General features: G+C 39.2%; 4 protein-coding genes across 9 annotated transcripts; 3 read left to right on the top strand and 1 right to left on the bottom strand.

Moving 5' to 3' along the window:
- The first annotated feature begins 2,059 nt into the window (after positions 1-2,059).
- Positions 2,060-3,978, top strand: gins1 (GINS complex subunit 1 (Psf1 homolog)). Its single transcript, XM_072676920.1, has 7 exons — positions 2,060-2,187; positions 2,558-2,622; positions 2,759-2,857; positions 3,123-3,213; positions 3,308-3,424; positions 3,658-3,732; positions 3,825-3,978. The coding sequence occupies exons 1-7, from the start codon at positions 2,113-2,115 to the stop codon at positions 3,891-3,893; spliced, it is 591 nt and encodes a 196-aa protein (XP_072533021.1). The 5' UTR covers positions 2,060-2,112; the 3' UTR covers positions 3,894-3,978.
- Positions 3,979-4,034: 56 nt separating this feature from the next.
- ninl (ninein-like) lies at positions 4,035-26,239 on the bottom strand. Of its 4 annotated transcripts, none has more exons than XM_072677950.1 (28): positions 26,052-26,239; positions 24,997-25,208; positions 24,782-24,878; positions 22,531-22,730; positions 18,258-18,324; positions 17,384-17,571; positions 16,681-16,836; positions 15,641-15,808; positions 14,899-15,035; positions 14,513-14,653; positions 14,249-14,423; positions 13,776-13,886; positions 13,599-13,688; positions 12,268-12,415; positions 12,073-12,132; positions 11,866-11,987; positions 11,073-11,431; positions 8,163-9,788; positions 7,560-7,664; positions 7,391-7,460; positions 7,009-7,293; positions 6,815-6,928; positions 6,589-6,735; positions 6,324-6,473; positions 6,026-6,151; positions 5,733-5,942; positions 5,116-5,229; positions 4,035-5,027 (listed from the first exon to the last, which is right to left on the bottom strand). In XM_072677950.1, exons 2-28 carry the CDS (start codon positions 25,177-25,179, stop codon positions 4,836-4,838), a joined length of 5,541 nt encoding a protein of 1,846 aa, XP_072534051.1. In that variant the 5' UTR covers positions 25,180-25,208; positions 26,052-26,239; the 3' UTR covers positions 4,035-4,835. The 4 variants fall into 4 exon arrangements, with proteins under 4 accessions (XP_072534051.1, XP_072534049.1, XP_072534050.1 ...); XM_072677948.1 differs by lacking the exon at positions 26,052-26,239 and adding an exon at positions 25,752-25,817; XM_072677949.1 differs by lacking the exon at positions 26,052-26,239 and adding an exon at positions 25,752-25,817 and having other exon boundaries at positions 22,531-22,727.
- A 4,088-nt stretch (positions 26,240-30,327) lies between these two features.
- On the top strand, positions 30,328-38,002 carry aifm2 (AIF family member 2). Its single transcript, XM_072677947.1, has 9 exons — positions 30,328-30,505; positions 30,869-31,052; positions 31,373-31,488; positions 31,587-31,706; positions 31,831-31,923; positions 32,486-32,594; positions 33,087-33,239; positions 33,978-34,178; positions 34,342-38,002. Exons 2-9 carry the CDS (start codon positions 30,878-30,880, stop codon positions 34,491-34,493), a joined length of 1,119 nt encoding a protein of 372 aa, XP_072534048.1. The 5' UTR covers positions 30,328-30,505; positions 30,869-30,877; the 3' UTR covers positions 34,494-38,002.
- A 7,597-nt stretch (positions 38,003-45,599) lies between these two features.
- On the top strand, positions 45,600-70,851 carry LOC140554684 (uncharacterized). Of its 3 annotated transcripts, XM_072677946.1 has the most exons (8): positions 45,600-47,050; positions 54,631-54,680; positions 54,878-54,964; positions 55,821-55,937; positions 56,371-56,524; positions 57,067-57,233; positions 57,331-69,780; positions 69,914-70,017. In XM_072677946.1, exons 1-8 carry the CDS (start codon positions 46,999-47,001, stop codon positions 69,926-69,928), a joined length of 13,092 nt encoding a protein of 4,363 aa, XP_072534047.1. In that variant the 5' UTR covers positions 45,600-46,998; the 3' UTR covers positions 69,929-70,017. The 3 variants fall into 3 exon arrangements, with proteins under 3 accessions (XP_072534047.1, XP_072534045.1, XP_072534046.1); XM_072677944.1 differs by having other exon boundaries at positions 57,331-70,851; XM_072677945.1 differs by lacking the exon at positions 55,821-55,937 and having other exon boundaries at positions 57,331-70,851.
- The last annotated feature ends 207 nt before the right edge of the window (positions 70,852-71,058 follow it).

Raw genomic sequence — 71,058 nt, 5'->3', positions numbered from 1 at the left:
GTCTCTGTTTGTTACTTACCTGTATATGGCTGCTTTTCTCTTTTCTTTTTGTATTTTCCTATTTTGCAGTAAAGGTTGGATCCCTGCGTGCCTGTCACTTCAACCAGCACATCCTAAAGCAGCCAGCACACCAACCGGCACATTTTGAATTAGCTGGCACACCAACCGGCCCATCCTAAAGCAGCCAGCACACCAACCGGCACATTTTGAATTAGCTGGCACACCAACCGGCCCATCCTAAAGCAGCCAGCACACCAACCGGCACATTTTGAATTAGCTGGCACACCAACCGGCCCATTCTAAAGCAGCCTGCACACCAAATCGCCACATCTTGAATCAGCTGGCACACCAACCGACACCTCCTAAAGCAGCCTGCACATGAAACAACACGTCTTTAAGCAGCGGATGGTGTGCTGGCTGCTTTAAGATGTACATGCTTTAAGAGAGATGCGATGGATAGTGTGGCAGTTATAACATACAGTACTTCTTGAAGCATATGGCACACCAACCGGCACATCCGTTCTTTATGCATTTCGTTTGTTCTTACACATCTGATGCATTTTTCATGCGTTTCATACGTTTCATACGTTTCGTACGTTTTTGTGTTTTTTTGCAAACAAGGAAAAACCTTAGTACACAGCGAAAAGCGTTCTTTACATCTCTTGTAGCTATGTGCTTTCAGTGGAAGTCAATGTAAAAACTATCATTTTGAAACTTTTCTGTTGGTCGGTTCATGAAATTATTAAAAATGAATAAAAAAGGACAACTGATTCACATTATATCAAAACGTGAAAAACGGAGATACAAGGAATTTAAGAAGGGATCTGAGCAGAATATAAACCAAAGTTCTTTTTAGTGCGCCTTGTGCGTTTTTTAAGCTTCCCCTGCGTTTTTACCCGTCTGGTAAGGATTTACGCATTCCGTGTGCACAGTGCCAGACAATGCCAAACAATGGAAAACTTAGAATGGAAAAAGTTAATTTTATATAAATTATATTTTCGCCTCTTTGTGCTTTAACCTGTTGATAGACGTATCCATAACTGTCACTTCTAATGTGGAGAATTCTACACTGACTAAGCTTCTCAAAACATCTTCAAATCTGTACAGAACAATAAAAATCCTTCACTTTCAATTGAACCAATTTTTGTTTGTTTGTTTATATCCATCACAAAATTGAAAAGCTGCCAGATTTACTTTATGTCAAAAGTGCCGGCTGCTTTAAGGTGTGCCGGTTGGTTTGCCCGCTGTTGTTAGATGTGCTGATTGGTGTGCCGGCAGCTGAAGGATGTGCCTGGTGGTGTGCCGGCTGCTTTAAGGTGTGCCGGTTGGTGTGCCCGCTGTTGTTAGATGTGCTGATTGGTGTGCCGGCAGCTGAAGGATGTGCCTGGTGGTGTGCCGGCTGCTTTAAGATGTGCCTGATAGTGTGCCCGCTGTTGTTAGATGTGCTGATTGGTGTGCCGGCTGCTGAAGGATGTGCCTGGTGGTGTGCCGGCTGCTTTAAGATGTGCCTGATAGTGTGCCCGCTGTTGTTAAATGTGCTGATTGGTGTGCCGGCTGCTGAAGGATGTGCCTGGTGGTGTGCCGGCTGCTTTAAGATGTGCCTGGTAGTGTGCCCGCTGTTGTTAGATGTGCTGATTGGTGTGCCGGCAGCTGAAGGATGTGCCTGTTGGTCACCTTCTCCAGACTGAACATGTGCATTAACAAGAAGATTCATCAAGTCTGCAAAAGAAGGGTCATGCAGATTTCCACGTGAACTTCTAGAGAGTCAGCCTGAGATACTTGTGGCGCTGTAAACTATTTTTAAAATAATTATTTTCGAACGGTTCTTAAACTGTTATAAATGTCATTACATTTGTAGCTATTGTGATTTAGTTCTGATGCGGAACCAATCGGTCTTTATAACTTAAGCACGCTTTTACTGTCACTGGAAGTCCGGGCTGTGGGATGTCCCACTTGACGTTCCGTAGTTTTTGAAAGGCTCACGTGATCAAAACACCGCATTCTGCCGCGAAAATCGTGTGTGAGGGGAAGAGCAGGAGAACACAGGCGGATAAAACAGCAACAGACCCTCCGCTTCTGGGATATAGTTCGTTGGTTCATAGCTGGATAATAATGTTCTGCGAGAAGGCAGTCGAGCTTATCCGAGAGCTTCAGCGGATGTCTGATGGCCAGTTGCCTGCTTTTAACGTGTGTATCTTTATCGCTAACTTAGCCACTTTTAGCAGCGTCTGTAGCTGTAGTGATTATCTGAAGGGGCGAGACAGGCTACACAGACACTACTAAAGATTCAGTTAAGCATAAATATAAAATACTCATGTTAAAAGTGATAGCTACATGTGGCCGCGGGTTCTTGTAAGCCACTAAATCTGGTCTTATGAGCTCTTTATGAACGTTAACTTTAGGTTGGTGCAGTGCCTGTGATTCTGGGTCGCTTCCTGGAGGGTTTCCAGTAGGAGAACTGGGCCTTTTCATGCTTCGTCAGAGATTAAGGGCACAGAGGTCACATATGATCACATCTTACACGCCCACATATGATAAACAGCTTTTCTCTCAACAGGAGGACAACATTCGGCAAGTGCTTGAAGAAATGAAAGCTTTATATGAGCAGAACCAAACTGATGTGTAAGATATCAGCTTTATTTCTTCCTTTGCCAGCTGTGATCATCTCCAAGCCGGTCACATTTTCATGTTGTCTTATCTGACCAGATAAACCCAATCTCGACCACTGACTACATATCTCTCTTAACCTTTTTAAAAGTAATGAGGCTAAGACTGAGGGCAAGAGTGAGCTCATACCAACCATCAAGTTTCGTCACTGCTGCTTGCTGAGGAACCAGCGCTGCATTACAGCCTACCTGTGAGTAGACCTGTTCTAACCCTGAATCCCCTCTGTTGACCTACTCCCACAGAGGACCTGCAGCTACCTCCTGTACATACACTGCTCACAGGACACTTCAGTAGACGTTTAACTCTTAGAAATATGTATATGTTTGGCATTTAGCATTGCTTGCCTGTACCTTGCGTGCCATCTGATCACCTTTTTTATAATTTATACATTCTTTCCTGTGACCAGATATTTATCAAAGCATTTCACTTCTATTTGTACACTCCTACTTCCACAGTTACGATCGGCTCCTTCGAATCCGTGCTCTCAGGTGGGAGTATGGAAGTGTGTTGCCCACAACAATTCGTTTCCACATGTGTGCTGAAGAGGTATGACTTTGTTGTAATATATTGTATAAATGTTATTGTGCTTTTCCTGACTTGGAACTTATATGGTTATATGTCTTATTATTTTCAACTGCAGTTGGAGTGGTTCAATCAGTACAAGAAGTCCTTGGCCACCTATATGAGGTCACTTGGTGGAGACGAAGGGCTGGATATAACGCAAGACATGAAACCCCCCAAGAGTCTATATATTGAGGTGAGATTCATTACAGCCATTGAAGATGAGCCAGTTGGTGTGGTCCATTAGAAAATAAAGTGCAAAATGTCTAAATGAACATACAAGGTTTGTGTGCAAGCAAAAGTTGTTTTGGTTAAGAGCGTCAGTCGAATGCTATAAATGTCAGTGAGCCATGGTTGAAGTAAATATAATAGAAGAAACATATTTGTGATGCTAAGTGTGGTTCCTCTCTCCTGCATGTTTTTCTTCAGGTACGCTGTTTGAAAGATCACGGGGAGTTTGAAATAGATGATGGAACAGTTATACTCTTGAAGAAAAATAGCCAGGTATAAGGACTAACACTAAACATGTCGTCTTTCACATGCTTCTTCTGCACTGTTGGATACTGCTTTTACACCCAGCTCTTGTCTTCACACAGCATTTTCTACCCCGATGGAAGTGTGAGCAGCTGATTCGGCAGGGAGTCCTGGAACATGTCATGTCTTGACGCAGATGTGCAGGTGTTCTGTGAAGCTGCTTTTGGAGGCAGTTTTCTTGATGTATTTGTACAAATCTAAAGCATTTAATCTTTGATCCAAGAAAATTAAACACAAAGACCTTTTTCTTACCATGTGAAACTTTACTGTCAAACTGCACAGTGATAAGAACATAATCTACATCTCACTGCTGACATCTTTCCATGAGGTGTTCTCATTTTGTTGATAAAAATCGTGAAAAGCACACAGATTTACATTAAGACTGGTAATGCTTAATAACTTAAACATCAAAGTAGACTGTACACTAGTGCATCACAAAAGAAAATGTGCAAATTTAAGGATAGCGTGTATCAAAACTGTACATTTGCTGAATACTGTGCTTTTTGGTTGATACTTCTAAAAACAACCAGACAAGTATTGCAATTCTTTTCTTGATTTGTCATGAATATTTACCACCTTCATTTGATAACATTTATCACAAGTTAATAAAAGAACAACAGTAGAGTTAATGTACTAGCTTACATATACAGTATACAATACAGTTGCCTCTAACAATTTAAATGCGTGCCCAAACACTATTACTCACTTCACAAATTCCATCCACTTTTCTCTATAGACACAAAACTGCTATGGCCTTTAACCAGCTGTCACATTGTTCTGTACATTGTTGAAAATAGTGAGCTAGCAAAGTTGTAATGTGAGGGTAATACTTTAAATAATGGGTGCTCTTAGGTTTCACAATAAAAGCAAGTTAAGGCCTAGACCTGGACTACACAGCATTCTGTGTGGCGATTCTCCATTGAAATGGAGATTTAGTCCAGGATTGGATTTCATTTCTGAGTTTGATCAGTCTTATTGTGGACATGCTTTTTCTTCTGCTTAGACTAATCAATCTTTCAACAAAACATACTATACCCTGGGCATTTCACAGTTCATTACTGTAAAGGGGAATTCTAAGCAGAAAGAGATGCTGGGGCAATTTTGCGCAGGAGTTTGTTGAGAGCAGCCACCTTCTCTTCCAGGAGGAAAGACTTCTTCTCTGCACTTTTCTGTCTCTGCTCTGTTACCTGCAGAGCCTTCATGAGCTGAGAGTTCTCAACATAGAGGTCCTTCAGCAGCAGGTCTGACTTGGCGTTCTTAGCCAGCTAAAAGTAAAGAAACAAATAGATTTAGGTAATGTAGCTCCCTTAACTTCCTTAGTCATATAAATCTGGTGTTATTAATGTAGACTACCTGTTCTTTCAACTGATTGACTTTCTCCTGTAGCATCAGACGCACACTCTTTAGCTTGGCTTCCACCTCCTCCATGCGCTCCTGCATGTTCTCCATCACCTTCTCATATTGGTCCTGTTGGTAAACAAGATATGACATTTTGTACTCTGAAAGCAATCTTAAGTCAATATATAGTTCTTTAAGACACATTGATGCAGACTATAGGTTACTCCTGCTAAAACAGACATTAAAATATACCTTTTTGCAAAGCCTGTAAGAACATACCACACATTTAGCAATAATGTTACATATGTGTATATAAAATACATTGCACAGAAACAATAACAGTAAATCTGGACACTGCGTGGTGCAAGAAACAGTCTAGAATATCTAAATGCCTGCCATATTTAACATAACTAACAACATCTAGAATATATGTAGAGAGTGGTCAGGTTTATGATTAACACAAGCAATTTAGTTTGGTTACATGTGTTTATGTTGAATTTACTGTAGTTAACAATATTCACACAATACTTCTGTTTTAGTTGTACAAACACTTTAAAATGAGTGGAAACTAAATGTGACTTAATTCTGAAGACCCCTTCTAAAAAAAGAGGGACTGACCACAGTGACTTTACCTGCTGGAGGTTTAGCTGAGTGCTGGCCTGCTGGGCCTGAGACCGAAGCTGCTCTACCAGCTGCTGTGTTCTGCTCTGCTGCTCAGCCAGCTGAGCCTGCAGGTGGGCCAGTTGCTCTCGGGTACCAGTGCCTACCTGCTCCCGAAGCTGCTGCACCTCACGCACATGCTGGGCCTGGCTCAGTGACAGATCAGTGTTTGCCCTTAAGGCCTGCATGATGAATAATAAATAGGATTATTGTGAAAATGCTTGAACCATTAAGAAAACCTGAGTACATCAGAAATTTTCCATACTTGCTCTTCAGCCCTGTGCTTGGCAGTCTCCAGCTCTGTGTTTTTATTCTTTAAAGTGAGGCATTCATGTTTCACTCTTTGAATATCCAACTCCTGCATCTGCAGCTTTGACTCAGAGGCTGCCACCTGAAAATAAAAGTAAACACCACAAATGTCTATTATACAAAATCCACCATCACAACCCTTGTCAAATCTCTTGCATCACAAAAACTATCAAACTGTTGGAGACGGTCAGCCTTTAAAAAAAAAAAAAAAAAACAGAAACTCACAAACAGCATCAACAGCAGCAATGACTAACCTTGTCCAAGAGCTCCTGGTTGTGCATGCTCACAGCCCTCATCTCTTCCTGCTGAGCACTGACTGCTGCCTGCTCTTGTCTCCTGAGATTCTCCTGCAGTTGCTCCTTCTCTTTACAAAGCTCACGCATCCTAGCTTCAAGCTCCACGACCTATAAAAACAGCAGTAGTGGAGTTTGAGAAATGATAATTGTTTTGATTCCCATTACAATCAATCAGATGTTAGTAACTTCTATCCCCACTTTCACTTTCAAGTTATATGCCCACCTTTTCCTGAGACTCATTCAGCAGCATGCGGTGTGAAGACATCTCCTGGATGTGAGCATCTTTTTCCTTGCTCATTGAATAAAGTTGTGAGTGAAGCTGTGCTGTCTGGGTATCAAGAGTGGTGATACGCTCCTGAAGTGTCTCCAGCTGCAATATAGATTCTTGGATCAGAAAAAAAACATGACCCGAAGCTTTGGGAAATTCCAAAAAGTGGCAACATCCTCACCTTCTTGTTTCTGTCCTCTGCTTCCTTCAACAAGCGGTCCTTGTCCTGCTGCAGCGACTGGTTTTTCAGAGTAAAGCTGGTCAGTGCAGACTCCATGTCAGTCAGTTGGTGGAGCTGTCAGGGCAAAAATACTAAATGTCCATATACATGTTGAAGATGGTTACAACAACAAATTGAGAGAACATGTACCATACCTTCTCCTTTACTGCTTTTAGCTCCCTTTCCAGATGCTGCTTTTCCTCTTGCTTGCTGACCTGCAGGCGAAGCTTCTCTCTCTCCAGCAGGTTAGAGGTCTCCTGCAGCTGTTTGACAGCCAGAGCTGCCTCTTCCTGCTCCTGAGAGACCTGTGCAAGCTTTTCGGTCAGCGTCCGAACCGCTCCTTGATCAGAATGGAGGCGAGAATTTAACTCTGCGTTCTCATTGCTCAGCTGCAGGTTTCGAGCACTCAGGTCCAGCACTTCCTCTCGACACTTAGAGTTCTGCTTTATTGAGAGAGAACACAGTTGTATGCTTACAGGTAATTACATGGAAAACATTTGATCACACAGTTAAATGTAAATGGGGAAATGTTCTTGCCTCTTTGTTTAACCTTTCCACTTCTTCCCGGATTGTTGTATAGTCTTTCTCCATCTCCTCAAGCTTCTTTCTGAAAGGATTAATAACAAGCCATTTATTCAAATGAAATGGGAATTAATTACTTACAGAATAATTCTGCAGAATTCATCTGATATGCTTCTCTCCTTACCTCTTTTTGCTGACTTCCTCCTCAAGCCTCATCACATCCTGGTGCAAAACTGCCAGTCTTTCTTTCAGTGCACTGTTTTCAGAACTAACCTCATCAAGTTGAGCTCTATAGTTGGGGGAAGAAAGGAAGAGGATATCTAATATTAAATTCGTACTCAACCATTAAATAGTTTTCAGGGTAATATTACATGAATGCACAAATTATTTAAAATAAATAAATAAATAAAAATAAAAGAACAGAACTGTCCGCAAAACAAAATTAGTTGTGAGAGGATGCAACACCACACGTAGTGTCAATAGGAAGTGTATTAAATATTAATTGCTAAAAATCATGCACAATAAATCAAGGAAGCTTCAGTTAGTAGGATGCAAGTGAAAATTCAGGTCTTGCTACAGAGGTCAGAAAGATCAAAATGCAAGTAGGAAGGGTTAAATGCAATTTCATTCCATGACACAATCCGGTATAGACAACAGAATGGTGAGTGCTCTTGCAACTAGGTCATTCAACTCTTTTCATCCATGTCGGAGAAGCAAAACAGTGATCAAGGCGGCGAGGATTAATCTGTTCTCTTATTTTTCATCTACCACGCCGAGTGCCACAAACCTGTGTGGACTAGCTGGGTCCATCACGGTTTCCAGAGCCACGACCAGCTTTTCCATCTCCAGCAATTGCTCCTTCATTCGGCTCTTCTCTTGCTCAAATGCCTCCTTCACCCGCCGAGCATCTACCTGCGAGTCCATCAGTGACTGCTGTAGCTGATTGGCGCTGTTGTCTGCCTCTTCTCTTATAGAGCACAGCTCCTTTTCCTTGTTCTCCAAAAGGCTAGTCAGAAGTTCCACCTCACTAGAGAGATGGCTGACATTTTGAAATAAGTCCATCTTCTGACGTACCTCGCTCCAGAGCACGTCCATCTCTTTGGCTTTGGCTTCTAGCTGATTCTGAAGTTCTAGCACATGGCTGTCCCTGTGCTGTACCTCTACTCTAAGCTCCTCAAGGTCCTCTTTGAGCTTGTTTGCCTCAGCTTCCATTTCCACAATCTGGGACGAAAGCTGGTCTGAAAGTCGACAGTAACTGGCTCTCTCCTGTAAAAGTTGGCTTTTCTCCTCCTGTTCCAAGTTCAAGCAAGTCTGGAGCTGGGTAACCTTGCCCTGCTCCTGGCTAAGGGCATTATGCAAGTTTTGGGCCATCTCATTCAACTGGTTCCAGTCCTCAGAAAGCCTTTGAACTTCTTTCTGAAGGTCCTTTAAAACAATGTCCTGAGCTCTTAGTTCCTCTACAAGCCTTTCTCTTTGCATCACCACAGAATCCAGCTCACAAGCCTGTCTAGATAGGTCTTCATCTCTATTTTTCAGTGCCTTGTGTGTATCCTCTAGGTTTTCTCTAAGATGTTCTAGTTCTCTTTTTTGTTCCTCAAGCTGGCTTTGCTGCTGGACAAATGCAGAGGACAGACTATTGTAGTTTCCCTGCATTCTTTCCTTTTCCTTTTGTATCATCTCAAATTCTGTTCTCATGCTCTCCATCTCCTGTCCAAGCTGACTCAGTTTATCTAGAAGCTCTTGTTCTCGCTCTTCATCTTTTGCATGCCTCTCGTCAAGCTGTGACAACTTGCTGAGAAGTTCTTGTTCTTTGGTACTTTCTACCTTTTGTCGGGAAATCTGGTCAACAAGTCCTCTCTTCCTTTCTCGTTCTGAATTAAGCTTATGCTCGAGTTGAGTTACTTTATTGAGAAGTTTTTGCTCAGCTTCCTTCTTAATGTCCATCTCCCTCTCTTTGGCATGCAATTCTGAGGTCAAATTCTGAATAAGTGCATCCTGCGATTTCATTGAGATGGTGTTGTCCTCCAGCTGGATGCACATCTCCTCCAGCTTTTCCTCTAGTTGCCTCTGGAGACTGAGCAACTCTTTCTCAGCTCTACATTCTAGCTCTGCTTCAGTCTGCATCCTGCAGATGCACTCTTTTAGCTCCCTGACCTCCTCCTGGTGCTGCTCTTCCAGTCTCTTCCTCTCCCGAGCAGCGCTGCTGCAGATCCGAGCCTGCTCTTCTCCCAAACGTTCTGTGCTGAGGAGACGCTCCCTGCGCACCTCCTGCTCCAGCTCCTGCACTCTAGCCTCCCATGTCCCCATCTCCCTGCAGTGCTGCTCAGTCTGCTCCTGCAGTTGTAGCTGCAGTCTGCACTGAGCCTCGCTGTACTCAGCCTTGATGTGCAATATCTGATGCTCCATTTCCTCCCTGGTACACAGCAACATGCTACAGCTTTATAAAGGAATATCTACATCCAGTGTTTAGCTGTCCTGGATACCAAGATACCAGACATGTTGAGGAAATAAATATTATCAAATGAAATGTAAATAAAATTGTTTGGGGTAGGAGCCATGCACAATGTGGAGTTTCATACAAAGGGGTGGGATCATCTGTTCTAGAAAAGTGAAGTCAAAGTAAAGTACAAATAAATGTAATTAAATTTAAAGGCTGCTTAATGAGATCACTGATGGTAATGGTCAATTGTAAATCGTTACCCAGCACAGTAACCATGCACCTACAGCATTCATGGCAATCATGGCAATAGATATTACCTATTATTATTATTATTATATATTACCTTATTGCCTAGCTAAAGACATCAGAAAATGCATTGTTTTGCATTCAAAGCATTTTAAGTTAAAGGTCTAAATATCAGGTATATAACTTTGGATGACATTTTCCATCCAAACCAGTCATTTTAAAGCTATTTTTTTGCTAAATTCTCTAAAAGTTATGGATATGGACAGAATAGAGCAGTACCAGCAGACATCGTGGTGGCAGTGTAGCCCAAAGTTATAGCAACACACAACCTCTGCCATATGAAAGAAAATCTGACAGAAAGGAAGCCTGCAGTGGAACCTTTACGACACCTATGCCTCCTTTGTCTTTTTGTAGTGAGTACATTATCACCACCTTCTTTACCATCGCAGTGTTTGTTGTTTCAGAAGCCTTTGACTACAAAGCCCTCAAGTGGATGTATTGCTCAACATCCATGCCAATGAAAGGGACACATGAGAGTATGTGGGTAAGAATGGTTGGAAGTTATAACATTTGAAATGTTTCGTACGTGAAGGAAGCATAAATGAGCCTTCATGGTGGACTCATGAAAAAGCTATGCTTTTAGTGGTTGGTTTAGCCTGGCACGAATATTCACTAATGCACGAATGCTCGCTATGTGAGTAACCCACAAAAAGCCATGGTCCCAAGGCCTGGTTTGCATAGCAACCTGTAGTCAAGAGTCTGGTGGTGATGTGCATGCTTGTCTCAGAAACCCTCTTCTCCCGAGGTAGTCATTACTTTAGCTTCAGCTTTAAGGCTTTCACTAGTGGACTGGATGTTTGTAAATCTTGGGGAAATAAATATAATGAGTTAAGACTGTTACCGTTTTTGAACTGGTCTGATCAAACTGTTTAGAGTTCACATTTTCTTCCATTTCACTTCTACTTTGATTTTAATTCAGCTGTCGATTAAGAGATCACAGGACACACCCACCTAACACACAGCACTTCCTGATCCATCATCAGCTTAAGCTCAGCCTCCAGTTGGTCCTTCTCTGAGGTGAGCCGATGGACGATGTTGCTGATCTCACGGGCGTAGTTCTGCTCCAGTTCTGCCTGTTCCCGCTGAGCCCGTCGCTCCTGCTCAGGCCCCCAGGCCACGCAGTCACCTTTAACCCTTAATTCCCCCTCTAGCCTCTCCACAGTCTGACGTAGCTGCTCCAGTCGTCCCTCTGCCAGGGCCTTCTGCTCCTCCAGCTCGCTGATTTCCATCTTGTAGCCCTGTGCAATCTCTTTCCGCTCAACCTCCATATTCTGTTTCATCAGCTCTATGGTCCGCTCATAGAAATTTACCTATTAAGAAAATTTCAGTAAAATTCAGGCCTTATTTCAGTGAAATGTAACAGCTGATGCTTGATGTTTGTAGTCTGAAATGTACTTGGTTAATTTTGTACTGAAGGTGTGAGGGCACTAACTGTGTGTCACACCTTGCAGCCTGGATATTGTCTTTCAATGTTGCCCATTCTTATAGGTCTCACCCACTGTCCACAAAAAAAACTAAACTTTTAAGGTTACTTAATAACTTTCGAGGCAAATGGCAAAACTGCGTGACTAATTCACAAAATTTAGTCACGCAGTTTGCACAGACTTAATTGGCACTTTAGACTTTAGAGATATTTTGACAATGATTGCCTATATTTTGTATTTACTACCATTTTTCTTCTTTCTAAGGACACAACATTTTGGTTCATGTTGTAAAAGCTATATTTCTTTTTTTGTCTGTGTACCTTGGTCTCCAGCTGGATCTTCAAATCCTGGACCTGTTGTTCATATCTCTCCTTTAGCTGCTCCATCACCAGCTCTGTCTCAATGCTCACTGTTGGAGCCAAACTTTCCAAGGAACCCAAGGCTGTCAACACATCAAAAATAGCATTGTTTAAGACATCTCTAGTCTTTGTTAGATACGACTAATCTGATGCCTTAGCATAGCTTACCGTTCTTGTCAGAGCTTTTCTTGACTGGAGGAGATGTGACTCTCTTCATTTCAGGGTCATCTATAAGGTAAACAGACAGAAAGAACAGTTTGGTCCCAGCTGGCAAACACGCAATAAGTGCCATTTAATCATAACATCTGATTACCAAAAACTCAATTTCCTAATGCTAGAAATGCTATTTACTCTAAAATGTACCTGAATCAGATTCAGTGGTCAGTGCTCTGCGGCTGGACCAGGTGAGAGTGGAGAAGCTGTCCCTAGATCGTCTGCTTCTCCTTCCTGAGCTTTGACACTTCAGTACTTCTAGTTCGGACCTCAACTCGTCATTCCTGTCCTGCAACTCCTGTTGCACAATACACTTCCAGTCATACATTGGTATGATAACACCAGCCTGCTAGTGAAACTATCTACAACTAGAATCACAATGATTTTTGGAATCGTTATCAGCAAAAAGCTAAAAAACAGAAAACAAACAAACATGCATGCTATGCAGATCTATTTGCACAGTAGCATCATGCCACCTAAACACTCTGTCAGAGCACACAAAATGTGAAATATTAGTCAAATCTAACCTTCTAGATCAGCATCCTGATAGATTATTAGATTTGGCTGATATTGCAAAACAATATTTGAAGACATTTATTGTGCTCCAGAATCTGCAGTTTATTCATTTAACCATTTTCCAGTTACCTGCTGATAATATTTGAAACCATCTACAACATGTTATATTTCTTCATAATGCTTCTACAGGTGATACGTTTCATTAAATGTTTATGTACTGTGTGTATTATGTATTGTACCTACATAAAAATTATGTTATATAAATAGGACAACATTGGCAGCCCAGAATTCCCACAACGGTGCATCCCAACAAAATTACAATTAATGAATCCTTGAAGAAACCTAAAAGTGATGACTCCACACAGCATTTTAAGGTAAATAAAATATAAATGCATTGGCCCTGTCATCAAGAAAGTGAGTTCAGCTGGCCAATAATGTTACATTAGTGGCAGTTTAAATACATGCAGTAATTGGCTTCATGTGAGGAGCAGGTCAAGGTTACCTTGCTAGTCTTTGTACCACATGTTAGCCTTATGCCTAAGACTAAAATTATAAAAGTTTTAAATAAAATTAGAGAGAAAAAAGTAAAAAGCAGGAATGCACTAAATATGGAAACTGTGGGCTGATTCCAATACACAACATTTTAACAAATACAGTAAAATGAATTCTATTTTAGCACAGTAATGCAGTGTAATCTAAACAGTCTTGCTCTCTGGGAGTTAACACATCAAATATGAGTTTAAAATATCGGTCAGATCTGAACACTTGTACTTTGTTTAAGCAAATATCTGCTGATGCCGATATGATTCTGAGATCATTGTGCAGCCCTGAAAATAAGTATTCAGAACCATTATTTACTGACTAGGACATGTTTTACTTTTCACTAAATGCCATTGTCTCCTCTTCCAATGTGACAACACTAAATAGAGGTAACTAAAACAATTAACACCCCAAGAGATGCTCACCCTGCACTGAAGTTCATACTCCTTAATGATTCCTGAAAGACGCTCCTCCTGGCTCAGCAGTCCTGCGTTGTTTGGATCTAAGCCACCGTACTGTCAATCATATCAAATACAGTTCAAACACATGCCATAATCCCCACTCCAAACATTTCAGAGGAACCATACACAAAACTTCCTGACCTTGTCTTGTAGCACATGGTCTAGATCCTGCTTTAATTTAGAGACGGTGCGTTCTGATTCAGAAAGCTTCCCCTTCAGAGCACACAGCTCCTCTTCCAAACGACTGTTCTCCTGTAACGACAGATCAGTGGTTACTTAACCTGACACCACACTGCTGACAGAAACATACACCACAGCTCTCCCTTCTGAGGAGTGTTCACAAGGGAACCAGAACATTATGCAGGGGTGTAAGACAATATTCACTGAAAATTTGTGGTTTATGGAGATTTGCCTGGTATAGCAACAGTTATCATGCATTTTCTGGTTGCAGAGTTGCAGTTCTCTCTGTCTCCCTCTAAAGAGTTTATAGGGTACAAGAAAATATGTTTTTTATAAGCGCATGGTCTAAGCGTTGCAGTATAAGCGTTGGAAACTGCTGCTTTGTAGAGGAAAACAGAAGGGATGTGGCTAAAGTTATAATGTGCTGTGGTCACCTTAATGGCAGTGGTGGCTTCTTCCTGCAAAGTGGCTTCTTGGGTCTTGAGTAGTTCTACTTCATCCCTCAGCTTGGCACTCTCCCTCTCCATCTGCTGGAGCAGCACCTCATTCTCCTGATCTGTCTCACTCCTCAGAGCAGTCAGCTTATCCCTGAAGTCTTGTTCCAAATCCCTGCACCAAGAAGAATGGGATATGTTTGTTCTTACTGTTATAAGCTGTTTAAAATGCAACTTCAATCTTAACTTGTATGAGAGGCTTACTTGATTTTAGACTCATTAAGTGACTCTATGGTGGCATGACGGTCATCAATCTCTCTGACCAGCTGTAGGTTGCGTCGGTCTGCCATGTCCAAGTCAGCCTTAGCTTTATCCCTCTCCTGACAGGCCTGGTTTGCCAACACCCTAAAATAGAGACAAATAAAAACCATGTCATTCCCAGATGTCTTGTCATTTTTACTCAAGCAGGAAACAGCAGCCATTACTGTTTATACCGTTACAGTGCAGATTTTTGTACTTGGCAAAGAAAAACACAAGCTGCACAACACCACTAGATGGAGACCAACACCTCATTTAAAATGAATGTTCATTGACACCACAAGCTGTTTTGCCGACCAAGATCATAAATCCTACTGATCTCAAAAACCTACTGTAGAAACTGGATTTCATCCTTGTAGGAGATGAGGGCAGCCTGGTGGATGCCATTGCCACTGACCAGCAGTTCATTGTCCAAAGCTAACGTGAGCTCAGCAAGGCTCAGCCGCTCTTCCAAGGAGAAGTCCAGAGTCTGCAGAGGAGTTTTAGAAAACAATGCATTAATGATACATGGCTAATAAGAACAATGATCATTTGTTTTAGGTTTTCATGCATTATAAGAACACTGAGAACACAGAGTATGAATAGCAATTGCCTGAAGACAGCATAGACCAAAAGATTAAGATCAAGAGAAAAATTTGCTAAATAAAATGACAACAACCAATATTATGGTTACCCACATGACCTCTAGAGCATCAGTCAAAAGATCCCCACAATAAATGAGAATACTTTGCATGGATCCTCATCCAAATCAAGAGATCTAGGTCCAAACAGACCTTACAACTAGAAAGGCTAGTTGTTATCTTTGACAAGATGAGGTAATGTTACCCAGGCTGTTGTTCCTGACTGCATGTGGAACAGTACTTGGCATCAACAAGCGTTTAAATTGTGATCCTACTTCATAAGTATGAAATGTCGGCTTGCATTCATAGAAGCCAATCCCCAGACAGGGTCAGGAGAAAGAGTTTTAAGACTAAAAACAGTACCTTCAGTTCCAGCAAATTCAGTTAAATTCTTTCTCATCTCTGCTGTACACACAGATTCTGCTCACTTTGCGAAAAATTATCCAGTGCTGACCTGTAGGATATCCCTGCTGTTGCGGATTCCTTCCTCGGTCCACAGAGCAACAACGCTCTCTGGGCTAGTGCAGCCCGAGCCGTCATCCAGCCGGGTCAGCAGCCTCTGGCCTACCGTAGCCGACAGCAGCGAGGGCGAGGTGGAGCGGCCCACTCGCTCCTCGAGAGCCTGAGAGAGCACAGGGAAGGACATGACAAACAGAAACTAAAGCAGCATGCTTTCACTGATCCAACCCAGTGAATAGAATCAGTGAAAAAAATATGCTCTGACTATTCACTCCCACACCACCATCTAACACTGGACAATGCGAGCCTGGATAAAGCCATGGAATCTCAATGGTAAATAAAATAATTTCACAGTCAGAGCACTAATAATCCAAAGCTCTCTGGTGTTGTAACCTTTAAGCTGGCTTAGCCTAATTTCAGCAGCAAAGCAATACATTCATATTACAACACTGAGAGTGCAGCCTGTACTTTTAACCTACTTTTATTCTGTCTGCTCAACTGACATATACACTAGTTCTAAATTCAGAACTAGTTTAGTTTTATTTAGAAGTAGACCAAGGCTGGAATGAAAAATAAAAATAAAACCTCCTCATGAAAGTGTATGATGATGTTAGAGAATCACCTCATGGGAGTCTAGAGTGTCATCTCCAAAAGACTCAATGTTGTCTTGAAATCCCCACGTTATTAAACTCAAGCCAGGTAAGAGCCCTGAAGCACAGTACATTTTGCCAATACTCTACATTACTTCAGTTGTAGAAGTCAATCCCTTGTTACTTTCAGAGGGCTGGAAAACAGAGGAAGCCCCACCTCCCAGTTAGCTTAATTACTTCCAGCGTCTGCTGACCTCAGTTATTTGGCCTGAAATTGGAGCTGTTTAAACAGTCCTTTTGGCAGACAGGTAAGTAGTTAGCTGCCTGTGTTTTCTGCCTGTCTGAAAATACAGACATGGCCCCTGAAATACATAGGGAAGGTTTCTTAGTTTCCTATTATTCCTATTTTAAAAAGAGTACAAACATTGGCACTGGGTTTGCTCACCTGTGAAAAAGCTCTCTGAGTGGTAGGACGGACAGGGGTGGATGCAGCAGTGGGTGCAGGTAAGTCTCCATGTCTGAACAGACCTTTCTGGAACTCACTAAGGCTCACCTTCCCATCCTGGTCTTTGTCCAGTTTTTTGAAGAGAGCATCCAGCTCCTGTATACAGAGCCATTCCAATGGTTAAGAAAGACTTTCACATAAACAGCAAACAACAACAAGAAATCAACAATAAACTGATGGGGTCTATCTGCCTCATTTCTTTTGTTACTGCAGACAAAATTACATTTTGAACTTTTGAACAGCATATTTTAATAGAAGTCATGTGTAGAGCAATACAGTAGAAGAATGCAGGAATGCAGTGGCCTTGAAACATTTTGTATGTTTTGCGGGAGATGTTGGCTGGGGTCTATACCTCAACTAAGGCCCCTCAAAAGAGTAAAATCAACAGTTGAAGCACAGTAACACTTGGGTTCTCTTCCCACAAAAATGAACTGGAAGTCCCCTCTTACTTGGGATGTGGCTTTATGGGGAAATTCCCCCAAATTATAGTTTTGAGTAGAATGAGGAGCAAAGGAAACCCCTATGTTAATCCATTTATGAATGAGCCCCAAGAAGAACAAGATGAACACCCCCCCCCTCTCTTGTGTCATCGAAGTGAGTGCCAACCACCATACTGGAAATGGCTTGTTTTGTATGACTGTACCTCAGACTGTAGATCCTTGAGGCCGATGTGGTCACAGACCAGTGATAACTCCTGGCGGTTCAGTGAGCCACCAGAACCGACCCCCAGCTCCTCCCACACTGCCTTCACCTGCCCATCTGTCACTTCCTGGCATGGACCAGTGTACGTGGGATTTCCTAGACTGTCTGGCTTCCAGCGCTTTAACTGACCTGCAGCACACAAACATTGCATTTCAGAGTTCTCCCTAGTGTTTTCAGTGTTTCAGAGAAAAATGTCATTAAACATTAGACATACTGCAAGAACAGTCACTGCATGCACACACATCGTATCGTCGCAGTTCCATAAAATGGCAAAAAAAACTTAAATTACAATTAAACTTAGCATAACATTTTATACCATGTAATTTTGGAGCATTTCTATTGGTCCATTCATGGTGGAAACTTTTTTTATGCGATCTGCCAAAAAGTTAAATATCTCAAATATTGAGATATGGTTTTGTGTTTTTTGTGTGACAGTGACAATATACTATATAATAAACAATCAGTTTGTTACAAGTGCGAATGAGCTGCATATACATAATATATGATACATTTTAGTTCTTGCAGTATATTTTTTATAATTTAAGTTTAATCCAGAATTCCACACAAGCCTCTTAATTTGCTGCCTAATGCCTAATGCAGTGTATTGCAGTAGTTTTACAATAAGCCTTTTATACGTGGTGGAGGAGTTTATGAAAGATGTTCTTAAGTAAAATGACTCCAAAGGAAACCTTTTTAGTATCTCTACAGTACACATCAGACAACTCCGTTTACATCTCAGTGATTGTATTATGCCGATATTGTGCAAATTGGTGAAATTTCCCATTAATCAAGACAGCCCTGAAGTTAACAATTACCTTGTGCCTCAAAAGAGTGTTGAATGGACTCCTTGTTGCTTCCTGTGTCTTCATCAGACTTCAGACTCTGAAAGAGATACATCTGACAGTTGAGATTACACAGATTATGAAAGCCTTGCCTGCTATGTAAATAAGTTATGTTTTGGTGCCACAGCACAATGCTGAATTGTTGTGTGGGCTTTATGAGTTTGTCTATGGTCATAAGCAGAAAAGCGTGCAGTGACATGAAGTACTACAGCAGTAATGGCAGACTAAACAATGACCATAAGGAATTCCAAGCCGCCAACATTACTTGTGCTACAACGAGCAGGAACAACTGGCAGACTGTGGCTTCAAGCTTTAGAACGAGGTGGCACATCTCTTCAGCAAAAGGGCCCTGCAGCCTCACACTACGGGCTTATGGCCTCATTCCTGAGTGTGGCTTCAGCTCTAATGACGTATTATGGCTTACATAAGAAACCGTCCCGAGTGTTGGCCAAAAATTACTTAACAGCTCTCCTGACAAACTTGATTTTTAACGCTATGACGGCCATCACTGAGATCCTTTTTTCCAGTTCTGTTTGAATGACCTTACAAGGTTAAATAAAGCATGGACTTTGCTGTTGGTTTTCTGTTGTTGGTATAAACAACATAAATGTCATAAATTGACAAATGTCAATTGTCAATATTTAAGGTACAGTTTCTCAACGAAAAAAGGTGTACTTGGGTGCATTTCAGCTGCTCTTTTTAAGACTATTTACGGCAAACGCTCAAATTGACGATCCACATCAGGACACCTATATTAGTCAAAAAAGCCTTTCACACCAGCAACATGAGGCACCACAGAGGTAATGCGTGCGCCAAGCACCAAAATAATTTTTTGGGGGTCAATTCCAGCAGCTTCTAGGCAGAAACCGTACAAATGCAGTATTCTCGACAATTGTACAATTTAGGCCAATAAACATATCAACAAACCCCTATATTGGAAGCCACTGGAGCTGAAACTACAGCTTTAGTTATATTCCACAACAAAAAGTTACTTGCCACATGATTTTGTAAACAAAACAGCTAGCTAACAAAATCTAAACATGCAAATAAGAATGTGGTCTATAACAGCTAATAAAAAAAAAATCTAAGCTCAATTACAGAAAGCTTATTTAAGCAATACACAGACAATTAAGCCATGCGTAGCTTGTATTCCCCTGCAGGACAAATAGAAACAGCTTCCGCCTCTCGTATGTGTATCGCACTCTGTGAAATAAACATTATTCGTTATTCTTGGCGTGTACAAACGCAAACATTCAGGTGATGGAATTAAAGTTAAGATCTAAAACTCAATTTAACCCTGTTTTTTTTTTTTAGTTTGTTTATGTTCTACTAATGCAGACACACACTAAATGTAGCCATAGCCATTGCTATGTCTGTTGTAAACATGCCTATCCCAAGTGTTTAAAATGTGCCTGTACTCTTCTGGTGGTGCCACAATAGATTCCAGTCCAGTTTCACAGTAGGAAAATACTTTCTGTGGTGTTGATTCTGTATAGTATATGGTTAATGGTGAATCTTGAAGGTGGGGGAAACTCGTATATGCTTTGGGGTGGATTTCTGGGACATTCTAATGCAGAAACCAGCTATCATTACAAATATAAAACTAAATGTCACTTTTGTCTCTTATTGGCCTTTATTTTAGTGGATTTTTGAAAGGTTATGCAGTTAATATAATGCGTGCATGAAATCTTAGAAAAGGAAGATATTTTTTTGCAAATGACCACAAAATTGCATTCAAGCATGAAGGCCAAATAAGTAAAGGCCAAGTAAGCAACTGTATTATTCAATCGCTGTGTTAAAGAATCAGCTGAAGGAGATATTCTGAACAGAACACACTGATAAAATCAGTCTTGCTAAACATGGGTCACAGTTTGGCCACAAGCAACAAGTGATTAAACACAGGCTGCTGAATATGGAAGAAGCCACAATCAATTTTCATCAGCTTTAGGTATTGACCAACATTACATAACTGCCCACAAACAGCTTTTCAGCAGAAAAGACAGAGCGCTTTGTCTGTTTGTACACACTCTCTGGTTCTCACTCTTCTGTATCTCTCTGCCCCCAACCCACCCCCCCCCCCCCCCTCTTAATCACACTCTCTATTTCCCTCTGTGTTTCTAAGAAGAGATTATAGTCAGAAAGCTTGTCGTGCTCTAAATCCCCATAACTTCTACATAAAGAAGCATGTACACAGTGTGGGGTGACCTAATTTTCTGCCCTTTTGACCAAATGTAATTTGCTGAGTAAAAAAAAATAGTGAGATTGAAATAAACCAAAGATGTCTTGTTTGACACAAAAAAATATGAAATTCATCAGATATGTGCATTATACATATGTGGGGCAGTGGTACAGACATTCTGGTGGGCAGAACGTAACATGCTACGTCATACTTGGAACAACGCATGTTATGCAATGCAACATTAAATGCTGCAAAGGTCGATGTAAAAAATTCATCAGTGCCAGTTCAATTATTTACATAACAAGAGCTGCTGCTCTCATGAACATTCCAGGAGGATATGAAATCTGTGATCAGAGCTGCAGCAGGAATGACCCCCTTCCCCCACAGCAATTTAGTCTACTACTTTGGTCATTTTGCATGTTTCTCTGACCATTAAATAACACAGCCTAACCAATTTACACTCAATTCAAGCCCTCTGGGAATAAAACGAAGGAATCAGCAGGGGGCTTAAAGCTCTTTACATAATGGTTTAATTTCTGGACTGTTTAAAAAAAAGGTTTATGGCTTGAGTTGCTCTGATTTCTGTAGAGTAATATATAGATTGACAAGATTTGCCATGTCATACAGAGGAGAAAGTGGCTTAAAAACCATGTAATCTCTCCAGCTGTAGGAAAGCGCGTGCCTGCTGGGTTACATAAAAGCCCTAAATATTTCAAATGGATGAGCGAGTGAGGGAGAAAATCTGGTATGCAACTATGTGTTTCTAAAACGAGAGAAGAAGCAGTAGACGCAATTACAGCCAAACCCTGCTCTTGCTTGGCCTGTGCGCTGCCCAGAGTAATGCAGGCCACTTCTGCTCCGCTTAAGACTAACATGAGCTCTCGCCCTTGTCTCCACCCAAACCAACTAAAGAAGACCTGTAATCCCAGCTAAACGCATCCAGCCAAATCACTACAGCTGACACACAGCCATACAGGCACTAAAACGCACACTGGCTCAAATGAAGCCTGGCAAAGGCTATTATAAACACCAGGCAATGGTGTTGCCTGCCAACATAAACTCAGCATGGACTGTAATGTGACTGACTTCTCTCTGCCTAAAGTCATAGCGGGGGGTCTGATAAGAGATCCCTCTAGCCATGACCTTTTTTCCACGAGAGAAGAAGCCCAACAACCACCGTTGGTTTAGGAATGTCTCTTAACACCCAGAACAATGCATTTAGCAGTGGTGTGCTTCCCTTCCCCCTCATACATTGACATGGATGGTTTTGAAACAATGAGACTGATACAGTAAAAGATTAGCAGTGGCAACCGCAAACATGGCTCTTTTTCTTTAGTGTTAGGACAATATGATAGCTCATCTGAAAGTGGGGGAAAAACAAAAGCTACCAGGCCCAGAACAAAAGATATCAGGTCTAATTCATGGGCTCATCATAGGTTTCCACAAACAGGTGTTTCTCTGAATAGTGAAGGGTGGCCACATGAAAAACACAACTCAGGAGTAAGACACAGTTCCTCAGGGTGCAGGATGGGTTTTCACTAACTGCTTTTGTCTGCACAATCATGGGAAAACGAAATCATTCCAGAAATACAAACACAGGCCCTCAGGGTGCGCCAGAGGTTTCCACAAACAGCGTTTCTCTACACAACCGTGGGCCACAGTAAATTACTACCACTCAAAAACTATACAAGGGGAGTGAAAAAGTGAATCGAACCACCCTTTGATCACCAGCCAAAAGGAACACTGAGGCTGGTGGAGGTGGGGGTGCAGAAAAGGCAGCCACTTGCACATTCCGAGCTGCCGCACTTCCTGAGTGGAGAGCAGCTGGGCTTAAACTTTTAGAGCTGTAGTCAGTCAGTGGCTCAGGTACTCTGTGCACTAACCACACTATGCAAGTATAAACAGCACTAAAAGAAACACTGAGCAGTGGCCAACAAAGGCTCTGGCATTGAGCTGTTTTCAAAACCTGTCTGAATATGTTAAGAACGTGCAGAGCTGTGAGTGTGTGTGCAGTCTTGAGTGGGAATGACATGAAAAATCTCAAATGCCTTTTCATTTGGATATTACCTCTACGCTCTCCAGCGAGGTGGACCGCCTGAGCTTTGCCCTCCTCACACCTGTAGATGGAGCTTCATCCTGGTCCGCCCCGAATGGAGGCGAGTCCTCCGAGTCCGCTGTCAGAACTGAGCCTGTTTTGTCAGGCCGTGACCTGCGACCATACCGCTTGGTCCCCTTTACAAACTTTGGCTTCACCTCTTCTGGGACTGCTAAGGGCAAAAAAAAACAACAATGACAATTAAGATAAAGTGAAATGCAAGATAAACAGAAATACTTCTGTCAATAAATGCAGACTTAAAAAGGCTTATCACTGTCAAGCTCCTTTTCTGGAACCTGTTGCAGCTTATAGGATAGAAACTGCATCAAAAAGGAAATGAAACCCTGAGGGAAACATCCCAAAGCCCCTGATCACCGGTTCACCATCTGTGTTCCATTCCAGGACTAAAGTAATCAAAACTGAAGTACAGAAAATACAGCAGATATGATGTAGGTACATTTAATATTTACATTTACATTTATGGCATTTAGCAGACACTCTTATCCAGAGCGACTTAAAGTATTTTGCTGTTTACCAAAGAAAAACCTTATAATAGACTAATAGTTCAAAGATACCTTTAAGCTTAGACACTTCTAAACACAAGACAATAAGGTGACCATAGTACTCTATTCGTCCAAGTATTCTCTAAAGAGGTGGGTCTTCAGTCTGCGTTTGCTGCATCAGCTCATTTTCAAATGGCCATTCATTTCCACAGTCCATAGTAAATAGTCAATGAGGACAAATGAATTTAAATCTCAGCATCTACATTCCCCACCCAAATCAAAGCATACCTCAGAGCTCAGAGTAGTCATTACAGTCGCTTAGCGGATGCAAATAGACCCTCTGCCTGCTCCTTCCCAATAGAGCAATTACAGTAAATGATTCCATAAAATGCAGAAGCGACAGACCAGCAACTGTTAGTAAAAATGCAGGACTGAATTCCATACAAAGCTGAATTACTTCACATCACAGAATCAGCCTTTAAAATACCAGGATCTCCAAGTCATTTAACCAATAAACTAAATGGTTAATTGGGTGCTGTGGGCACCCTGACCAGTCACAGACATTTAATATGTCTGAATATGGATGAGTAAAGTTATTCACATGATCCAACAAATGCACGTTATTTAGTCAAAAATAATGCAAGCCTATCTGTATCCATGTCACATTAAATATTCACCAATGTGTTTTTAGTATTCTGCAAGTCATACCAAGATGACGCCTGGTATACTGTATTGAGTCTTACCACTGCCCTAACTATGGCAGACTAGGGGTTTAATTCCCCATGCAAACACACCATGCTATACAATCTCCATGGGCAAACACCCTGCTATAATAATTCTCTGGCAAGACTCCAAACACTACTTTCACTCACCTCTGTAACATGAATAAACTGCAAGTTGTGAAATGCTGTAAATGGCATATTGCAGCAGGCAGTAAAAAATGTCAGGAGTGGCCAATTAAGCAAAACTATTACACTGCATTGTAATTTTGCTATCAATACATACTAGTACTTTTTATTCATTTTATTTGCTTCACTACATCAAATTAAACTGTACAATGCACATTGTTTATCACAATGAATTGTGATGCCAGTGAAATACTGGCATATTGCCCACCTATACAATTTTGTATTTGGTCAGTGTCATGTAGACCTACGCACATACCAGCGTTGTACAAAATAAGTATGTTTTATGTGTTATAATATAAATATGTATAATATGAATTTTTTTGAGTAATGACTTAATGACTTCAATATATATACTAAATATACTGAGGGCATATTTAACCACCACTCTATTTGAGATAGATGAATTTAAAGGATGTAATAAAAGCAGCAGATATTCCACAGGTGTGAAGAAACTAATTCAACATATTCTGTCTTCCAAACTTCATGAATCATGGTAATAAATAAGAAGCAGCTATTTAGTTAGTCAAGCTATCGTAGCCCTTTTACGCATAGTGGCGAGATAGGTGACTTTGGCTTTGCTAAGGAGATATTTTGCACACATCATTTTGCATTAACAACAACAACTAACAACAACAACTAAGCACAACCATGAGACATTGGGAACATGTGGCAGTTGTACACCACAAACAATATATAAGCTAGGGTTTAAAGTAGGAAATCAAATTTATACGGGTGAATAAAGGACATGGGAGCTACACTGGCCTGCACACACACCAAGTGTGGAATTTGAATTAGACGGTGGGGTTGTGTACCTGGCTCCAGGTAGCTGCTCTCCTCTTCAGATGTAGAAAAGTCTAATGATCTTGACAACACGGCCACAAATCCCTCCTTGAACTCTTCAAAGTTCACCTGGAATCACAACAGAAGAGTATTAACATATTTATAAAGCACCATCCAGGTAATATTTTCCTTTTCATTTGGTCTATTAAGAGTAAGAGTACTCATGTACATAAGAATAGTATCTTACCCTTGCATAATGCTGTGGTCCAAGAAGCGTGTCCAGCAGTAATGAGAGATGGGCATCCAAACTCAGTTTATGGCACAGAGCGGTAAGCTCTTCTTTGTCCAGATAACCGGTGCCTGTGGTATCACAGCTATCAAACTCCTCTTTTAGCTGAGCCACATAGCGGTTCTGCTCTTCCTCATCCATCCCACCACATACTGCAGAACCAGCTGGATCTGTAGAGCAGGGCAGTATATTGTAGATAGGAATAAGTGTGTGTGTGTATATATATATATATATATATATATATATATATATATATATATATATATATATAATAACCATAAACAACAACACTGCATTGACGTGTATCTGTCTATTCAGCCAACAGCACTTTAGCTCTGCCATTATTCACACTGAAGGGTTGCTTTATCCCAGATTGAAGTGTGGTTTAGCCACTAATGGTTAAATAGTAATGTGGATTCATCATGGTTTTTATATGGTCGATATTAGTAAGAGAGAAAGAGAGAAAGCGAGGCTTAACTCGGCTCCCTGTCTGTCAGCTTCTTGTTCGACCTCTCCGTTCCACCTTAAACAGCGCAGCAGCCACATTCAGGAGCCCGGGCGCCAGACTGTAGCCGCTGCACCATTTAAGGTGGAAATGAAAATTCGATAAAGAAACCAACTTCAGCTTCATTAGAGAGAGAGAAACCCGAAACGAAACTCAAAGCGGGGTGTTTTTATAACACGTATGTCCTCTGAATGGCTGGAAATATTACTTTCAAAGTCGCTTTGTTGGTTAATCCAGGCTGTGTCCATTCACCACAGTGGACTGCGGCCGTTAGGTTAGTTAGCTAGCCATCTATCTTCCCTGTGGGCTAAACGCTTCACCATGGGAACGGAGAGACTACGGCGAAACAAAAGGCTCAACTGTACGAAGGAGAAACTTCGTCCTTTAAGCGCTGAGCGCAGTCGCTTTAACTCAAATTCTCAAACGAGCAGTGGACGAAAATATGTGGAAACCTGTGGAGAAAAGGATGCAAGCGTATCCACAGTGGTGAAATGTGAGTTCAGCTTACCGTTTTAACTGCTCGCCGCCGCCACTCCGGAGAAAAGTCCTCTCGGTAAGAGTCCTCTCTTATCCTAAGCTCGCATGACTCTCTGAAGACAGCAGTGCTAAGTGCAGTTTCCCCGAACCACCAAGACCCATTACATTTACTACCGCCTAACAGACAGCCACTAACGGGACGGACACTCGGTGGAGAAGTAGCTGGTACGGGGAGGTACTTTACCGCTCTTTCAGTGATGCCCTGTGTGACAACACGGGCAACAGGCTTGCTATTTTGCAGCCCCTGCTGGTCAGGCGGTTCATTTTTGGAGCGAATTGCCTCGGGAATAAAGGAGCTCATCACAAGCACAGCCTGCCTCAGCATGACCAGCCTGACCAAGCTAGTCAACCAATATGACCAAGCCTGTTGACCCGCTTAACCTGCTGGCTTATCAGCTTACCTACCACCAGCTTTTCTACCACTTTGACCATCTTAGACCATCTAAAACCAACTACCAGCTAAAGGTCTGGTCTTGAGCTGGGAGCTAAGCTTCACAGGAGGGAAATGACTGTCTGTGTGTGAAATATAATAATGAATTAGACAAGACAAGACATTTGTGCCGTGAAATACACACACATACACACCAGTAAAACACTCCCTGTGACTGTGAGCACACAGCAACAATGGTGGGCAGCCATGGCTGTGGTGCCCCGGGAGCAGAGAGGGTGAAGGGCCTTGTCATCAATAGCCCAGAGCTCTGACCGCTGAGCCACCACTGCCCTTTATTGCTTAGATGTTGGCTACTATTAATGATAAGGTGATATGCAGTTTATTTGGACTAGTATTATTACTGGACTGGCTCCCACACACAGGTTATGATAAAAAAATAACCATTTAAATATGTTTGATACCATGATACCAACGGTCTCTTTAATCTTAATAAAAAATACACACAGCTTTGGAGTTGGCAGATTACCCTGAGGAAATAAGCTGCAGTATCAGGCTGTAACTTAAATCTCATAACATTATTTGTTAAGCACAAGTTAACTAGTAACGACTGAAATTCTATGAAAAAAAGTGTGTGTAGTTGTAATTGGCTGATTAAATGTCATGGAAATATTGATTTTTGATTGTATTTTGAATATTGATTGTTCTGTTTATGGGGCAGAATGAGTGTACAGCATAGCAGTGAGAAATATGACATTTTATTTTTATTTTATCGTGAGTGTGTGTTTATAATTTGTTTAAATATTTGTTTAAATATGCAAACCCTTTGCAATTACCTGGATTTCTGCTTTGATTAATAAAATGTGGTCTCAAGTCAAGAGGTGTTAACTGTCAACTGTATGCAGATACACAGTGGAGTGGAGTTACGTTCCTCAAGGACCACCATACAACAAAAAGCAACCCAACAGACACAGCACTTGGTGTAGATGATGAGTAGATAAGACTGATTGCACAACAAGCTGTCCTTAAAGAGGTGGGAAACCCAACCCAAGGTATCAGCAAAGGATCTACAAAAGACTTTACAAACTAAAAAAACATTGCAGCCCAACTCCAGTTTGCCAGAGAACATCTAGATGTTTCACAGTATATCTGGGAAAATGTTCTAGAAGCAGATGAGACAAAAATGTACACATGTGCAATGCTTTTGCACATTGCTCCAATGAGTTTGGAGGAAAAATAACACTGCACACCAAAATCTCATCCCAACTGTAAAGCATGGTGGGGGGAGCATCATGGTTTGGGGATGCTTACACTTATTTTTTGTTGCAACGGTACGCTTATTTGAACATATAAAAAAAAAATAGGTATAGGTACACATAACATAAGATAAGATAATCCTTTATTAGTCCCACAGTGGGGAAATTTTCAGTGTCACAGCAGCAAAGGGATAGAAAGACAAAAACGTAAACATAAATTACCACTATATACACAATTTAATAATAGAAGTAAAACAAAAAACAATAACAGGGTAAAAAAATCACAATCACAGAAAATGTATAAAATAATAAGATAAGATAAGATAATCCTTTATTAGTCCCACAGTGGGGAAATTCTCAAAATGGTGAGAAGGCAAAAATGTTTAACTTTAAATGGAGGTCAATGTTTATTCCAAGAGATGTAGAGTATTTCTATATGCATATTCATCCAAAATTATTTACACAGTGTTCGAAAAGCTGGAGAAAACTAAAAACGGACCAAAATAGAGATACATGTTTTTCATTGGACAGCAGCAATATACACACCCACTGAGATGATTAGTTCAGAGGTGCAGAAAGTCTCAAAATGTCTTGCCAAACTTGCCTTAAGGCTTCTTAACTTCCTGTTCCTCATAACTCACTACAGCTTCTTAACTGACTACAGATGAACTGATGCCAGATGAACCTGGCATGAAATATTCAGTTGATCCAACTAGACAATTTAATGCACTTGAGCTGAGTCGTCCTAATAATTGGAAAATGAAGTTATATAAAATAACCAGTTTGGCCACATTTGTTTTTGATTATTTACAGTGTGACTTTTGTGCCCATATGAAAAAGGGTTTGTTTGACAGCACTCATTGGATTGACACACAGTGCAGTGGGAAAGTCCAAGGAGCTAAGAAAGATCTGAGAAGGATCTATATATATTTATGCGAGTCAGGAATGTCTCTTGGAGCCATTTCTAAACAGCTGCAGATTCCAGAATCGTCAAATCATTCAAACTATTGTACAGTTAGTGATTTACCTACACACTCATCACATTTCACTAATTTTCATAAATTTATGGATTTCAGTGATTTTTTTAACTCTTTTTTTTAAACTCTTATTTCTGGGCCGAATAAGTGTACGACATTTAATATTTGGTTAAATGTAAAGTTGCACCTTGACCAGACACTTATGGTAAGCATCAACACATATCCAGAAACCTGGCTATTTGACCACCCTCTTGGCAGACTTGGTAGAGTTCAATTACATTTGTTGATTTCCTGGCACTGACCTGACGTTAAAGTGCAGTCCACATAGTTTTTAATAGAGTTGAGGACAAGACTTTTATATGTATTACCAGTGTGGAACATCACAGATCCAGAGGAGGGTGCATAGCGTAATGATGGGGTGGACACAGGCCACCATGATCAGCAGGAGCTTCAGTCTGGAGAGCAGCTTAGAGCACACCTTGTAGCAGCAGCCAAATAACCCTTATGGCCATTTGGCTGTGTTGTTATCAAGATACATGCCATTTTCATCTCAAGAACGGGATGTTAGATTTGTTTTAAGGAAAAATGGAAAACAAGACATGGGGGGGGGGGGGGGGGGGGGGGGTGGTATATGTTTTAATGTAGCCAGATGTCCACGACCAGTCCTGAATTCTCCATTCAAACACACCCGGTTTTAATGAGGTATTTCCGGGGGCGAGAAATACCTCGGGGTGGGCAATGTAGCCATGGTCAATCTTTGACTCTGAATGTATGTTTACATCTGGATTATGGCTACAAATCGGTAGGAGTGAAAATTACAGCCCTTATGCCGTGCTCTGTTCCGCAGTATTACTGCTTAATTTCTCTAAACCTGTTTATCAGGACATCGCCTAACCTGACTGCACGACTGCAGACAGAGAGCCATTTCACTTACAGGCTGACTGCCTTTAGCCTTCTGCTGCGCACCGTGAAGCCACGCCCACACAGTGACCGTATGCGCTACCAAAGACAGTATCAGTAGAGACCGACCACTCGGTGGGAAAATTAACAGGGGGAGGGGGAGGGGGAGGGCTAGTGTCGCTCACCATGGCGGCTCTACTGAGGAAAGCGTCGCCCTTCGATGACAAGAGCCAGTCAGCTTGTTGGAAAATACGTGGCGCTTGAAATAAACGACTCCAAACAACTCTCTCTTAACTCGCGGCAACTCCTAGTTTTAAACAAGACAATTAGCTAAAGGTTGTGGTTAAAGAGATTGCAATAATTTAAACATGATATCTAAATTTAATTGTCATTGTATTACATTTTACTATAGTACGCTGTCACAGATTGTTGTATGACAGTCATTGAATTATTAAAAAAATATTTCTCAACCGAAAATACATATTTTGTGAAGATATGCGCATGCGTATTAGCGAGAACGAAAAAAAAAAAACCCCAACAACAACAATACTTCTCTGCTTTATTTCAGCCAAACGCGACAAACTCTTTAAGCTGTTTGCGTCCGCTGTTATCTCTGATTCAAAAACTGCGTTTTTAACATTTCTGTGACTTCTAATTTCGGAGTTAGCGCTATAACTCCGACAGTGCTGGTCTTGTGTAAGGGGGCGTTGCCAGAATGGCTTCCTAGTGGACAGTCTCGCCTGTTAGGACTTGGGTAGGAACAGAGGGTGTTTCGTGTATATGATCTTTGGTACGTTGAGGGAAAATGCGGAGTCAGGGTTGAGTAGCAAGTTTTATTTGGACTGTGTCTGGAGACGTTTCAGTGCGTGGCTCTCTTCTGTCAGACTACTCTGAGGTGCCTTAGGTAAGCATTTTTTTTATACACCAGCTCGAGTCTCCCAGCTCTTACTAGCTAGGTAGCGTCAGCACACTACTGTCTAACTTCAGTGTTTTTTAATTGAGCTACGTTCACAGCAGCAGCTGGGCCAGTATTTTGATGATCAGCTGTATTTAGCTATGTGCAGTGTGTAAGATCACCCTACTCTGCCTCTGCCCTGGCGGAGACACGCATCTCCCACCTGTCATCGCAAACCTGTAGCCTGTACCTGATAACGCATCCATGAGTGTGGTTGTACTGAACACATGCTTGAGCTGAGAAGTGAGACTTGAATGTTATGGATCTTTCCATTCATCATTAACGCAATGTACACCTCTTCATTCCTCGTAGATATGCAGTATGGGAGGCCAGCCGTCCATTGATATCAGTGTCCATGTGGTGATTGTTGGAGGTGGCTTTGGTGGAATTGCAGCTGCCCAGAAACTGAAACATCATGGTGTGCCCTTTATGCTGATTGACCTCTTAGATGCCTTTCATCACAATGTTGCAGCTCTGCGTGCTTCTGTTCAAAGTGGTATGCCATCAAATATAACAGCTTTACACCATGTTCTTGTATGCCTAGTCAAAAATGATTGAATATATATCTAATATATATCTACTGTTTCTGAAGTTTAGCGTTCTGTGAGTTTAGACTCTTTGTGGTTGTGGTCTTAGAAGAGGCTGTGTGACTGTAGAATGTGAGAAAAGTTTGGGATAGGATTCTGGACCTGTAGGACCTCTAGGATTAAGAGTCACAGGGTCACAGATAGCTAAAGGTTTTCTGGAGGGTAAACTGGAAGCCGTGGAGCATCCTTCAAACTGTAGTCATATTATAACTGCAATTTCTCTTTGCAGGCTTTGCACAGAAGACCTTCATTCCATACAAAGAGACTTTTGGGCTGAGTTTTCTCCAGGGTCGTGTAATACGGATAGACACTGCTGCGCAGTATGTTGTGCTTGACAATGGAAAGGTGAGTGATCTTTCATTAGTGTTTTATTACACTGGAAAACTTTCTTTTATGATAAATATATTTTAAAGTATGACTTGAGAATGTAACCATGTTTACAGGAAGTTGGATATTCCCACCTCATCCTGTGCACCGGTACAGACGGACCCTTTCCCGGCAAATACAATGCTGTGGATTCCTACCAGAAAGCCATTGAGAAGTATGAGGACTTTGTGAAAGAGGTGGACTTTCCTATTCTCATACTCATTGGACCCCTGTTCAGCATGTGTTATGATGTTATCCAGTGAACAGGAAGGCAGGCGGAGGTTTATTTACATTTTGCGTGCACGTGCGATTCTTTCTCAGATCCAGGCATCAGACTCTGTTCTCGTGGTTGGAGGTGGAGCCACCGGGTTGGAAATGGCTGCTGAGATCAGGACAGAATATCCAAACAAGAAGGTAGTAGTTAATCACATCGTTGACAACCTTAAACCAAATCAACATATTGATTAGAGGGTGGTTTATTCATGGTCGTCTTTGTGATTCTCTCAAAAGTCCTGTGTTAAGCCAAATAAGAGATTTCAGTTATTGTAAATTACTAAATTGACTGAGATGTTGTAGTTCTCCACTGCAGTTCTCTTCTCTAATAGAATTATACATAGGTAAGACTATTAGGAGATATTGTAATCCAAGTCAGAAATGACAGGCATGTCCTGGCTGGAAATATAGATTAGGTAAAGTAAAGGATTCAAGGGTTCAAGGAGGCTTTATTGTCATTTGCATCACATGTGGTACATTGGGTGGAACAAAATTGAGATCTCAAGGTCCCAGTTACACCCAAAGAGCAATTACTGAATAAATAAAATAATAATAATAGAAAAATCTAGAATATAAAGGAAACAGGACACACACAGTTAGTTTATGATGCCCAAAGCAAATGGACTAAAGAAGTAGGGGCACCAGGTATTGAAATAAACTGTACCGTAGAAAGAAGGTTGTTTAACCATGATTTTTATCACAGGTGATTCTAATCCACTCTCGTGAGTCCCTGGCTGATCCAGAGCTCCTCCCCAGTGTGAGAGAGCAGGCCAAGCAGGTGCTGCTGGAGAAGGGAGTGGAACTATTTCTTGGTAACCCTCTCGGTTGTGTTACACCATTGTTTTCATTTGAACGAATCTGTAGTATACTCACTAATTTTTCTTAGTAATAGCAGCTAAATATCACTGTATAAATAAAGAAACACAGAGCCATGGCAACAGATAGAGCCATTTGAATGTTTACATAGTTTTATGACTGGATAAATGGCTCTATGCCGATATGCTGGTCCTTTTAGTGGCTCTATATATTAAGAAAAAAAGTTCCTAACACTAATATATGAAAATAATCTGTGTTCAGCGCTGTGCAAGACTTAAAATGTAGACACATCTTCTGTTGGCTTAAATTAACACGCTAAAATGAACATGTACCTTAATATGTTTTTATTGTGTATTACAATACAGTGTATTGTAATGATTTTGATAAATATGAATAGTAGATCAATATTCTGCTCCGCATGTTTGTTGCTGGGTTTGCAGTGACACATTTACCTTCTGTCATTTTCTTCTTTTTCCACATGTTAACAGGACAAAAGGTGTCAAATCTGAACGAGCTGGAGTTTAACGTGACTCGGAAGGGCACAGTGGTGAAGACTGATAAGAACGAGCAGCTCACTGTTGATCTTGTCATTTGCTGCACGGGGAACAAAATCAACTCAGATGCTTATAGTTCCAGTCTAGGTCAGTTGAGTTTTCTCTTATCGTGGGTGAAAAAACTGTCATGTCATGGAAAACCAAACACTTAACACAAGATTTTTAAACAATGTGCACAAAGGCCTTTCTCAGTTTCAAATGAAGTTCAATTCTAAAGCCTAAAGCAGCAGATGAGTGGATTGAATGACGATTAATTTTTTATCAACAGATAAAGCATGTCAGGAATGACTGGTATGTCAGTGACGACATACGACGGTTTCTTTGATAGTATCAAAGCATTGTGAACAGCAATGCAAAATATTTCCTCTTGTTACTTGCAAGACTATTTCTAATTCATGAATTTAACTTGCACTCAAAAAAGCAAATGGACAGATTGAAAAAACCTACAAATGTTATTTAGTCCACACATAAAGTAGCTTTTCAGATTGTACAAATACGCTATAAATAAATTATAATTTGAGTAAATTGTATTGGGCAAACTCTGGCAAAATTTGGCGATTCATTTTTTTCAATTACATTACCCTTTTGAATACCATTGCCTTAAAAACAGCAGCCAGATTCAAATTATGGCAGCAAATTAAAAAGAAAATGGAGATACAAGATGTTTGCATGACCACAACAGCAATATGCTGTATATCACTTAGTCTAGGTCAGCATTGAAACTATTATGAACTGTTGTAATATCTCCACCTAACTCCCAGTTTCAGCACTGATCCAGTCTATACTTTTTCTACATTTGCTTCTGTCTGTGTGCTCGTGCTCCAGGTGGCTGTATGGCCGAGAATAAGGCCCTAAAGGTGAATCAGTACATGCAGGTGGAAGGCTTTACCAATATATATGCTGTCGGAGACTGTGCCAATATCAACGAACCCAAGATGGCCTATCATGCTGGTCTCCATGCAACAGTTGCTGTCACCAATATTATTAACAGCCTGTCTGGAAAGGCACTGACATCATACCACACAGGTAGGCTACTTTTGGGTAGAGATTGGGACTGTACTAACACGTGTTTTCTCACCTCTGTACATTTTATGGTGTAGCATTATCCCTTTATGCTCTTGGTTGATGTTTCGAAGTATAACAAACATGTGACATATTCAGATTGTAATTCTGCTCTGTTCTCTTAAAGGAAATGTGACAATGCTGTTGGCTATGGGCAGAGATGATGGAGTGGGCCAGTTTAATGGCTGGAAGCTACCTCGCTTCCTAGTTACCAAAGGAAAGAGTCAGGGTCTGCTGCTTTGGAAGAGCTGGAGAGAAATGGAACAGAAAGCCCCCTAGAAGGTAGCTCTAGGTACAGCACATGTTTAGGCTATAAAGCCAACCTCGTTGTAAGAGCATACCAGTTCATGCACAGTAGATATACATGTCTAACATTTTTGAAACAGTGAAAACAATCTTTAGGTCTGTTTTAAAATGACATACAGAATAATCATGCCTCATTTCTGTGAGCATTGAAGTTGTTATTCTTTCATATGTGAACAAAATAAGATTTATAAAATTGTTGCTTAAGATGCAGTTGAAGTTGATTGTATCAGACTGTGCTGTTCATTTCATGCTGTTCAGTAGGTATATGAAATATACATCAGACATTGTTGAGTGAGCAATCATCCCATTTATTACAGCATCTAGAACAGATTACAATGTGAAAAAAGAATAAAACATAAAAAAAAAATAAAATATATATATTTTTACCTGCAGTATGAAGTAGCTATTTTTTTATAGAAAGGTATGTGTTTTTCACTGTAAAATCATGTCTGAATTACTTCTGTTTCAGAATCATGGTTAAAATCAAATCTAAACACAACCTCAGTGACCTAAATACTGAACAGATTATACAAATTATGTAAATTTAAAAAATGTTACAAGGTCGTCTGCAACTCTTTGGTGAAAGATGATCTACATGTCACCTCTAGGTGGAGACAAATGTACACACTAGTGACAATGACTTGACTCACAGTTCCTACTGTAAGTATAGATGTAGAGACAGTTGACCTCACCTTTGGAGATATTACTGTTACTAGATCCTGTTTTTGAGTTCTGTGGATTAGCCTTAATCTCTGTGGTGTGTTTGTGGATTATTATAAAACCACATATTTTGCTTTCCAGTGCAAGTAAACTCAAAATATTATTATTTCTCAACTACAAACATGTTCACACACACACACATATATATATATATATATATATATATATATATATATATATATATATATATATATATATACCTTCTAGCATTTGGGCCGATAAATGACACTTTTGGTGTTCTAAACGTGCCTAATGCGCCACAAGAAGTTTCAAATTGAGTTTTGAAGAAGTTTCAAACTTCGCCCCAATTTATGATTAAATAGTAAGTATTATTCCCCTCTGTTAGATAGCAGAGTGCAGCCAAATTACAGATGTTCCAGTATGCATGTTTATCAGACTGTTAAACAGGAGCATATTTTATGTATCATAATGTAGTATTAACTGGAATTTAGGATATCAAAAAAACTGACCCAACTAATGGCATTATTATGTAGTATATCATTGCTGTTGTGCATAAAAAGCTTTTGACATTTTGACATAATATGAATCTGGTATTTGTTCTTCAGAATTTGATGATAAATGGATCATAATTGCCTGATGCTCCAAAACGACTTAAGAATAAAATCGTCTTACTTTTCAGCTAAAACCTTTTTCAAGGTTTTTGTGTGACAGTGGCAGTGGCAGTATAACAGTACACAGAATATACATATAAGACTGGATTAAAACTGTTTTTGTTCCTGTAGAAACAGTAGAGCTTTGGATTAAAACATTATACAGTATTATTTTAGAAATCTTTGTGGGATATTGAATTCATAGTGTTTTGCTGCTGTTTTATTTTGCAGATATGATTACGCTGATACACTGATTCTGATTGGATACAGTTTATTTGGTCATTTAAAGTATGCATGATATTAAAAAGGGGCATGGGTGGAAGAGGAAATTGGAAAAAAAGACATGTTTGAAAGGGAGCCTATATATTGTAACAAAAATGAAAGTCCAAGACTTTTGAAAGAGCACTATGTCTTTAGGTCTGTTTTAAAATGACATACAGAATAATCATGCCTCATTTCTGTGAGCATTGAAGTTGTTATTCTTTCATATGTGAACAAAATAAGATTTATAAAATTGTTGCTTAAGATGCAGTTGAAGTTGATTGTATCAGACTGTGCTGTTCATTTCATGCTGTTCAGTAGGTATATGAAATATACATCAGACATTGTTGAGTGAGCAATCATCCCATTTATTACAGCATCTAGAACAGATTACAATGTGAAAAAAGAATAAAACATAAAAAAAAAATAAAATATATATATTTTTACCTGCAGTATGAAGTAGCTATTTTTTTATAGAAAGGTATGTGTTTTTCACTGTAAAATCATGTCTGAATTACTTCTGTTTCAGAATCATGGTTAAAATCAAATCTAAACACAACCTCAGTGACCTAAATACTGAACAGATTATACAAATTATGTAAATTTAAAAAATGTTACAAGGTCGTCTGCAACTCTTTGGTGAAAGATGATCTACATGTCACCTCTAGGTGGAGACAAATGTACACACTAGTGACAATGACTTGACTCACAGTTCCTACTGTAAGTATAGATGTAGAGACAGTTGACCTCACCTTTGGAGATATTACTGTTACTAGATCCTGTTTTTGAGTTCTGTGGATTAGCCTTAATCTCTGTGGTGTGTTTGTGGATTATTATAAAACCACATATTTTGCTTTCCAGTGCAAGTAAACTCAAAATATTATTATTTCTCAACTACAAACATGTTCACACACACACACACACATATATATATATATATATATATACCTTCTAGCATTTGGGCCGATAAATGACACTTTTGGTGTTCTAAACGTGCCTAATGCGCCACAAGAAGTTTCAAATTGAGTTTTGAAGAAGTTTCAAACTTCGCCCCAATTTATGATTAAATAGTAAGTATTATTCCCCTCTGTTAGATAGCAGAGTGCAGCCAAATTACAGATGTTCCAGTATGCATGTTTATCAGACTGTTAAACAGGAGCATATTTTATGTATCATAATGTAGTATTAACTGGAATTTAGGATATCAAAAAAACTGACCCAACTAATGGCATTATTATGTAGTATATCATTGCTGTTGTGCATAAAAAGCTTTTGACATTTTGACATAATATGAATCTGGTATTTGTTCTTCAGAATTTGATGATAAATGGATCATAATTGCCTGATGCTCCAAAACGACTTAAGAATAAAATCGTCTTACTTTTCAGCTAAAACCTTTTTCAAGGTTTTTGTGTGACAGTGGCAGTGGCAGTATAACAGTACACAGAATATACATATAAGACTGGATTAAAACTGTTTTTGTTCCTGTAGAAACAGTAGAGCTTTGGATTAAAACATTATACAGTATTATTTTAGAAATCTTTGTGGGATATTGAATTCATAGTGTTTTGCTGCTGTTTTATTTTGCAGATATGATTACGCTGATACACTGATTCTGATTGGATACAGTTTATTTGGTCATTTAAAGTATGCATGATATTAAAAAGGGGCATGGGTGGAAGAGGAAATTGGAAAAAAAGACATGTTTGAAAGGGAGCCTATATATTGTAACAAAAATGAAAGTCCAAGACTTTTGAAAGAGCACTATGTCTTTAGGTCTGTTTTAAAATGACATACAGAATAATCATGCCTCATTTCTGTGAGCATTGAAGTTGTTATTCTTTCATATGTGAACAAAATAAGATTTATAAAATTGTTGCTTAAGATGCAGTTGAAGTTGATTGTATCAGACTGTGCTGTTCATTTCATGCTGTTCAGTAGGTATATGAAATATACATCAGACATTGTTGAGTGAGCAATCATCCCATTTATTACAGCATCTAGAACAGATTACAATGTGAAAAAAGAATAAAACATAAAAAAAAATAAAATATATATATTTTTACCTGCAGTATGAAGTAGCTATTTTTTTATAGAAAGGTATGTGTTTTTCACTGTAAAATCATGTCTGAATTACTTCTGTTTCAGAATCATGGTTAAAATCAAATCTAAACACAACCTCAGTGACCTAAATACTGAACAGATTATACAAATTATGTAAATTTAAAAAATGTTACAAGGTCGTCTGCAACTCTTTGGTGAAAGATGATCTACATGTCACCTCTAGGTGGAGACAAATGTACACACTAGTGACAATGACTTGACTCACAGTTCCTACTGTAAGTATAGATGTAGAGACAGTTGACCTCACCTTTGGAGATATTACTGTTACTAGATCCTGTTTTTGAGTTCTGTGGATTAGCCTTAATCTCTGTGGTGTGTTTGTGGATTATTATAAAACCACATATTTTGCTTTCCAGTGCAAGTAAACTCAAAATATTATTATTTCTCAACTACAAACATGTTCACACACACACACACACATATATATATATATATATATATATATATATATATACCTTCTAGCATTTGGGCCGATAAATGACACTTTTGGTGTTCTAAACGTGCCTAATGCGCCACAAGAAGTTTCAAATTGAGTTTTGAAGAAGTTTCAAACTTCGCCCCAATTTATGATTAAATAGTAAGTATTATTCCCCTCTGTTAGATAGCAGAGTGCAGCCAAATTACAGATGTTCCAGTATGCATGTTTATCAGACTGTTAAACAGGAGCATATTTTATGTATCATAATGTAGTATTAACTGGAATTTAGGATATCAAAAAAACTGACCCAACTAATGGCATTATTATGTAGTATATCATTGCTGTTGTGCATAAAAAGCTTTTGACATTTTGACATAATATGAATCTGGTATTTGTTCTTCAGAATTTGATGATAAATGGATCATAATTGCCTGATGCTCCAAAACGACTTAAGAATAAAATCGTCTTACTTTTCAGCTAAAACCTTTTTCAAGGTTTTTGTGTGACAGTGGCAGTGGCAGTATAACAGTACACAGAATATACATATAAGACTGGATTAAAACTGTTTTTGTTCCTGTAGAAACAGTAGAGCTTTGGATTAAAACATTATACAGTATTATTTTAGAAATCTTTGTGGGATATTGAATTCATAGTGTTTTGCTGCTGTTTTATTTTGCAGATATGATTACGCTGATACACTGATTCTGATTGGATACAGTTTATTTGGTCATTTAAAGTATGCATGATATTAAAAAGGGGCATGGGTGGAAGAGGAAATTGGAAAAAAAGACATGTTTGAAAGGGAGCCTATATATTGTAACAAAAATGAAAGTCCAAGACTTTTGAAAGAGCACTATGTGAAGACTATGTGGAATATGTTGAACTGTGGTAACGCAACACAGATTCAGTCAATACTGCGAAAACAGTGACCCCTGGTGGTGAGGCCAACACTGTTCTCCGATATAAAAAAAAATTCCCTACCTTCTTCGAATTAAATTATTGTAGAACTTAAGCCATCACAAATTTTATCACATAAAGGTTTTACTACTTTCTCCAGAAAATTTTTAAATACACCTAATAAAAGACGATTGTACATGTGAAGCCAGGTTCATGTGGTTCATGTGGATCCAGTGGTTCACATGTCACAAGGATGATTCAGTATGAGAAATCTGGTTATTTTGATTTGCATTGGCATTAGATTTACTTGAATTATCATGATGCAGTAAAATTGAGAGTATATAGATATTTTAGTACAGTAGCCCTAATAATTCTTCCAAATTATGTATATCAGTTTAAAATATCTGCCACTCATGTTTTAAGCGATTATCTGCAGATGCTGATACCTGTGTCAGGCCTATGATATGATTTATCATTCTGCCAGAGAACTGTTTTAACAGTTGTGGAGAAAACTTGACAATCACACTTAACCAACTTGCATGTGGACAGTTTTATACTGGTGTTCATGAAATTATTTAAAGTATTAGTAAGTGGCTTCAGGTTTATATAGTTTAGTACGTTTAGGTCTACTGTCATACATATGATCATCATGCTTTGTATGAACATATATATGGTCTAGTACTGAAGGCATTTACAATTTTGGCTGAATTGGTGGATAAAAAAATCTTCTCTATTAAATGTCATACACACTCGCTGAGTTCTTTATTAGGAACACTATACTAATACTGGGTACACCCTTTGCTCACAAAACAGCTTCAGCTCTTTGTGACATGGATTCACAAACAAAGATTCCTTTGCAATTCTGGTCCATGTTGACATGACTGCAACACAATTCCTCATGCTGCAAATCTCCCGTTCTACCACATCCCAAAGGTGTTCTAAAGTACTCATGTCCCATGACTGGGATCCAGTCAAGACATGTTATAGTCTATAGACTTTTACTTTGTAACATTGTGCATTGTCATGCTGGAAGTAGCCATTAGAAGACAAAATAAATGTGGTCATGAAGGAATGGACATGGTCAGCAACTATACTCCAACAGCCTGTGGCATTCAATTGATGATTGATATTAACAGGCTCAAAGTTTGCCAAGAAAACATTCCCCACAGCATTACACTACTTCCACCAGTCTGGACTGTTGACACAAGGCCGGTTGGGTTCATGGATTCCTGACCTTGGCTTAATATTTTAACCCTGCTATCTGTGTGCTGTCCACAGCAGGCCGAGATTTATCCTCTATGTTTTTCAGTCTTTAAATGACCAGTTATAGTGAGCCTGTATGCACCACAGCCTTAGCTTTGTGCTCTTGGCTGACAGAAGTGGATTCTGACATTCTGACAATCTTTCTCTACTGACCTCTTTTAGCAAGGTGTTTCCATCCGCATAATCACTGCTCACTGGGTGATTTTCTTTATTATACAATTATTTTCTTTATTAAACACAATTGTCTTGCAGCAACAATGATGCCATGCTCAAAATCACTGAGATCGTGAACATTACCTAAAGCTGCTGGCGTGTAAAATCTAACTACCCATGCAGTCTGCCTTTACAAATATTTGTGAAAGAATTGATCTTAAAAAGAGATTCCCTTCTTAATATTTCACAATCAATTGAGTGGTATTATTGAAAAGTGGAAGCATTTATGAACCACAGCAACTTGGCCACAAAGAGGTAGTGCACATAAAGTTACAGTGCAGGGTCGCTGGATGCTGAGGCACATAGTGTATAAATGTTGCCAATACTCTGCTGACTTGATAAAAAAAACCCTTTAAAAATGTTTTTAAAATAAAAGACACATAGAAAAACTAGAACTGCACAGTTCCAGACCTGTCTTTATAGCTGCAAAATGGAGGATAACTCAATTTTAATGTCTGAGGATTTAGAATGGGATGTAATAAAAGTGCCTGTAGGTGTCCCAGTACTTTTGTCAATATAGTGTAATTTGATTGTAAGACTATAAGAATACATGACATTATGCACTCCAGCATGCTTCAGAGCAAAATCTAGTTGACTCTGCTGGGATGCTAAAATTGGACTGTGACTGGATCTCGCAGCAGGATAATGATATCAGGATTGTACAAAAATGGCTCACTGACCACAGAATTGAGCGTTTGTAATGGTGATCTCAGAGCTGAAAGGGGAAGAATGGTCTCATATGCCTTGCTGTGTTCTGACACCCTATTATATACTGGTAATATCTCATTCTTAAGCATATTAAGTACTTCTTAATCCTGCTCAGAGGGACCAACTATGCTTCATGGATTGTATCAGGGGTGTGTTAGGGAAGAGAACAGTTCAAACTGTGCAGGGCAATGGAGGTCCCGGAGCAGAATTGAAAAACAGTGCTATATTTGTTTGGCTTACATTGGCTGTAGTAGTTGTAGCTTTCCCCAAGCCAGTTTAGGTCACACTGTCCCTCAGCATGGGTTATCTCCAGCATTGTCAATTCAATTTGCCATAAAATGAATTATCTACAGTGTAATTAATCACTGGGTATGAGTCATTAAGCAATCTGCATGCTGTTCCCACAAACTCACTACTGTAGACCTTATTTCTTGTCCATGTCCTGCCATTATTTTATTTTATTTTACAAGGCCAATATTTTCCGATTATAGGAATAAATGCTCCTCTGTGCTGGTCTAAATTGAAAACAACATTATTTGATGGGGTCAACGTGGAGTTTATACTGACAAAAACTCAAGTTTATGTAATTTACTGATTTATCAAGAAGCATTTACTTCTCTGTGTATAGGTGCATACACACAGCTTAGTGCCATAAAACTAGGCCTACAACATTCTGTATGTACACTAGCTTAATATCAGTTCTTTCTAAGCCAGCATATTACCATCTGTGCATGTACCTATACTTGTACCATTCACTACTGTCTAATAAGACAAGAAATACACAATAAACAGAAACAGCTTAACAAGTTATAATGAAATATATAGGAAATATATTTGAAATATTTGTGGAATAACAAGAAGACAAAATATAGAATTTGCTCATATGACTTCACAAATATTTCACAATAATTTCATGCCTGGCTCAAAATTGTGAGATTGTGAACATTACCTGAAGCTGCTGGTGCATAAAATCAGGTACTTAGCCATTAGCCTGCAGTCTATTTGTGAAATAATGGATCTTTAAAAGAGCTTCCAATTCTATTTCTATTGTCAACATTTCTATTTTTCTGTTCATTTGTCTGTTACATAATTTTAACACAGTATAAAAAATTTTAAGTTTTTTAGATTGTTAAAAAAAAACATTGTTTTGTTATAGTGCATATCATTGCAGTGTAAAGCATTATTATATACACTATATGGACAAACGTATCGGGGCATCTGCTCATTTATTGTTTTTCCAAACTTAAGGGGTGTTAAACAGGTTTTCCTGCTTTGTTGGATTGATGGTTTCTACTGTCCAGGGAATTCCAGGGAACACAGTTCCACTGCTCCACGGCTCAATGCTAGAGGGCTTTATACCCCCATGCCCTTGCCTGGCATTAAGCATGTTGCCAATTGGTACATGTTTATCTGCTCCAGAGAGTCATATTCTATTGGCTGTCATTCTCTAAAGGGACTAGACAAGCTATATATGTGTGTGTGTGTGTGTGTGTGTGTGTGTGTGTGTGTGTGTGTGTGCGCATGTGCATATCTGTGACAGCAAAGGGTGCTTAACGTAGCTGAATGCATTTATTATGTCCACAAACATTTGGACATAAAGTGTAGATAGACTACACTGTTTAACCAACATTGCTTAATATATTTGCAAGCCCATCTTCTAGAAATTCACTTAGTTACAAAGGGTGATTTTTGGAAATCAAACTCCAGCAGTTTTCTGTCATGTTAAAAAAAAGACCTTTTGTAAACACACTGTGGCCTGTTAAATATATTTTATGTTATGCCCCAATAAATATTAGTGTACATTGGAAATGAAATAATTTTGTTGTATGTAATTTCCAGTCCTGACAAACAACTTTTTCTGCTTGTAATTCCCAAGACAAACCAAGTATGTCAGGCATCTTAACCTTGTCCTCAGAGTTCATGGAAGCAGAGCGACATAACAGTGAACTGATTCATCCATCTTTCTGCCTCTTTCCTTTGACTCTTTCAAAGCAGTCACAGGACACGGAGGTTAAATTGTGTCATGGACGGGGCCGCATGCATATCTCCCCTTTTTCATTTGAGATGGAAATTGAATGTGGAAATGAGGTTTTAGAGGGCGAAGCTGACCCTAGTTGAGGTCTTAGGTAGGTAGTGTAAGGACCGAGCAGAGGTAACTATGTAACTGGGGTTTGTAATAAGGGGGGCTACATACCTATAATTACCTCTGTTGTTTCTTGTGCTTAAAGCTGATGCCACAGTAATAGTTTTTATGTCTGTCCTCTGCTCTGTTTTGTGTAGTTACGTTTCCTTACGTTTTCCTGCAATATAGGGTGTTATGATTAAGGTTGGGTAGTGATCACGTTAGGTACCCGATACCCAGCAGTACTGTTTTTTTTTTTATACTTTACTCTCTCTGTAATAACAAAAATGTCATTGCAATTGTAAAAAAAAAGTTCAAATCAACTTTTTAATTTCAACATTTTGTTACTTATTTATAATTATTTATATTTTACACACAAATAAAACCACTCTCTACATCTTTATCCCCATCTCTACAACCTCCACTCTTTCACCAGGGCATAGTGCCCATTGTGCCACATAATGCTTTAACCTATGTGGGAACATGTTTGTATTTCACAGTCTTATTTATCTTGAGATGTCATACGGTCTCGTAAATAAATAAATAAATAAATAAATTGTGAATGATAATGAATGATAACTCTTTGCAGAATTTTATCTTGGACATTTTATGCATCAATCTCCATTACACTGATTGCACTTACAAACGTATGTAGAAAATGTATGACTGTATGACATGGTAAAAAAAAAAGAAGTCCTATAATCTATTGGTGAGAAAAAAAAGGACTAACTCTAAACTCTAACACCAGATTGTGGTACTGTATCCAGTATTGCTACCATCACAGGAACACCAGTTTTGTGAAGTATATTTTTGAATAGTAAACTTGTGCATACTACAGAAGACATAATGTGCAGAACATTTTTGCAGATGCCTCAATCGCCCAAGAGGTATTTGTCACTCATTTCGGAGGTTTCTGTAACATGTCCTTGTACTCATCTTTGTAGGCCACTCATGCCTTGTCAGAGTATTTGACTGGGCCATACATATTTCTGTTTTGTAGAGCAGAGCCTGCATCTACACTGATCACAACATCTGACTCTAATGTTCTGTTTATAGATGTCTTTGAAATTGCACTCGTTCAGATGGTAAACCAGGTAATTCCAAAAGATTCTCTCCAACCTTCTCAGTCTTCGAGTCCTTGACTGAATTCATCAGTTGAACTGAACATTGACTGAATCAGGTGCATTTAATTTTGAGGCTGAATGCAGGATCCAGCATGGTGGGTAGATTGGAACTCAACTGTGGAGGAAATGAAAGAGATCTCCTGGAGGTTGGCTGGTTGAATGGGCTAGACGCCGGCCTTTATTTCAGAAATACGACCAAAAACACCTCACTATAAACATTCCTGAAGATTCTGTTGTATAACAAATCCCATGCATGCTCTTTAAGCAGTTACAGCAAAGGTAGAGATGGTGGCAAGGCCCAATTCTTATTCTTATTTTTCTCAATTCCCTAAATGGCTTTTAGCCTAGAGTTGTTTCTTGGGTGAAGGCCAAGGGCTAATGCAGCATCATCTCGCCACTCCCTGTCTGTAATGCAGAGAGATGGAAAGAGACACACTGACTCAGTCGAATCTAAAGAACAAAATATAGTATGGCCTACAGAAGACAAAGCATTACGACTGAGGCATCATAAATAATTAATCATAAATAATCCTGTCTGTATGTGCATAAATCACTACTTCATTTGTTTTTCAGCATAAAACTTAAAAACTGCTTGTTTTTACTAAACTACCAAAACAGTTATTCTTCTAAACTATGTAAGATGAACAATTCCTGTAGTCCTGCTGTGATATCTTACACTACAATCATTTTTAAAAAGATTTTACACACTTGATGTTTGTTGTATTTTGTTATGTGTACTTACCTAGTCTAGTTTAAACTAAGAAATAAGTATGATGGTTTGTTGCATGCACTCCTTGTATCATAATTGTCTTGCACCATAACTAAACTTATAATTGGGACACAAATTAGGCTTTGAATGTAGTGATGACCAAGTCTTCACTACATTCTCAACCCTTCCTCAATTCTGTCTAGTAATAATTATTAAAAAATGATAACCCAAACTTAGGTTAAACTTAGATAACATAACTTAGGTTCAAATATTTAATATGATGTGTTTAATGGCTCAGTCTATGCGGTGCGGTGTGCATTTCTTAAGTACATTTCTTATGTTTAAAGCAGAACAAAATGGTGGCTTTGTTGTCTGAGTGTGTGTGTGTGCACTAAGAACTGTGGCTTACGTCACTGTCTGCTCGTCTGTGAGATCACTTTTATTCTTGGGCCAGAGTCCTAAATCATTTAGCTCTTTGCAGCCATCTTAAGCCATCCTCAAACGAAGTGCGCCAGGCAGAGAGGAAAAGGTGTGTAAGATCATTTACACACAGTGCACTTTTAACATGAACTGATCATCACGAGATGCTGCATCTCTCAGCTATTCACCCTGTTTATCAGTTTTCAAGGCCCTTTAAACTTGTTAGCTTCCGTCCAAGTCACCTGATAGACTGCACCCTGCATTTGTTTCCCAGCGCATCCTGGAGATATGAAACTCTGCACTGTGTGGTGTCAAATTCACTTATGCCCCCCATCTGCATGCTTTGGAAAACAAGTGAATGTTGTTCTCAAGTCCTAGACGAATTGGCTGGCCGGCTGTCCTAAGTGTCCTTGCAATGGTTGGTGTAATCGATGAGGAGGGTGGAGTTGGGCTGGAAGGAGGGAGGGAGGGGTTGAGTCCAAACGGACAGCCAAACCCCCCCCATCCCACCAAAACAGGCAGAGCCCCCTCACCCAATCAGGTTTGTGTGCTGCATGGGAGCCTGTGTTTACTTCGCAGGAGAGCAGGATAGCGCGTCATTCCAGCGTGGACACAGCACAGCAACGCTGTCTTTCTCCTTCACTCTCTCACTTACTCGCCTGTGCCAGACACTGACTCTGCTCCTTCTTGTAGTTCGTGCTCCATCACCCTGTCCCTGTCTCCCTCTCTCTACCTCTGCATCTCTACTGAGCGAGTGAGAAGCAAGAGGAGGCTGCGAGTGCTGCAGCACTCCGGTGGGAGTGAGCAGAGCTGCCTCAGCTGGAGCAGCATATTTTGGAGCAGGACCTTGCTGAACGTCCATCACTGGACTTCTAGAAGACAGCCAGCATGTGTGACTGTTTTCATCTGGCATTCCCCAACTGGCATGGGCCAGCCACGGGTGGGCATCATCATTCTCTCTTATTGTCTATTATTTTCTCTCTCTCTCTCTCTCTCTCTCTCTCTCTCTCTCTCTCTCTCTCTCCTCTCTCTTCATCCCCCTTCTCTCTCGCTCTAACTTCAGATGGTGTGAGCTATTTTTAGCCCTGATCCAACACTCAGCACTTCTTGTAATGAATTCTAGCTTTCAGGTGCTGCAGTGACTCTGTGTATGTGAGTGTGTATGTGAGTGTGTATGTGTGTGCATTCGTAAGTGTTAGTGGACAAAAGTCTGGTGCTGAGCTGCTTAACAACATCTTTCCACACAGTGTTGTTGAAACACTGACTCTGCAGTGTTTTGGTCACCTGGGTGTGTCTGCAGTAAAGTGGGTGTGGTCGTGTTGTTGTGGGTGTGTCTATGGTTATGCAGTATGCGATGAGCTAGCTGCAGTCTAGAGTGGGTGTGTCTGCAGCACTGAAGGTGGGCCTTCAGACGTCTGGGGTAACCTTCCATGTGTGGCATTCCAATTTTTCGTATCAATATTTGCTATCACCTTCAGCAACAGCTGCAAAAGATTGTTTTCAAACTCTCAACTGCCATCGTTTTTCACCAGTACACTGTAAAGCCGTGCCGTTTCAGATGCTGTTCATATAGGGTCGTAAACCTGCTGTGTGCTGTATGTATTTTGATGTTAGCTATGTTAAGAATCAAATGCTTTAGTTTTTAGCGTCAGAGTTTGAAGAGAATTTACATGCAGTAATTCATAAAGACATGCCTAATGCCTTTCATTACACAAAGTAAACAGTGTCCAGAACACTTCTCTATGAGTAAGCAGGGCGTATGTGTGCACAGAAAGCCTAGATCTGCCACTGACTTTAGATACGCCCTTCCTTTTGAGAGAAGTGAGATTAAAAATAAGGTGCATGTCCATACATGGCTTTGATGTCTTCTATTACACCTTTCTGTGCCTTGAGAGTTTTCTAGTTCCCTGACAGAATTCAGATTCCACTTCATTATCACTAGGTTGGAGTGTTAACTGGTGTCACTGCAGACGGCTGAAACTCTCACTCAAATATGGGCAATCAAACTGGATTGAAGTAGAACTTGTCCATGAAATCCATATGAGAACAGAAATCTGACAACGATGCAGATGAGTTATGAGTATAATTAAGTATTGTACACCATAATCGTGGTGTCCAAAACACATTACACTCCCCGGTGCTCCTGTTTCGATGCTTTTGTTTGTTCCCAAAAACAAAGCCATTACGGAGGCCTTATTTGTCTCCATCTTACAACACAGCATGCCAAGCTTCACATTGAAGCATATCCTTCAGAATACAGCATTGAGGCTTTAATCAAATCATATGTGCTGTGGTGCACTGTTTACAGATGTCTCAGTAATCAGACATGAAGTGAACATAATAGCCTCAGAAGAAGCTAAACCACAGTGGTTGCTTTTGCTATAATGTTCCTAATAGTTACTTAATACTGCAAATGTAAAGTAAAGTAATGCAATGAAATGAAATGTAGTGAGAAGTACTTATTTGTTCACATGTTTGTGAACTGTATGATGCACGTTCCGTTGATACGGAGATGCTACACAGCACAGTTGCAAGGTCATTGCTTGTGGGATTCTCAGCATGAGAGGCTTGAATCACTGCCAAGATAGATGGTGCATGTCTTCTCCTAAGTGCACCCCAAGCAACGATGTGGATGAATGATAAATAATCAGGACACTAGTCAAATGTACACTTAAAAAAGAAATGTACACCCAAATAGAGCTAATACAACTCATATACCTCATATTCTGTCTGTGTTTACATCAAGAAAGGCCAAAATGAAGACTTCAAAGGTGACCTGCTGAAACATTTGTGCATCAGCAGAGACAGTTCATATATTAGCTGCTGTTTATGTCTACTTAGTGCCCATTTAAAAGATAGACTAAAAGTGTCTGAGTCTCTTATGGCCTTCCTACCTATGAATAATGAATGATGCTGAGTACGCATGTGGGCAAATGCACTTAAAGTGCACTGAGATGCTGAACAGGACTAAGCACCTGCTGGCTGAATAAAGGCAACTGAAAGTTTCTTAACTGAAAAAGTTTTAATAGTGTCTTAAAATATTATGCAGGCTGTCTTAACTTTGTGATGCTTCTACAAGTACAAGCCTACAATAACAGTAATGAAAATCTCCTTGTCATATTCTCTATGCGTAAGTTATATTTATGATTAATTAGTTAATTAATTGGAAGCATGAGAGAACTTGGCCCACTACTCTTCCTTTAACCTAAAGGGAAAACCCAGCTCTGTTTTTTTTTCGCCTTCTTCCCCTGAAATCTGATTATATTTTGGATGTAAACAAGTCCCAAGCCCCAGCCATCTCACTGTGAAAGAGGCCTGTGTGTATTCAATACAGGTCAGAACTAATGTTTCAGCTCTGCCAGTTCTAATTGTGTTACTCCAACTAATAAGCAATGGATCCTCCCCGGGGGCTCCAGAAGCACGACAAACAACCTGTAATGCCTGTAATCCTGGTCATGCACGGTCAACTCATATAGAAGATTTTATGTGATAGGGTGACCGTTTGTCGCAATGAGAGATTCTAGGAACAGCAGCAAAGTTCTTATACATTATGTTTCTAAGCCCATTTAGTGAAGCACCTTATCAACTCATTATGAAATAGGACAAATATTGTTACATCAACTGATGATTTAATCATAAGCTTTGCAGTAGGGAATCATATCTTTTTGATATTATAAACAATAGAGAATACTTAATAGATGGCCTGGGAGTGGAAAAACAAGGTTGTCCCTGTGTACATTTTGCAAGACTGTGATGTAAGACATTCTCAAGCATAGACAAACAAACATAATGCAAATCTTGTTTTTCCCAAGGAAAATATCCCAAGACAAAAATATGTATTTACATTCTGAATGCATGAGCAGAATTAACTTATTCACTTTGAGAAACAGGCCACGGCCTTATCATCTTTTAAACAACACCCTTAAAACAAATATTTGATTAGGGAGGACTTACTATATGCCATACAAAATTAAGCATTCAATTTTCAGGCACATGAAAAAAAAAAAACAGTTCTTAAGGCAAATAACATGTGACAAATAACAAATCTATACATGGTTATGTATTATTTGTAAACCTAAGGTGCCCCTTTTACTGTTCTCATGATTACTATAGCACATTAGTGTGGCTGAATTAATGTTTGTTAATTCAACAAATGCATAAAAACACAGGTGTTGAAAAGCATTCGACCATTACCATATGCTAACAAGAATGTCCAAAGAACAAATAAACAACCCTTCGGACAAGTTTGGACAATCAGTGCTTGTAATTGGTGGCTTACACAGTATTTAAATACTGTCACTCAGCAATGTTACTTTGTTTCTACTCATCTTTTACATTAAATTAATCAAGATTCAAGAAAAACACCACCTATTGCGGTTAACTACATGAACACAACAATGGAGCGATTTTGTGTTATTCGTTGGATCCGCCCTCCATTCCCGCCCACAAACACAAAACACACCTCTAAAATCTCTCTTTTTACAGAGTCTTATCATTTTATTTTGTTACCTAAGCACTCTACCAGTTCTTGGTATAGCAGTGGCATCTGGCCTGAGTGGACAACTCCATTAGCTGGGTTAGCATTTTACCCTTATATGTGGTGCTTCCCACTATGACATTTAGCTCCTTTAAACTGAAATCATAAACCTATAAAAACCTTAGAAAAACATAGAATTTCGCTCTTAACAATTCTCTGCTGTCGATTAGCATAGTTAGCCGCAGCCAACCAGTATTACATATATTTCTCTGAAGGAGGTTCATCCAAAGCTTTACTTTACTGAGCTCTCTGATACAGATTTATCTACTCAATTTTGTTATAGAAAGTCTGTCATGTAAACAATTTAGCGCAATATGCAGATGGTGTTTACACATATGCAGGAGGAACATCATTAATTATCAATCCAACCTCACCTTCTGCTTGTAATAATTATCTCCATTTTGGAAAAGCACTTTCACAACACTGGCGCTCACTCAGGTGCCTAATACATATGCTAAAGCTTTTGCTAAAATAAAAATTTTTGTATTATATGCAAAAGAACAAACATACAATATCACATGCACAATATGTCAGAACAATTACAGTATGTTTTATTAAAATATACATTTGACACTGGCAGTCAAAAGAAATAGCTGAAGTGTACATGTCATACACTGATATTTAGTGGGATATCTACAAAAAAATGACTTCATATGCCAATATGCAATATGCCATACCGCTTATCAAGTGGGATGGGGTGGGTCCCTGCGATGTTAATGGGCAACACACAAGATTTAAATATCATTGAGAACTTGTGGGACTGTATTGGGAAATACGTGCTGAAGAAAATTCCAACCTTTATAGCAGGTTTGTGGGCAGCAGTGAAGAATGTACAGGATATGACATAGAATGGCTTACAAAATATTGGCTAATAGGTGTGTGAAAGGGGCAGGGCACTGCAAGTCCTGCACTAAAATACACCCAGCTTCAGAACAAGAGTGTATTTAGTGGACTGGGTGAGGCACATTCACAGAGGAGAAATATAGATACAGTACCTGTACACAGCTAGCTCCAGGTAAACGATAACGGTAAGTGTAGTTTTTACATTAATGGTCATTGTCATATTTACATTAAATGTAAACAGGCCTTAATATGACATGATTGCAGAGTTTCATGAGTCTGGTTTTAGTTCTGTACAAATGATCAGCAGTGAGCATCACATTTGTTGAGAATTCATTGTTGTCACTAACAGTGGAACTACAGATGGAGTGAGCTGAAGGTGATATTGTCTTTTCTGGGTTTCTCTTCTTTCTCTGATTCTTGCGGGTTGTCTGGAGTCCAAAACAGTCCAGACACACCTTTCTGACCAGAAATAAGCATATACTCATACAAACACAGAACTGGTTAATATATATACAATTTATTTGTTCACTTTATTTGTTCAGAAACATAAATATTAGAAGGAATACCAAAGGAATGGTTTGGCAAAAGATCTAAATTGTACAAGTCTGCATCTTCCAAAAATTTGTGGGTGACACTGACTTCCATTTCTTGTTGGCTACTGCAACCTTGAGAAAAAACAAAAAAACTAAAACCCAGATGTCTTGCCTCATTGACTACCTTTACATTACGGTTGTGTGAACTAGAAATCTTTTTTTTATTCGAGAAACAAGCCTGTTTTTTTTTCAAATTATCTCACAAGATATTACCTGCCTTTCTTATTAATGTTTATTTGTGCATATTATGAAATAATTTCAAGAGTAAACTTAGATAGATAGTGTTAAGCATTTTGCAGAATGTCTAAAAATTCTCCACAGTGCTGTAAAGGCTCACAGACACAGATAGACACATGTAGACACATGCAGAAACATGCACATGACTTCACCAAGCTATGCACTCCAATTTGATTCATAAATCTTTACTACAGCTTCTTAGATTCCGGTCATAGATGACTGACCAACCCGGATGTTTGCCCTGGAGTGCAGAGCTAAGTCACTGTTCACAAAGCTTATCAAATACAAAGCCAATACGACAATACGAAAAAGAAATCAGTCATGTTCACTGGTCTGAACTGAAAGACAACAAGTGCATGATTCTTAAACAAATGCAGTTCCAAGACATCATTCTGCAGCAGACGGCATGCATTACTGTTTTCAGTTAGGGTCAGTTCCACACACCAGGAAAGGATCTTTTTACTGCTATTGATTTGAGTTCACACAGTTTGGGTTATTGTAGTATTAGTGTTACATTTGTGTCTTTGTTAAATTGGAACAACAGATGAACTTATCAGGATGTTTACTTCTACATTGTGCGTTGCTTTAAAATTGCTTAAAACCGTTTAAAATGTTCATGTATAAGGTATTGGATTAACCAATGCATGATGCATATATCAAATTCTTAAAGAAAGTGCTGCTCTTTAACCTGGAGAACTACATGCTTGTCTAAACAGTTTGAAATGCAGAGCCATGGTGGAGCTGCTTTAATGCATGGCCTGTCCCTTACACTCTAGATGTGAGGGGTCTGAATATTTATGGTTTCACATTTCAAGTACATTAAGTGCACATAACTGAAGGCAGTGCACAAATGTTGGGATTAATAGTGCTTGCATCAAGGTGTTTTCTTGATGCAATTTTAAATAATCAGACCTTCTGTATATTGTATTAGTAGGCCTCATTATAGCAATGTTTGGCTTACACAGAATGTAAATGACTTTTGGTTACTTAGTTTCTACTGATTTGCACTCATTTTTTGTTGCATAAAATATCACATGATAAGCTACAACATAATGGCTTTAATTCAATTTTCACTGGCAGTGAAAATGAATTTCTGGAGGGTAGGTGCTATACACTGATATTCAGATCACTAAAAAGACTTATGCAATAGGTTAAGGCAATAAGACAATGCAATATGTCATGGAGATCATTAAGTGATGGAGTGGGTTTAGGTGATTTTCATGGCCAGCACAATCACAAGGTTTAATTGTCATTTAAAACTTGTGAGACTTTGTTGGGAAATGTGTGAAGGAGAAAAGTCCAACCACTACAGAAGGTCTCTGGACAGCAGTGCAGAGTGTGCAGGAAGCAATTTTGTTTGGAGCAGTGGTCGCAACAACTCCTCAAGATCTAGCCTTCCTCAGACTTTAGCTCTAGTCCTAAATTCATTCTAACAGTAATTAGATCCATCTGATTACTTTCTAAGTTCTCGATTAGCTGAAGGATGTGTGCTCGATTTGGGTTAAAAAGTGAAACCTGCAGTAAGGTATATATGATATCTGACAATATTAGACAATTCGGTTTGACTGGCCTACCATAGTGGGTTTTGGTTGTGGAAGGAATGCATGTTGGCACATTGCCAATCACCAATTACTGAACAAGTTGCAACATGGTAGAGTAATTAGCTTACACTAATCACACTCATCATGACTTGCCCACAGGTTCTCATGGTTACCATGGTGTGTGCATGTCCATAAAGTGTATTCATGGAAATCTACAATGATTATCTCATACATGCATGTGTTATTGTGTACATTGTTTAGTATGTTGTCCTTGGTTATTTATGAAAGGAACAATAATATCAAAGACATATATAAATAATAATTGATTCCAATGATATTTGATAATACAGTCTCACTTTTCCCCTTAATCTGTAAGTTGGTCTTTGCTAGTTGTGTAAGACTATCTTTCTAATCAATAAAGTGCTTCACATTACAGACAAAAATGGAAGGTGATAGACCGCCTAAACCCTCAGGGAATATTTGCCAGGAATAAGTTTATATTGAGTTATAAGCTGGTGTGCCTGTGCTTTTGTCTGAACTCCAACTTACATACTTGCAAACATATAAACATAATGTAAATGTGCATAAAGCTTTAATGTCCTTTTTCATTATATTGAAATTGCTGTTGCAAGTGATTTTTATCACAATAAAAAAAAAAAAAAAAAAAAAAAAAAAATATATATATATATATATATAATGTAAAAATCTGAAGAAATTAAATGTTTGTGTACTGAACTTTGGCTTATGCTGCCTTTTTAACATGAAACAGGCGCTGGACGAAGGTTAAAGGGACCTGAGCAAGACACAGAAGATGATTCAGTAAGTGTCATTCCAACACAAAACTGAATTGTAAAGACACTGGAAAAAAGCTTAATTCTATAATGTTCCCCCACAATATACTTCTGTCAGTCACTTACATCAGGTGGCATAACAATAATGACATACATGTGGCTTTTTGATGTATTTTATGTATTTTGTTCTTTTTGCTTAATAATATTATGTACTGTAATTGTTAGGTATGTGAGGAACCTGAGATTTTAGAGGGAGAAAGACCTCGCCCTCAAGGCTCCTCCCCTGTAGAGGAATTCCCAGCTGAAAAAACGGTAAATGACACTTACATGATTACTCCAGTCTCAAGATATGTAATTATCCAAATCCTGTGTAATTTTCAATGCTGTTTATTTTATATAACAAAAAACACTTAAAGGACATAAGTATTTGGACAAAAATATTCCATTAATAATTTATAATTACAGCCATTTTCACATAGCCCCTCTGTTTACAGGCTCAAAATAATTTAACAATTAACAATGAGCAGTTTAATGGCCTGGTCCCTCATTATTTCAAAATGAATTAAGAAAAAAATCTCTGGAGCTGATTCCAAGTGTTGAATTTGCATTTGGTTTAATGGAAACTCTCAATATGCGGTCTAGTATGCAGCCCATGCAAATGAAGAATGCCATCAGTAAAAAACAGTGGAATGGGGAAAGTGGAATGGGGAAATTAGTGTTTATTGATCATATTAGCTGTTGATAGAAGTAGCAGGAGAAATTGCAATGCGTGTAGAGCAATTGTTTCTGTTCAGATTTAGTCAAATGCTTTGCTTTTTACTTACTGAAGATAAAACTGAAGGCAGAAAGCATTTGGTGAGTTGTAATCCATAGGTTCTAGACTTGATGCAGTCAATGACCGCAAAGGATTTGCATCCAACAATTTCTTGGATTCTCCTTATACATTAGTTTGTGCAATTACTTTTAAGCTTGTGAAAATGGCTGGACTTCCTAAATGGTCAATGCGATATGTTTGTTAAACCATTTACAACATTTCAGTTGTAAATTTTAAATCCAATGTAATGGTAAACAGAGGCAAGTTATATATTTTATGTAGTAACATTGTGTTTATATATATATATATATATATATATATATATATATATATATACCCACATTGTTTTGTCAGGCGGAGGAGGACATCGATAGCTCTCCACACAAGAGTTGCAGCAACAAAAGAAGCAGAAAAATTGGTTTTGGAGCTCTGTTTGACAAGCGCTCTCCTGCCAAAATGAGTGACTCAGAGGTCTGGCTTGTTAATCATCCTGATTTTTTTCACTTGCCACTCTTTGTTTTAATTAAGAAAACATAGAATTTTGTGTAATACATTCAATTATTATTAATTCAAGATTTCTTCTGTCCAGTGTATTCAATCTATTCTATCTAATCTATTCTATTTTTTTTTCAATCTATGTTTTGCTTAACATTATCTAACTATTTAAATAGCTTTACACATTGTAAACATACTCTAAACAAAGTTCATTGTTTTGCATGCAGAATAGTACATATTTAATCTACCTTTGCAGTTTCTAAATTCCCTTTTGTGCCAAAATGCACAGCCTTTTGCCCTACTGCCCTACTTTAAAACAAGTACTGTAGACAACCAGACCATAAATCTCAGAGGTACCTCAGAACAAAATTAAGGAGCAGGCATCACAGAACATCATGTGTTGTTTCAGGACATACAAAGTGGTGAGGCTGGAGTGATTGTGAAAACAGTGAAAGAAGCATGTGCTGATGGATTAGTAGTGACCGGTGGAGGAAAAGAGGGGATTTTCATCAAAGAAGTAAAACCAGATTCACCTGCTTCAAAACATCTGACTGTAAAAGAAGGTATGCAGAGTTAAGCCATAATATAGTTTCTAGCGATTTATGGTATGGTATAATATTAACAAATATTATTGTCCTAAGAGCATATATAAAGAGCTGAAGATTTCAGAATAGCTGTACCCCAGCAGTATACTCTACTTAAATCCCAGGGCCTGGTGGGTCCAGGTTTCCATCACTCAACCCTTTAAAAGTAACTCAGTTTGTGTTTTCCACATAGTTACTGAAGGACGTCTAGCAGTTAAATGGTGAGAAATGTTAATCTGAGAAAGAATTTAAATGTACACCATATGGGCAAAAGTATCAGGACACCTGCTCATTCATTGTTTCTTCTGCATACATTTTTGAGAATTGCGGAAAGTCTCAAGACAAGACAAAAAGACAAGTTTTTACAGCAGCAAAATCAGACAAGAGAGCAGCATAATAAAGGAACTTCTAGAGCAAACAGTTCCACTGCTCCACAGCTGAATGTTCACATTTAGCATTAGACATGGTGCCAATAGGTTTATTTTTATTTTAAAGTATTTTTTTCATCTGTGTCTCTCCAGGTGATCAGATACTTAGTGCTACAGTATACTTTGATAATGTGTCATATGAAGATGCACTCCAGATTCTTGAACATGCTCAGCCATATAAAATGGAGTTTTGTCTGAGACGCAAAAAGGAATCAACCATGCCAGGGGATGCTGAGAGTATACAGCCAGATATCACAACTGTAATTATACTATTCTTACTTATCATACTTCTCATTTTTTCGTTTTAAGATTTGATATAAAAACCTAGTTATTATACCTTTCTTTGATGTCCCTTAGGGCAATGAGCGGGGCTCACCACAGATGAGAAGTCCAAGAAAGAAAAAACAACAAGACCGCATCTCATGGCCAAAATTTCCTTCTCTTAGCAAGGGACATAAGGCACAGTTTAAAAGGTCTCACAGCACCTCAGAAGCAGAGGAGCACAAGAAATTAGAGATGAGCCCACCAACAAGTGACACAGATTCCCCACTCAAATCACCACTGAAATCTCCAGATGGAAAAGCCAAGAAAAAGAAGCAAAAAATCAAACTGAAAATGAAAATGAAAGGCCACAGGAGCAAGTCTGTTGAAGAAACTCAGAGAAGTGAAAACAAGATGATATCAGAAAACTTGATCATTTTGGAAGATCACCAAGTTGGGGATACATTAGAAGATCAGTTTCATGAACAACCTGTGACAAAATTAGAAGAGATCCCACAGGACATGGATGAATCTGAATATATGGGCTCTTTCAAGATTGCAAATGATCAAGCATTTCCAAGTTTGTCAGGAATGGAAGGGCAGCATGAGGTTCATCTCATTAGTCTGGGTAATACATTAAAGACTACGGATATTTCAGATGCTCTTGCAGAGGGTTTTGCAAGTGATGTAAGACTCTCTGATGAAGGAAAGACAGAGCGATCAGAATTGAAAATTAGCATTCATCATCAGGAGGAGAAATCCAAGACAGCACTAGATGGCCAATTAACAAATGTATCAGAAATGAGCAGAACCTTAGATCCATCTGCATACGACAATGTTGTAATATCACAGGCAGATGTAGAAACATCTCAACTTGACACTAACATCAACACAGAGATCATCAGCAAGGAGAGCCCTGAGAAAAATCTGAAACTGAAATCTGGAAATACAGAAATGGATACGCTTAAACTAGATGCTTCTGTAGATGTTCTGAATGTAGGGGAACTAAAACAATCTCCAAGGACTGATAGTGAAAAGCAGTGGAAAGAAAAAACAATATTTGAAAATGAAATTTATGGGATTCGAACCAGAGGTCCACTGGCAGACATGGCCACATCAAAAACCCCATTTGCTAGTGCAGTAAATGGGCTTCAGTTTATAATGTCAGATTCTTCTGAGATGGGAAAAGACAGCAATATGCCTGAAAGCATCACTGTAATTTCCCAGCCATTACCTAAAGCTCCCAGTACATTTTCTGCTGGAGACGTAACAGATTCACATTTGAAAATAAAACCTTCCAAGTTTAAATTACCAAGAGTGGACCATTCTGGTTTTGCAATCGAAGACCCAATGACAAAAGTGGAACTAAGTAAGAGAGACCTGCCAAAACGAGAAGACCTTGAGATTCCAGGGATGGAAGACACTAAGACAAAACCTAGTCTTCAGACTCCTAGGATAAAGGTACCAAAAACTGAGAAGATTATAAATATAACTAAGGAGAGAGAAATCCAGGCTCGGCGAACAGAAGAATTCAGCGTTGAGGATGTTAAAGAGGCTGTTTCTAAATTTCCAGCATTGAAACTTCCTGAGGGGGACATTACAGGAGTCCTTGTGCAAAGAGAAGTCACAATTATGGAAATGAAGTCAGATAAAACTAGCATGACCCCTAGGGGATCTCCCCGTAAAATATCAAGTTCAAGTGCTGATAGTAGTACTACGATAACTAAAATCAAACTAGGTAAAGAAGAGTCATTACCTTCTAATCTTATAGATAAGGACACAGTGATAAAGATGCCAAAAGTTGACCTACCTTATGCGGACGAGGAAACAATAACTGTGTCCAAAATAGACTACACAAAGCCAAAAAGTAAAACTCAGCAAACAAAAACTGATGAGATTACAGATGATGAGAAAATCCCAGATGTTAAGTTCAAACTCCCAAAGCGAGAAGACCTTGAAATCCCAGGGATGGAAGCCATAAAAGAATCATCTTTGCCCAGTGCAAAGATTACTTTGCAGTCTGATATTAAGATGAGTGAAAGGCATGAAAGTAAGAAATACAGCAGCCAAAAAGAACAAGAAAAGAAATCAAAAAAACAAAAAAAAAGCACACCAACATTTGGGATGACAAAACCTGACATTCGACTCCCAGATATTGGAATTGAATTATCAAAAAAGGATGTCCAGAGTAAAAAGGAACCTGAGAAAATAAAGAAGACAGGATTGGGAGGAGATTCACTACATGATGACATTAAGTTACCTGAAAACACTCAACTTAATAGAATGGAGACCACAAGCCCAATGTCAGAATCAAAGATTAAACAAAAAGAGGTTGATCTATTGATATGTGAACAGATAGGAGAAATAGTACACCATAAACCAACTGAAGACATTAGAAAACAAATGGATAATAAAACTGAAACTTCAGACATAAAAACTGATGTGAAAGGGAGAAAGTTCAAACTGCCAAAATTTGACATCAGTTTTCCAGAGGTAAAAGCACCAAAAATGCATGTAAGTGCATCCAAGAAAGAAGTGGATCCTTTAAGGGCAGAGACAAAGAAAGAAGATCAAGCAATGTCAGAAGTAAAGGCAGTTCTGCATCCATCTCCTGTTGAAGACCTAACAAAAACGAAGATTCCAGATACAGAATTTAAACTGTCAGTCAAGCCAGTAAAATCGGAATCTGAAAAAAGAGAACTGGACACACAGTTAAAAATACCAGTCGAGTCACAGTCAGTTGAAATAAAGTTGTCTGATGTGGACAAAGAAGAAAAATATCTGAAGGCTCAGGACATACAAACTGAAGAGCAAGGAAGTAGGTTCAGATTGCCAAAATTTGAGATTAGACTTCCGGACATAAAAGGACCAAAAATAGATTTGAGTGCAGCAAAAACAGAACTTGAGATTTCTCTACCAGAAAGAAAAGTTGAAGTGCATCCCCATGAGGATGATGTGCAAGATGTAAAAGAGTTAGATACGAAAGCTTTTGAAGTGAAATCCAAGCAAACAAGCTTTTCATTTCCCAGGTTTGGATTTTCTAAAGCAGAAGCCTCAGATACTAATTTAAGACTTCCAAATGATAATGTTTCATTATCAGAAGGACATGTAGATCTCGAAGGAGCAAATACAAACATTGCAGTATCAAGAGGGGATACCGACCAAAAAGATGAACCAAAGTTTGGCTCGCCAACAAAGTTTAAACTTCCCTCAATCACACTCCCAAAATTTGGAAGTAAAACATCAAAAGCTGAAAAAGATATTTCTACTATGGATTTGAAAGCTAAAGGACCAGAAATATTTCTTACAGATGCAGAGTTAAAATTGTCAACAGCACCTGAAATGAAGGGACTTGACCTAGAACAAGAAGTGAAATATTTTAATGTAGATCATGGCATGCAAGTTGAAGGAAAGAAAAGTACATTCAAATTGCCAAAATCCGACGTCACCTTTCCTAAGGTAGAAGGACCACAAATAGATTCAACTGCAGCCAGACAGAAGACAGAAATGGACATATCTCTACCTGAAGTAAAGATGGAAGTGCATCCATTCGATGTTGCAGTGCCAGAAATAGATTCTAAAGGTCTTGATGAGAAAACAAAACAACCAAGTTTTCAATTTCCCAAATTTGGATTTTCTAAATCAGAAGTGAAGGTTCCAGAAGCTGATGCAAGTCTTCCAGAGGTGGATGTAAAATTACCTGAAGGAAGTGTAGACTTGGAAGGCCCAAAAATAGACATTTCAGTGTCAACGGGTGATTCTGGTCAAAAAGAAAAAACAAAGTTTGGCTCTCCAACAAAGTTTAAACTTCCTTCAATCACTCTCCCTCAATTCACAATCAAAGCTCCAAAGGGAGAATTAGAGGATGTACACATCACAGGACCAGAAATAAGTCTACCAAATGCAGAATTAGAATTGTCAGCGGAGGCACCATCAGCTGATGTAAAGATGCCTGACTTTGACAAACAGGAGAAATCTCTCCGTGTTGACATGAAGGCAAAGGATATCCATATTGAAGGGCAAGGGAGTAAGTTCAAGTTGCCAACATTTGGGATCAGCCTTCCAGAAGTAAAAGGACCAAAAATAGATTCAAGTGCAGCGAAACCAGAGATTGACATATCTCTACCAGAGGGAAAGATAGAGGTGCAGCCACCTGATGTTGATCTGAAAGGGGGAAAAACCTTGGTGGAAGCAGACATACCAGAAATAGATTCTGAAGGTCTTGATGTGAAAATGAAACGACCAAGCTTTTCACTTCCCAAATTTGGATTTTCTAAATCAGAAGTGAAGGTTCCAGAAGCTGACGCAAGTCTTCCAGAGGTGGATGTGAAATTACCTGAAGGAAGTGTAGACTTGGAAGGCCCAAAAATAGACATTTCAGTGTCAACGGGTGATTCTGGTCAAAAAGAAAAAACAAAGTTCAAACTTCCTTCAATCACTCTCCCACAATTCACAACCAAAGCTCCAAAGGGAGAAGTAGAGGATGTACACATCACAGGACCAGAAATAAGTCTACCAAATGCAGAATTAGAATTGTCAGCGGAGGCACTGTCAGCTGACGTAAAGATGCCTGACTTTGACAAACAGGAGAAATCTCTCAGTGTTGATATGAAGGCAAAGGATATTCATATTGAAGGACAAGGGAGTAAGTTCAAGTTGCCAACATTTGGGATCAACCTTCCAGAAGTAAAAGGACCAAAAATAGATTCAAGTGCAGCGAAACCAGAGATTGACATAAATCTACCAGAGGGAAAGATGGAGGTGCAGCCACCTGATCTTGAATTGAAAGAAGGAACAACCAAAGTGAAAGCAGACATACCAGAAATAGATTCTAAAGGTCTTGATGTGAAAATGAAACGACCAGGCTTTTCATTTCCTAAATTTGGATTTTCTAAATCAGAAGTGAAGGTTCCAGAAGCTGACGCAAGTCTTCCGGAAGTGGATGTGAAATTACCTGAAGGAAGTGTAGATGTGGAAGTCCAACATATAGACCTTTCAGCATCAGTGAGTGATTCTGGTCAAAAAGAAAAAACTAAGTTTGGCTCTCCAACAAAGTTTAAACTTCCTTCAATCACTCTCCCACAATTCACAATCAAAGCTCCAAAGGGAGAAGTAGAGGATGTACACATCACAGGACCAGAAATAAGTCTACCAAATGCAGAATTAGAATTGTCAGTGGAGGCACCATCAGCTGATTTAAAGATGCCTGACTTTGACAAACAGGAGAAATCTCTCAGTGTTGATATGAAGGCAAAGGATATTCATATTGAAGGGCAAGGGAGTAAGTTCAAGTTGCCGACATTTGGGATCAGCCTTCCAGAAGTAAAAGGACCAAAAACAGATTCAATTGCAGCAAAACCAGAGATTGACATAAATCTACCAGAGGGAAAGATGGAGGTGCAGCCACCTAATCTTGAATTGAAAGAAGGAACAACCAAAGTGAAAGCAGACATACCAGAAATAGATTCTAAAGGTCTTGATGTGAAAATGAAACGACCAGGCTTTTCATTTCCCAAATTTGGATTTTCTAAATCAGAAGTGAAGGTTCCAGAAGCTGACGCAAGTCTTCCAGAAGTGGATGTGAAATTACCTGAAGGAAGTGTAGATGTGGAAGTCCAACATATAGACCTTTCAGCATCAGTGAGTGATTCTGGTCAAAAAGAAAAAACAAAGTTTGGCTCTCCAACAAAGTTTAAACTTCCTTCAATCACTCTCCCACAATTCACAATCAAAGCTCCAAAGGGAGAAGCAGAAGATGTACACATCACAGGACCAGAAATAAGTCTACCAAATGCAGAATTAGAATTGTCAGTGGAGGCACCATCAGCTGATGTAAAGATGCCTGACTTTGACAAACAGGAGAAATCTCTCGGTGTTGATATGAAGGCAAAGGATATCCATATTGAAGGGCAAGGGAGTAAGTTCAAGTTGCCAACATTTGGGATCAGCCTTCCAGAAGTAAAAGGACCAAAAATAGATTCAAGTGCAGCGAAACCAGAGATTGACATATCTCTACCAGAGGGAAAGATGGAGGTGCAGCCACCTGATCTTGAATTGAAAGAAGGAACAACCAAAGTGAAAGCAGACATACCAGAAATAGATTCTAAAGGTCTTGATGTGAAAATGAAACGACCAAGCTTTTCATTTCCCAAATTTGGATTTTCTAAATCAGAAGTGAAGGTTCCAGAAGCTGATGCAAGTCTTCCAGAGGTGGATGTGAAATTACCTGAAGGACGTGTAGACTTGGAAGGCCCAAAAATAGACATTTCAGTGTCAACGGGTGATTCTGGTCAAAAAGAAAAAACAAAGTTTGGCTCTCCAACAAAGTTTAAACTTCCTTCAATCACTCTCCCACAATTCACAATCAAAGCTCCAAAGGGAGAAGCAGAAGATGTACACATCACAGGACCAGAAATAAGTCTACCAAATGCAGAATTAGAATTGTCAGTGGAGGCACCATCAGCTGATGTAAAGATGCCTGACTTTGACAAACAGGAGAAATCTCTCGGTGTTGATATGAAGGCAAAGGATATCCATATTGAAGGGCAAGGGAGTAAGTTCAAGTTGCCAACATTTGGGATCAGCCTTCCAGAAGTAAAAGGACCAAAAATAGATTCAAGTGCAGCGAAACCAGAGATTGACATATCTCTACCAGAGGGAAAGATGGAGGTGCAGCCACCTGATCTTGAATTGAAAGAAGGAACAACCAAAGTGAAAGCAGACATACCAGAAATAGATTCTAAAGGTCTTGATGTGAAAATGAAACGACCAAGCTTTTCATTTCCCAAATTTGGATTTTCTAAATCAGAAGTGAAGGTTCCAGAAGCTGATGCAAGTCTTCCAGAGGTGGATGTGAAATTACCTGAAGGACGTGTAGACTTGGAAGGCCCAAAAATAGACATTTCAGTGTCAACGGGTGATTCTGGTCAAAAAGAAAAAACAAAGTTTGGCTCTCCAACAAAGTTTAAACTTCCTTCAATCACTCTCCCACAATTCACAATCAAAGCTCCAAAGGGAGAAGCAGAAGATGTACACATCACAGGACCAGAAATAAGTCTACCAAATGCAGAATTAGAATTGTCAGTGGAGGCACCATCAGCTGATGTAAAGATGCCTGACTTTGACAAACAGGAGAAATCTCTCGGTGTTGATATGAAGGCAAAGGATATCCATATTGAAGGGCAAGGGAGTAAGTTCAAGTTGCCAACATTTGGGATCAGCCTTCCAGAAGTAAAAGGACCAAAAATAGATTCAAGTGCAGCGAAACCAGAGATTGACATATCTCTACCAGAGGGAAAGATGGAGGTGCAGCCACCTGATCTTGAATTGAAAGAAGGAACAACCAAAGTGAAAGCAGACATACCAGAAATAGATTCTAAAGGTCTTGATGTGAAAATGAAACGACCAAGCTTTTCATTTCCCAAATTTGGATTTTCTAAATCAGAAGTGAAGGTTCCAGAAGCTGATGCAAGTCTTCCAGAGGTGGATGTGAAATTACCTGAAGGACGTGTAGACTTGGAAGGCCCAAAAATAGACATTTCAGTGTCAACGGGTGATTCTGGTCAAAAAGAAAAAACAAAGTTTGGCTCTCCAACAAAGTTTAAACTTCCTTCAATCACTCTCCCACAATTCACAATCAAAGCTCCAAAGGGAGAAGCAGAAGATGTACACATCACAGGACCAGAAATAAGTCTACCAAATGCAGAATTAGAATTGTCAGTGGAGGCACCATCAGCTGATGTAAAGATGCCTGACTTTGACAAACAGGAGAAATCTCTCAGTGTTGATATGAAGGCAAAGGATATCCATATTGAAGGGCAAGGGAGTAAGTTCAAGTTGCCAACATTTGGGATCAGCCTTCCAGAAGTAAAAGGACCAAAAATAGATTCAAGTGCAGCGAAACCAGAGATTGACATATCTCTACCAGAGGGAAAGATGGAGGTGCAGCCACCTGATCTTGAATTGAAAGAAGGAACAACCAAAGTGAAAGCAGACATACCAGAAATAGATTCTAAAGGTCTTGATGTGAAAATGAAACGACCAAGCTTTTCATTTCCCAAATTTGGATTTTCTAAATCAGAAGTGAAGGTTCCAGAAGCTGATGCAAGTCTTCCAGAGGTGGATGTGAAATTACCTGAAGGAAGTGTAGACTTGGAAGGCCCAAAAATAGACATTTCAGTGTCAACGGGTGATTCTGGTCAAAAAGAAAAAACAAAGTTTGGCTCTCCAACAAAGTTTAAACTTCCTTCAATCACTCTCCCACAATTCACAACCAAAGCTCCAAAGGGAGAAGTAGAGGATGTACACATCACAGGACCAGAAATAAGTCTACCAAATGCAGGATTAGAATTGTCAGCGGAGGCACCATCAGCTGATGTAAAGATGCCTGACTTTGACAAACAGGAGAAATCTCTCAGTGTTGACATGAAGGCAAATGATATCCAAATTGAAGGGCTAGAGAGTAAGTTTAAATTGCCGAAATTTGGGATCAGCCTTCCAGAAGTAAAAGGACCAAAAATAGATTCAAGTGCAGCGAAACCAGAGATTGACATAAATCTACCAGAGGGAAAGATGGAGATGCAGCCACCTGATCTTGAATTAAAAGAAGGAACAACCAAAGTGAAAGCAGACATACCAGAAATAGATTCTGAAGGTCTTGATGTGAAAATGAAACGACCAAGTTTTTCATTTCCCAAATTTGGATTTTCTAAATCAGAAGTGAAGGTTCCAGAAGCTGATGCAAGTCTTCCAGAGGTGGATGTGAAATTACCTGAAGGAAGTGTAGACTTGGAAGGCCCAAAAATAGACATTTCAGCATCAGTGAGTGATTCTGGTAAAAAAGAAAAAACAAAGTTTGGCTCTCCAACAAAGTTCAAACTTCCTTCAATCACACTCCCAAAATTTGCAGCCAAAGCTCCAAAGGGAGAAGTAGAGGATGTACACATCACAGGAAAAGAAATAAGTCTACCAAATGCAGAATTAGAATTGTCAGTGGAGGCACCGTCAGCTGATGTAAAGATGTCTGACTTTGACAAACAGGAGAAATCTCTCAGTGTTGATATGAAGGCAAAGGATATCCAAATTAAAGGGCAAGAAAGTAAGTTTAAATTGCCAACATTTGGGATCAGCCTTCCAGAAGTAAAAGGACCAAAAATAGATTTAAGTGCAGCGAAACCAGAGATTGACATAAATCTACCAGAGGGAAAGATGGAGGTGCAGCCACCTGATCTTGAATTAAAAGAAGGAACAACCAAAGTTAAAGCAGATATACCAGAAATAGATTCTGAAGGTCTTGATGTGAAAATGAAACGACCAGGCTTTTCATTTCCCAAATTTGGATTTTCTAAATCAGAAGTGAAGGTTCCAGAAGCTGATGCAAGTCTTCCAGAGGTGGATGTGAAATTACCTGAAGGAAGTGTAGACTTGGAAGGCCCAAAAATAGACATTTCAGCATCAGTGAGTGATTCTGGTAAAAAAGAAAAAACTAAGTTTGGCTCTCCAACAAAGTTCAAACTTCCTTCAATCACACTCCCAAAATTTGCAGCCAAAGCTCCAAAGGGAGAAGTAGAGGATGTACACATCACAGGAAAAGAAATAAGTCTACCAAATGCAGAATTAGAATTGTCAGTGGAGGCACCGTCAGCTGATGTAAAGATGTCTGACTTTGACAAACAGGAGAAATCTCTCAGTGTTGATATGAAGGCAAAGGATATCCAAATTAAAGGGCAAGAAAGTAAGTTTAAATTGCCGAAATTTGGGATCAGCCTTCCAGAAGTAAAAGGACCAAAAATAGATTTAAGTGCAGCGAAACCAGAGATTGACATAAATCTACCAGAGGGAAAGATGGAGGTGCAGCCACCTGATCTTGAATTAAAAGAAGGAACAACCAAAGTGAAAGCAGATATACCAGAAATAGATTCTGAAGGTCTTGATGTGAAAATGAAACGACCAGGCTTTTCATTTCCCAAATTTGGATTTTCTAAATCAGAAGTGAAGGTTCCAGAAGCTGATGCAAGTCTTCCAGAGGTGGATGTGAAATTACCTGAAGGACGTGTAGACTTGGAAGGCCCAAAAATAGACATTTCAGTGTCAACAGGTGATTCTGGTCAAAAAGAAAAAACAAAGTTTGGCTCTCCAACAAAGTTTAAACTTCCTTCAATCACTCTCCCACAATTCACAACCAAAGCTCCAAAGGGAGAAGTAGAGGATGTACACATCACAGGACCAGAAATAAGTCTACCAAATGCAGAATTAGAATTGTCAGCGGAGGCACTGTCAGCTGACGTAAAGATGCCTGACTTTGACAAACAGGAGAAATCTCTCAGTGTTGACATGAAGGCAAAGGATATCCATATTGAAGGGCAAGGGAGTAAGTTCAAGTTGCCAACATTTGGGATCAGCCTTCCAGAAGTAAAAGGACCAAAAATAGATTCAAGTGCAGCGAAACCAGAGGTTGACATATCTCTACCAGAGGGAAAGATAGAGGTGCAGCCACCTGATCTTGAATTGAAAGAAGGAACAACCAAAGTGAAAGCAGACATACCAGAAATAGATTCTAAAGGTCTTGATGTGAAAATGAAACGACCAAGCTTTTCATTTCCCAAATTTGGATTTTCTAAATCAGAAGTGAAGGTTCCAGAAGCTGATGCAAGTCTTCCGGAAGTGGATGTGAAATTACCTGAAGGAAGTGTAGACTTGGAAGGCCCAAAAATAGACATTTCAGCATCAGTGAGTGATTCTGGTAAAAAAGAAAAAACAAAGTTTGGCTCTCCAACAAAGTTCAAACTTCCTTCAATCACACTCCCAAAATTTGCAGCAAAAGCTCCAAAGGGAGAAGTAGAGGATGTACACATCACAGGACCAGAAATAAGTCTACCAAATGCAGAATTAGAATTGTCAGTGGAGGCACCATCAGCTGATGTAAAGATGCCTGACTTTGACAAACAGGAGAAATCTCTCAGTGTTGATATGAAGGCAAAGGATATCCAAATTGAAGGCCAAGGGAGTAAGTTTAAGTTGCCGAAATTTGGGGTCAGCCTTCCAGAAGTAAAAGGTCCAAAAATAGATTTAAGGGCAGCAAAAACAGAGATTGACATATCTCTACCAGAGGGAAAGATGGAGGTGCAGCCACTTGATGTTGAATTGAAAGAAGCAACTTCCAAAGTGAAAGCAGACATACCTGATTCAAATTTTGAAATTTCAGTACCAGAAAGAAGTATAAACCTGGAAAGAATGCATACAGATATTACAACAGCAGCGATTGATACAAGACAACAAGATGAAACAAAGTTTGGTTCTCCAACAAAGTTTAAATTTCCTTCAATTTCATTCCCCAAATTTGGAGCTTCAAAGGGAGCAGTAGATATTACTGCTGTGGACAGGCAAGTTAAAGGACCTGAAATACATTTACCAGATGCAGACTTAAAGTTGTCAGCTGGACCAGTGTCAGCTGATATAAAAGGGTCTGACAAAAAGAAGACATCTGTCTGTACAGACACAATGGTTCAAGGCATCCAAACTGAAGGTCAAGGTAGTAAGTTCAAACTGCCGAAATTTGGGATCAGCCTTCCTGAAGTCAAAGGACCTAAAATAGATTCAAGCGCAAGCAGAACAGAGATTGACATTTTTCTACCCGAGAAAAAGCTGGAAGTACATTCACCTGATATTGAAGTAACAAAAGAAGCAATCAACATAAAAGCAGACATTGCTGAAAGAGATTCAAAAGATGTCAGAGGAAAACCTATAAAATTACATGATTTACAGACTGAAGTTGAAATTAAAGACACAGTTCAAGGACCTCCAGAAACAGCTGTTAAAATGGAAGGAGAAAAAGGATCACCAAGTAGATTCAAACTTCCTACAATCAAAATGTCCAAGATCAGTATGTCAAAAACAAAATCTCAGGATGGAGACAATGATACAGACATGAGTGTGAATGTTCCAGAAGTTGTTTTAGAACCCAAACATAAAAAAGCACAAGGACATGAAAAGTCATCGAAATTCACAATGCCAATGCTTGGTGATGTTCTCAGGGGCTTCGATGTTGAATTTAATGTTCCAACATTAGATGAAACTTCATCTCCTGTGAAATTGGAATATGAAATAGAAGTTAAAGATCAAGCATCATCAGAAGCTATAGCAAAATATAAAGAAGGAGGAGCTCAAGATGTAACTATGCTTAAGTTAAAATTTCCCAAGCTAGGAATCAATCTGCCTTCAGATGAAGGTGATAAGAAGGCAGACTCAAAAGCCAGTCCTGAAAATAATGAACAGCAAACTGTGGCACAGACAGATGAGAAACCAGTAGCAGAAGACAAAGAAATGAAACCTGACAAGAGCGGATGGTTCAGGTTTCCCAAGTTTTCATCACCAACCAAAACTGCAAAGGCTGCTGAAATAGAATCTTCTCAACCACCTCAGAAAATTGAGGAAAGTCCAGTGATTGACAGTAAGGAGAAAGAACCTGAACAAAGTTCCTCTAGAGAGGTTGAAGAGGACAGTGTCAGCCCAACATTATCCCTGAGATCATCTGATGCTTTTGCTGATGTAAGTTCTGCATTAACAACTGAACATATTTGCTCTTCTCTGGCATCTCCTACAAAAGTCAAAGTGAAATATTCTGAATCTACAGCAACCGTTGAGTTTAGTGACTTACATGGTGATGTTATTACTTCAACAGCCAGGACTGAACTAATTTCCATGGAACCTCACCAGCCAGAGAAAGTGAATATTCCATGCTCTTCTGAAATCTCTTCTTCTTCAGTGGATACTCTGAGACAGATGTCAGGAGAAATTCACATTGTGTCAAATGTACAAACTGTACCAGACACACAGCACGCTGCAATCTTCACTAATGTAGATACAAAAGATGTTGAAACTTTGCCTCTACAGAGAGTAGCAGTACAGTCAGCCTCATTATTGCCAGTTGATAACACTCGAGTGCAACACGAACAACACACTTTAGTGAAGAAGTTGGTAGTAACAGAAGTATTTGAAGATGGTAAGGAGGAAGTATCTGTGACCCAGAGAACACAGGTTTTTGAGGGAGACTCTGCAGAGTCTATCACTGGTGACACTGCCTCCTCAATACGCAAGTTGAGAGACACTGTACACACTGAGAAAATGAGATTTTTTGAGAGCACAGAGTCAAATAAACAAATGTTACTAAGTGTTGAAAAATCTTTAAGGCACATTGATTCCTCTGCAGAAGAGAATGAGGGGAAATGAACTTTTGCTGCAATTTAGCTGACACTAGTAGAACTCGATTTGTGGCTATGCTTCAAAATCTGTTTAAGTGTTATTTTTCAATGTATTTATATTGAGTGCATAACTAGATTTATGCCCATAATGTAAGTGGGGGCCAGATATAGCACTTATTTAACAACGTAACAAACCAACAAAGAACATGGTTAGCTAGTCAGACCAAATTTTAACAAAAATTTCAAGAGAAATAATTTGTCTTCTTTTAACACCTAACATATATACTCTTCTGTGTGAGAATTGTGTACAATGCTGTCATATTTTAGGGACATAAACATAAAAAGGTACATCTATGGAAAAAAAAACATATATATAAATTACTATATTGAAAAGAAGTAATATTATAATAATATCATATTTTAGGGTAAATATTTGTTTTGAACTATGTTGTCAAAAGAGTATAATTACTATCTTCCAAAATTTTGCTTTCCTGTAAAGAGGATGAAGATGTTCAAAAATATGTAAATATATTTGTTTTTTTCTGTCCTATATTACCTTTCTGCAAAACACAGTAGTAATTAAATTACTGTAATTACACACAACTGTATGCCAAAATAAATATTT

Source organism: Salminus brasiliensis, chromosome 4 (assembly GCF_030463535.1).
Source record: "Salminus brasiliensis chromosome 4, fSalBra1.hap2, whole genome shotgun sequence".
Taxonomy (NCBI): domain Eukaryota; kingdom Metazoa; phylum Chordata; class Actinopteri; order Characiformes; family Bryconidae; genus Salminus; species Salminus brasiliensis.
Note: the sequence above shows the minus strand (reverse complement) of the source record. Positions and strands in the feature narration are given on the sequence as shown.

What these genes read in the sequence shown, in the direction of transcription:
- gins1 (XM_072676920.1), top strand. Translation starts at nt 2,113, where the DNA reads ATGTTCTGCGAGAAGGCAGTCGAGCTTATCCGAGAGCTTCAGCGGATG. An exon ending in TCCACATGTGTGCTGAAGAG is followed by an intron (nt 3,214 to 3,307) that starts GTATGACTTTGT and finishes TTTCAACTGCAG; the next exon opens with TTGGAGTGGTTCAATCAGTA. An exon ending in TCTTGAAGAAAAATAGCCAG is followed by an intron (nt 3,733 to 3,824) that starts GTATAAGGACTA and finishes GTCTTCACACAG; the next exon opens with CATTTTCTACCCCGATGGAA.
- LOC140554684 (XM_072677944.1), top strand. Translation starts at nt 46,999, where the DNA reads ATGTGTGACTGTTTTCATCTGGCATTCCCCAACTGGCATGGGCCAGCC. An exon ending in ACATCTGACTGTAAAAGAAG is followed by an intron (nt 56,525 to 57,066) that starts GTATGCAGAGTT and finishes GTGTCTCTCCAG; the next exon opens with GTGATCAGATACTTAGTGCT. An exon ending in TACAGCCAGATATCACAACT is followed by an intron (nt 57,234 to 57,330) that starts GTAATTATACTA and finishes GATGTCCCTTAG; the next exon opens with GGCAATGAGCGGGGCTCACC.
- aifm2 (XM_072677947.1), top strand. Translation starts at nt 30,878, where the DNA reads ATGGGAGGCCAGCCGTCCATTGATATCAGTGTCCATGTGGTGATTGTT. An exon ending in TTGTGCTTGACAATGGAAAG is followed by an intron (nt 31,489 to 31,586) that starts GTGAGTGATCTT and finishes CCATGTTTACAG; the next exon opens with GAAGTTGGATATTCCCACCT. An exon ending in ACTGACATCATACCACACAG is followed by an intron (nt 34,179 to 34,341) that starts GTAGGCTACTTT and finishes GTTCTCTTAAAG; the next exon opens with GAAATGTGACAATGCTGTTG.
- ninl (XM_072677948.1), bottom strand. Translation starts at nt 25,791, where the DNA reads ATGGACACAGCCTGGATTAACCAACAAAGCGACTTTGAAA. An exon ending in GACCCAGCTAGTCCACACAG is followed by an intron (nt 7,665 to 8,162) that starts GTTTGTGGCACT and finishes CCCCAACTATAG; the next exon opens with AGCTCAACTTGATGAGGTTA. An exon ending in TGGAAAGGTTAAACAAAGAG is followed by an intron (nt 7,294 to 7,390) that starts GCAAGAACATTT and finishes TCAATAAAGCAG; the next exon opens with AACTCTAAGTGTCGAGAGGA.